Source organism: Dasypus novemcinctus, chromosome X (assembly GCF_030445035.2).
Source record: "Dasypus novemcinctus isolate mDasNov1 chromosome X, mDasNov1.1.hap2, whole genome shotgun sequence".
In the NCBI taxonomy this organism is placed as follows: Eukaryota; Metazoa; Chordata; class Mammalia; order Cingulata; family Dasypodidae; genus Dasypus; species Dasypus novemcinctus.
In genome coordinates, this window is record NC_080704.1 from 10,401,027 (window position 1) to 10,462,142 (window position 61,116).

General features: G+C 35.7%; 1 protein-coding gene across 31 annotated transcripts; it reads right to left on the reverse strand.

Moving 5' to 3' along the window:
- Positions 1–2,431: 2,431 nt before the first annotated feature.
- LOC131277270 (zinc finger X-chromosomal protein-like) lies at positions 2,432–43,701 on the reverse strand. 31 transcript variants are annotated; one of them, XM_071213052.1, is made up of 12 exons: positions 43,100–43,175; positions 41,275–41,346; positions 32,634–32,702; positions 26,942–27,030; positions 24,685–24,750; positions 24,504–24,596; positions 20,063–20,623; positions 8,433–8,582; positions 8,088–8,231; positions 7,550–7,708; positions 6,905–7,045; positions 2,432–6,165 (listed from the first exon to the last, which is right to left on the reverse strand). In XM_071213052.1, the coding sequence occupies exons 7-12, from the start codon at positions 20,604–20,606 to the stop codon at positions 4,982–4,984; spliced, it is 2,322 nt and encodes a 773-aa protein (XP_071069153.1). In that variant the 5' UTR covers positions 20,607–20,623; positions 24,504–24,596; positions 24,685–24,750; positions 26,942–27,030; positions 32,634–32,702; positions 41,275–41,346; positions 43,100–43,175; the 3' UTR covers positions 2,432–4,981. The 31 variants fall into 31 exon arrangements, with proteins under 31 accessions (XP_071069153.1, XP_071069146.1, XP_058148004.1 ...); XM_071213045.1 differs by lacking the exons at positions 24,504–24,596; positions 24,685–24,750 and adding an exon at positions 37,633–37,779 and having other exon boundaries at positions 41,275–41,342; positions 43,100–43,433; XM_058292021.2 differs by lacking the exons at positions 24,504–24,596; positions 24,685–24,750 and adding an exon at positions 37,633–37,779 and having other exon boundaries at positions 43,100–43,414.
- Between the last annotated feature and the right edge of the window lie 17,415 nt (positions 43,702–61,116).

Genomic DNA, 61,116 nt, shown 5'->3' on the forward strand with positions numbered 1-61,116 from the left:
ACAGTAAAATCTTCATATCTTCTGTGCAATCCAGAATTGGAGTAGGATAGGCTTATGGGGACTCTTCTCCATTTCTTTGACCCAAACTGGGAGAGCAGGAAGGATGCTGCAATCATTGTATGTGACTAGCTCCATTTCCTTAGTGGAGACCAATTACCGCTTACTCTAAATTTAAGATAGGCCCCATCTTCCAGTGATCTAGTTTATTAGTCAAAACCTGGACTGGGGTCAAATAGCAGGAAGACATAATGGCCTTAGGGACTCCCAATAAGGCTTTTACTGTTTTTTCACACTTGGGGGGTTCCTTGTGTCTCTTTTCAATGTGGTTAAAATTCTCTAAAAAAAAAAAAAAAATTCTCAAAACAATTTTGAAATTCCTGTATTTCAAAAAATATGAGTTAAAAGGAAACAGGTTCTCTATTTAAAGCCAAACATAAGCAGGGAGAGGGGAAACTTGCTTGCCTTTTGGAAAATAAATGTAGATCTATTTAACTTTAGAGGTGTTTAGAAATACCTGGTAATTCATGAAACAAGTTTATCAAGAATTCTGAAGCACATTTCCTGGTTTTTCTATATCAAGATGTCACTCCAATGCCAATTTTGGGGAGTTCACCATTAAAGCAGTATAAGTGGCTAGAAAAAAACCATGTAGGAAAAAAATTCCTAATTTTTGATCTCAAACATCAATAGTTTACTATTTTCACCTCAGAGGTCATGAAAATTAAATTTTAAGACCTAAGAAAGGACATATGTTATACCCATTACAAACAGTAATACTGTCATTAGTGCTGTAAGTACTGAACTATTCAAGGAGTCATACTATTTCCAGCTTACACTTATTGAGAGTGATTTTAAGCAAGTTTATTTTTATGGTTGTGTATGTATGTACATAATGAAACGGACACATATATGCGTTGTTTAGAGTCAACATTCTACCAGGTAAAACATACAAAACAGACATGTTTTAACAAATAGCAAAGATATAACAAGACATTAAAATTTTTAAATTATTTTATGAGAACAAACATGTATAAAAAGACAAAATCCATAAAGTTCTGCTTTATTTCCATTTTATCTAAATACCTGAATTACTCTAAAATGAATTAAGAATCCAAATAAAATATGGACTTCACACTTTTCACCCCTTCACTTTTACTTGCTCAGTCTTCCTCTGAATTCTATTTATCTTCGAGGAATGTAACTTACAGGACGTCTAGATATGCTGATGAAATACTGTCTATTTACATGTGCAATGAAGAATAGTTATTTAATGGCAGATCACTCTATACATATGTTAAACCAGAGGTCTAAATTGTCTGGGTCCTCTTTCAGCTCCACTTTTATTTGCTGGTGTTTTTTTTTGTGACTTTTATTACAACATAAAATGCTGCACTATTTTGTAATTCCCTAGAGTGCTTTAAGCCACGGATTCTCAAACTTGAGTAGAGATTCCGGGTTCTATGCAATGCTGGCAGTCCCTGATCTACATTTTGAAATGACTGCTCAAATTATCACACTTTTAAAACACTGACTGACCACAAAGCTTTTCTTACAAATCCTTGAAACATAGAAAATAAAGGAAATTGTTAATATTGGCATTCCCAGAGAGCAACTGTACGAGGGCCAAGAGAGGTATTCATTACAACCAAGTTACTTGGCATTATATGGTTTTGTGTGTTACTGCCTAGGTCAGTGATATTCAGCAACCTCTCTTGATCACTTAATTCATTTAGATTTAGTTATGCTTTATCTATTAGACACTTTATTCCTACATAGTAGAAGAAATGCAGAATTTTCACCTTTAAATCAAAGATGATGTTTTGGAACTACAGACGATACTTGCACAACACTTTATAAACTTTAGTCATTGAATTATACACTAAACCATTTAATTTTATGTGAATACCTCAATAAAAATAAAAAACCAAAGATGTCCTAAGAAGTGGACATAAAGGAATAAGGTACAAAGCAGAAACTTGAGGACTGGCTCTCTTCTGCTGTGAAGCGGTGGTGACAGTACCCATGGGTGAAATGTGCTGTGGACTTATAGTGAATAGAACTTTAAGTGCAATAAAATAAAACACAAAAAAACATTAAACAAACACCGCAGACAGGGAAATTTATCTTATGGCTACCTAAGATGCTAATAAAACACTTCAAAAAGATAAAATTCGGAAAATGAATTTCAAAGCATGTTCATCTAAGCACCCACTACTTCCTAATTTTTCTGAAATATTACTTGCACATTTACACGATTAATATTAGCATCTAAGTCACAAAAATCAAAGTATATTGCATTCCACTGCAGTATGAATTAGGAAATAGGGAAATGAAAACAAACCCACTGTATTCTTTTTATTAGAAAAGACAGATCTGCAGATCTTTAAAAAGGCATTGGCTTACCACTGCTATTAAAGAGATTAAACATTCATAACAGGAAAATATTTCGATCTTTATTTCTGCATGTTATTTCAAGTACACATGTACAATAAACAGTATCACACTTGCCTGTATTTCTTTTTTAGTAGTTTTTTATGATGTGTACGAGAAGGGACATAGGATACTTAGATATTTCAATAAAATAACAATGTCCTTGTAAAAATCTGTACCTCTTTGTAACATTTATCTGACACAGCTACCTTTAGCTTTGATATTGTTTTGAGAACTGAAACCAGCGTGTAATAACAGGAAAAAGAGTAACTATAATTTTATTTTCAATTTTACAGAAAAATGTTTTATATATTCTATTCATTTAACCAAACCCTCAACTACCTTTAAAAGCTTCAATATTGTACTTAAAAAACACAACTGTGTATGACTCCAGATTATGCACAAGAGAAATATGTGAAGTATGTGAAGTGTTGTATTCTTTCAGTTTATTTAAAAAATAAATAGCTAATTGCTTATATTTTCTATATTAATTTCACGGAATGTTTTAAATTCTTAAATTTCAACTTTAGGTATTTCTTTTTATATTATTTCAGGGGGAAATCCAAGTTTAAGGGATATTTAAAAGATTATCACACCAAAAAAGCAAATAAAAAAACAAACAACCACCACAACAACCTTCAGGAATAGTATTTCAGGACAATGGATGCAAAAGAAAGGGTGGGGTAGAAGGGATGTATATATGGAGTTCAAGAGGACTCAGACCAGGAAATGACAAAATCCATCCCTCAGGCTTTGGCTGACATAGGTTTGAATTCTTACCTGCCTAAAGCACTTGCTTTAAAACTAGACTAAATTAACCTAGCATTTCAGAGGCTATGAAACAACAACTATTTAAAATTCTAATCCCATAACTATAATTCTTGAAGGTTAATGAGTATTGGCAGCATAGAGAAAGGAGAATGAGAATGGTGATACACAGAAAGATAACCTGATAGAAATGAGTATAACAAAGTAGCAACTTTCTCATCTCCCATGATATGTCAGATACATATGTGTCAATAACTAATTTATGGAATCTAAAATTTTTCGGTTCTCTAAAATTCATATTAATACAAACAAGTTTTAATTATTAAATTCATTTTATATTATATTCATGTTTTTTATTTACTGTTTAAAATATGCAACTTTAAATGGAAAAAATCAAACTTGAAAAGACTTGAGTGAAAATCCAAATAAGGCTTCAGACTTTCATTATATACTTAAAACATAACTTTAGCTTTTAATAAAGCCAATCTATGCATTAAATCTTTTAAGTTTGCTAACTGTAGCTAAGAAACAATAAAGGAGGCTGAACTTGCCAAGTTTCAAGTTATAATTAGCAATAGAACCACTGCTTCCTTTTAGTACTTCTTACTAAGACACAGACTAATCTCACAGGCTTCTTAAAAACTAAGGAAGTTTATGCCTGCTGCCCATTAACTTTTAGAAAAATATAAAGTTATGAAGCTGAACTTGTTTGAAAACATACTATTTAGAAATATCTTCTAACTTTCAATTACCAAAGATATTTAAAAGAAAATATCTTTATTCTTCAAAGAATAGTAGTGTCCTTATTTTCCTTTTTATTCTTCACCTGAGTAATCTCATTTAATAACAAATTTATAAAATGCTCTTTCATACATCCCTTTATCTTTCAGGATATTGAAATTTAACACTTTGCCTTTTAAGTTTAAACTTGGGACTGTGTATATAAATATGCAAAATAAACAACATATATATATATAATTTAGGGCACATTACAAGTTGCAAAAGATCCAATGAGTCACAATTTACCTCCAAAGATTCCAAAATTCCAAAATTCAGTATGTAACAATGTCAGTATAGAACAGTTATCCAATTAGAAAAGCACAGACAATAAAAGAAAAAAGAAAAAAACTTTTCAGTAAGATTTTCTACACATATGCTATACTGACAAAAGATGTAAACATTACAATGACAGCCAAAAGAAGCATATAATGGTTGTTAGACAAAATGGAAATTAAATACAAATCCAGTCACTGTTTGTAATCCAGACAAACTAGAGTATCAAATGGAAATTTCATTATCCTGTGGTCTGAAAATATTAAGATGATTTCTGTTATAATTATATCTGACATTAAAATCTCCGACATATATTTAATAGATGTCTCCGTTTTTGTACGAAAAATTTGTGGGGGAAAAATCAGTGAAAATTAGTACTTTCAGAGTTACCAATCTTAAGTTATTTTAACTTTTTGTTAAGTGGTCTTAGAAGAGGATCATAAAGGTAAATATTTAAATAAATAAACTTTTAAGATTGAAAGATTTAGTATAGAGTCAGGAGGTCATATTAAAGGCAACTAGTTTGTTGCTACTTTTCCATATTTACTAAACTGAATAGAATTCAGACACACTATTGAATAAAATGTAAAGAAAAGTCAGTTAGAAGAAATAATCCAATGTGTACATAGCATAAAATAATGTACAGTATTGTATGTGACTAAGATTGATTGGCTTTAAAATGAATTTTGTTTCAAGGTCAGTATCTTTACAAAAGTCTGTAGAAATATTTTTAGGGTAGGCCAACTTCTTTATGATGTCGCATTATATGCTGGTTCTTTTCTGAAGGTCTTCGGAACCCTTTCTTGCAATACTCACAACGATGAGGATAGTCTTTTGTATGAATGGAAATAACATGCCGTTTAAAGCCTGAGGCATCTGTAGTGCTATACTCACAGTATTCACATTGATACACTTTCCGGCCACTGTGTGTCTTCATGTGCTTTTTAAGCTCATTCTGTTGCCTAAAGCCTTTTCTACATCGCTTACACCTGAATGGAAGATCTTTTGTGTGAACTGAGAGAATATGGCGACTCAGAACAAATGGATCTGCAATCTTAAAGTCACAATGTCTACACTGGTGCATTTTTTTACCCTTGTGGGCAGCCACATGCTTCTTGAGTTCCGAAGGCCTGTGAAAGCCTTTATCACACATGTCACACTTGTGGGGGTAGTCCTTTGTGTGAACTGAAATTATGTGTCGTTTCAAATCGCTTGAGTTAGAACTCTTGTGGTCACAGTGTAAGCACTGATGTGTTTTGTTTTCTTGGTGAGTAAGAGCATGTTGTTGCACCTCTTTGGTATCTGAGAAAGTCAGAAGACAAATGTCACACCTGAATGACATCTCTTTACTATGCTTAGTTTTTACATGGGTTTTCAAGTTAGAGGAGTCTGCAGACCTATATTCGCAGTACTGGCATTGGTACGGCTTCTCCCCAGTATGGATTCGCATGTGCTTTTTGAGCTCTGATGGATGACGAAAACCTTTACCGCACTCCACACAAATATGAGGAAAGTTCTTGCTGTGGACAGCCAAAAGGTGGCGATTCAATAGTCCTTGTTCAGCGGTCTCATATTCACAGAATTTACACTTGTACATTTTATTGGCTCCCTTCTCCTTATGCACCATTTTGTGAGTAAACAAAGCCCCAGAATGAGAGAAATTCTTCCCACATTCGTCGCATTCAATGGACTTCTCTGCCTTGCTGGTCAGCTTGTGGCTCTCTAGGTGGTTGTGTAAACTTATCTTCTTGTTGGTAGTGTAATCGCAGTCAGTACAATGGTATTTCTTCTTGGTTAGGTGTTCAGGATGGTTTTTCATGTGTCTCTTTAAAAAACCTCTCGACTTAAACTTCTTCCCACAAATCATGCAAGGATACACCGTCAGGGGGTGTCCATCAGGGCCAATAATTATTGCTAAGAAAAGGAAAGATGGGAGAAAGAGGTTTCAAAGTTATATATATTACAAGAATCTGAATTTTGTGTTCTTAACATTACTAGCAAGTACTATTAAGTTAGGCTGTTTGCTGCCTTAACATTTCCTTAATTTTTTCCAACAATTTTTTCCAGCAATCTAGTTACAAAGGGCAACAGGTGGAAAATTCACGTAATATTAATGTACCAATCTCACTTGCTTCAGTTTAAAATAAAACAAAAAGAGATGCTACCCTAATTGAAAAGAATCTGCATAAAGCCATTCAGAAAACTAAAGTTTTAGTATTTCTGCTTTGGTTATGGGAAACAAAATCTAACCTATCTTAACAGTAAAATTTAAAACCTAAAAAATAATTCTATGAGCAAAACAGCACATAAGAATATACAGGAAAAGAGTATGCCTTATGAAGAAATAAATTACTTGCCTTTGTAAATTATGACTTTATGCTGATTTAAAGTTAATTAATAGAGATTTCATTATCCACTAAAATAACCTTTTAAATTATTTTCCTTAAATGTGATCTATTACTTGTTTCTTTTGTCTAAGGACATCATTCATGAATATCACTGAATTCTCAAAATTTAGTTTTAAATTCAATACACAAAACTACATGTGCTGTAGAAATCTACGATGCCTCACTACCCCTCCTGTGGATACGTACTGAAATTTAATCTGTGAGTGTGGAGAAAACACTGAGCTATGGAACTCATGTGCCCTCACCTGTTTGGTATTGCCTGGAATCAGGTCTTCTCCTTTTCTTTGGTTTTTGTTTAGCCAGCCTGCCAAGCCCGGCAGACTCATCTATGTGCAAGAGGGCACTTGCAGTACCATTCCGGTTTTCAATTCCATCAGAATTATTACCTAACAATGTGCATTAAAAACAAAATTATACAGTATTATAAATTATAAAGAATTAGGTATTCTTTATTAACTGCAACAATGATAAATAAGCCATGATACTCATGAATGACAGAAATTCCCTATTCTAGGTAATGGGTTTTATGAGCATGTTTACAGTGAGACTGTAAGAGAGGCATACCTTCTAACTCTAAAAAACACGTCAGCATTTTGTCCTATAGACTCTTGCTGTCTCCCAAAATTGTAAAATCATGTCAGATACAATCAAAATAAGTTTCACTTTCAAAGCCTGTGTACTTTTTTACAGTGATTCCTTTAAGATAATATAGACAAAGAAGGAAATATCTGTTAAAATTAAACATAAAAAGTAGGTTTTATAATCTTCCTCTACTCTTCCTTAAAATGAAAGCACTGGTACTTGAGAAATCTAAGACCACGGAGACAGCACTGAAATCATGGATTCATGTTCAAACAGCATTCAATCCTAAGAGTTGCTATGGGACTTACCATAAGCTGCTGCCCATGCTATTGGCATGAAGGTTTTAATTTCATTGTCATCCATTTGCTGCTCATGTACAGCTGCTGCTGCTGCTGCTGCAGCAACAGCAGCATCCTCCTCTCCTACAATCACTTCCATATAAACTTCATCAGCGATATCAGCAACATCTACACAGAAAAATTAATGAAAATATTTGTGATCAGGTTTACAGAGTTCACCTAAGAAAGACACTTTGATTTAAATTTAATTAAAAACACTTGGTAGGAGTGGTGGATGTGGCTCAAGTGGTTGAGCACCAGCTTCCCACACGGGAGGTACCAGGTTCGGTCCCTGGTGCCTCCTAAAAACGAAAACAAAAAATAGACAGCAAACAAATGATAAAATCAACTCAGGGGAGTCAATGTGGATCAGTGGTTGAGTGCTGGCTTCCCAAATACAAGGTCCTGATACCTCAAAAACAACAAAAAAACAAAAAAGCAAAACACTAGGGGGGGAAAAAGTTTCTGTAACATAAAACTTTCTCCCATAAAAAAGCCACCTACTTACTTAAATCTTCATCTTCTTGCTGAGAGTCATTTACAGCCATATAGACCATCTTTTCCCTTGCAACACGAACACTGCTATTCTGGTCAAGTAAGTCAACTCCATGGTCATTTTCAGGCTCACTCTCTACAATGTCTACTGTTCCACCTATTACGGAAGATGACAGCTTCAAAGATTTTTCTGCAAACATTTCTACATGTTTTCCTTATTACTTTTACAATACTTTATATTACTACATTCGGATTATTTATATTTTTTAATAACTTCAGAAAAAAACCTTAAAATGTTCTCAATCTGGAAAACCTGTTATCAGGATGTATAATACGCAGAATGAAAGTTTCTTCTTACCTATGTCATCCTCTCCTGGATCAGCTTTAAAAATGTAAACTTTGATGACTTCAGGGCAAGTGCCATCCACTTTACAGGGATCAATTTCTGACTCTGTGTCCATGGTAATTCCAGAGGAATCAACGTTTTCTATTTTGCCAGCATCACTCACTAAAAAGGCAGGAAAAAAAGCACAAATAACAGTAGCATGTTTATTTCTGTTTTCAAAAACATAAAATATTTGGTTTCGAAGGTCCTGTTTACCAATTTATTTATTTTTTAAAAGATTTATTTTTTATTTATTTCTCTCCTCTTCCCCCCAGTTGTCCACTCTCTGTGTCCATACACCACGCGCTCCATCCTTATCAGCAGCACGGGAATCTGTGTTTCTTTTTGTTGCATCAACTCTCCGTATGTGCAGCGCCATTCTTGGGCAGGTCACACTTTCTTCGCACTGGGCAGCTCTCCTTATGGGGCGCATGCCTTGCACATGGGGCTCCCCTACACGGGTCAAGGAGGCCCAGTGTTGTTTACCAATTTAACCTCTAATTTGATCAGCATAACATTGGATGATTTTCATCTAAACAAGTAGAGGTAAGATTTAATAAATTTTTTTAAATTTCAAAAACAGGATGAGATATTAAGGTAAAAAATATTCCATATTAAAAAAAGTCTGATACCTTAAGAAACTAACAAAAACAATGAAAGTACAAGGTAAGCAAAATAATCAAGATATTGTGGGTATCTTTACATATTAGAAGTGAAGGCCTGGGAAAGAATGTTTACTAGTAAAATCAGAAGACATTAGTCTTTTTTTTTTTTTTTTTTTTAAAAGATTTATTTTATTTATTTAATTTCCCCCCCTCCCCTGGTTGTCTTTTCTTGGTGTCTATTTGCTGCGTCTTGTTTCTTTGTCCGCTTCTGTTGTCGTCAGCGGCACGGGAAGTGTGGGCGGCGCCATTCCTGGGCAGGCTGCTCTTTCTTTTCACGCTGGGCGGCTTTCCTCACGGGCGCACTCCTTGCGCGTGGGGCTCCCCCACGCGGGGGACACCCTTGCGTGGCGCGGCACTCCTTGCGCGCATCAGCACTGCGCATGGCCAGCTCCACACGGGTCAAGGAGGCCCGGGGTTTGAACCGCGGACCTCCCATATGGTAGACGGACGCCCTAACCACTGGGCCAAAGTCCGTTTCCCAAGAAGACATTAGTCTTAATGTTATTGTTTTATCAGCACTACTAATTATGATCACTAAAGAATATTATTTGGTCCTAACTTTTCCCATTAGAATTGTAATTTTAAAAATAATCGAATTTGCTTATCAGAAAGATAATCACAATGAGACTCTGCATGTATATTCCAGTATTAACCTGAAGAAATTTAAACCTATACACACATACCACACTCATAGTATATACATACATATCTCACAGAAACAAAAACACACATTAATGAGTTCAGGAAAGATTTAATGAGTCTTGGTCCTTGCTGGCAAATGACACAAAATACTTATTTTCATATACTTTAATAAATAGCCTGCTTTATGTTTTAAGAAAAAAATAAAGGCATTCTTAGCAGTGAATGATCCCCATGATTTCAAACAGTTAGGACCTAGGAAAATGCAAACAAATAAGAATTTTAAGATTTAGAAAAGAAGCAAATGGAAAGCGGACTTGGCCCAGGGGGTAGGGTGTCCATCTACCACATGGGAGGTCCACGGTTCAACCCCGGCCTCCTTGACCCATGTGGAGGTGGCCCATGCGCATTGCTGACACACGCAAGGAGTGCCGTGCCACGCTGGGGTGCCCCCCATGTAGGGGAGCCCCATGTGCAAGGAGTGTGCCCCATAAGGAGAGCCACCCAGTGCGAAAGAAAGTGCAGCCTGCAGGAATGGCACCGCACACACACAGAGCTGACACAGCAAAATGATGCAACAAAAAGAAACAGAGATTCCCGTGCCGCTGACAACAGAAGTGGACAAAAAGAACACACAGCAAATGGACACAGAGAACAAACAACTGGGGCACCGGGGGGGGGGGGGGGGGAGAAGGGGAAAGAAATAAAAAAACAAATCTTTAAAAATAAACGAATTTACAAAATAAAATAAAAAAGCAGCAAAGGAAGAAGTATGCTACCAGCTTAGGACCTGGAAAAGTAACAAAGTAAAAAATGATGTCTTAAAAGAACAGACTCGGGGTTGGGACAAATTCCAAAAATATAATATCCATTTAATGTAACCTTACATTATAATTGTTTATGATCATTATTATGTTAAGCAGGAAAAAAAAAAAGTGGCAAAGACTAATGAAAGCCAAGCAATATAGCTAAATTTTACAATCAATTTATTTATCATAAAACTTGGATTTATTGAGTTTATTTTAAAAACAATTAAAGAATGTTCTCTCTGCTGCCATGCACTGTTGGTCTACCTGAAAACCAAGCAGAGGTAAGACTGAAGCCCAGAAAAGACTGATTTATTTTGTTCTTAATAACCCATGAAGCCTTTTCATTAACTCTTTTCCTTTTTCTTTCCCTTCCTGCTATCCCCACTTCAGAATATATCTTCTTTTAGTTGCAAAGAATTTTATGCAAACTAATAAACACTGAATAATAACCATAAATAAAACTGAGCTAAGCATTAACAGATATAAATATGAAAAACGATGGACTTATGAAATTTACAGTTGAATCAGAAAGATAATAGATTATTTTTAAATGGGTTTACTACAAATTATAAATGTATTAAAGAGCTACTAATTATTAAGTGAATAAGATAGGCACTATTTAATACTTATAATAATATTGATGACATGTCACAAAAGAACTGAAGTTGTTTTTAAAGAGTTGGATAACTTCTTTAGAAGTCACGTATCGAATCACAACTGGGCAAGGCCAGGATTTAAATCTTGGGCCATGAGACTCAAAACTAACATTCATCAACCTTTGGGATTTGAAGAACTATCAGGTTTAAATTTTTAAGAGTCAACAGTAACTTTTTAAGAAGAAAAATAAAGTAGTAACTACCTAAAAAATGCTTTCTGTTAGTAGAGAGAAGGTGAAGGTGTTCATGACTCAACAGCACATTCAGTTTCACTCTGATCACCACACAGTTCTAAATTCTTAATCCTAAATTCTAACAGTGACTAATAAAGACAAGATCTCAAATTCTGACACCTTTGAAATAAAATTGCTGGAGATTCCCAACATGCTTTCAATAGTTTCAAAATTGCATTAAGATTCTTATACAGTACATATTAAGATGAATTTTTAATATCAAAAGCCAACTTTAAAAAGCAGAACTCTAGCAACAATTTATCTGAATTGGTTTCTCAGTTACTAGGAATATCAAGACCACCCACATCCATATTAATTACTTACAGAGAACTGCTTGCAAACAACAGCATTCCAAAACCTGTCTGACAAATATGGAAGGTATAAAATTTATTTTATTTTTTTTAAGAGGTACCAGAGACTGAACATGTACATGACTTTGTACATGTGAAGCAGGCACCCAACCACTGATTTTCCTAATTATTTTATTTTAAATTCATTTTAAAGGAAGGGAAAGAAGAAAAAGTATACAAAGGAATCCCAGGGGAGAACTGAAGAGATTGGTGTAAAGGCAAAAAAAAAGCAAGAGTTAAAAATTTCAAAAATTCTCATTAGGTGCATAGCAAGGCAGAGTTAAGACGAAAGAACAAAAATTTACATTGGCTGTAGTGACACAGAGGTGACTGATGAAGAATGGTTTAATGAAGCATGGTATGGGATCAGATTGAAGAAAACTGAGAATTCAATAGATGGTGTGACTCTTTTCAGAAAGCCTAATTTTAAAGGGAAAAACAAAAGGATTACCTAGAATAGACTGAGGTTAAAGCTAAAGAACACAGTGATACTGGAATTCATATCTTCATTTTCAGTTCTCACTTTTCTAAACTAGAAAAAATTCATTATAATTTTGCCAGATAAAAAATAATAAAAAATTAGTATTTAATTTGCTTTGAAATTACTTGTGTATTTTCTTCCTAGTAAGAACATGGTTTGCTTTTCCACAATCTCAAATTGCTAATCCTTCATATTCTGGTTTTAAAGTTTATTTATCTTCTCTTAGGACCACAACTCTAGCCTCTTACTTCCTCTCTCTATAGATTTCCCACCAAACACCCCTACACATTACAGTCAGGCTCCCTAAAGCAAAGATAAAGTCTTTTACATTAGCAGCACACAATGGTGTTACCAAATAAAACACAAACTACACAACCAAAATACCTTCAAACTGACTTCTCAGTTACCCTGAAACCTGTATCTCCCCCATACTACCTCATGTGCTCCAAATCTAAGCAATACCATTTTATTTACTATTCCTTTATGTTTCAACTTTGCTCTTAAAAAAATTTTTGTGGGATGAAATAGTTCATTATTAAGCAAAACATAAAAAAGATATGGAACTAAAATGAACCCAACGTAACTTTACCTAAAACATACTACACATTCGTTGCTTTCCATAACTCATTACTTTTGGTTGAAAAATGGATATTTTTAGAAGTACAATGGGCAAACTCTGAAAATGAGACTCGAGATTCTCCTATGCAGGGTCTACTGTTATGGTTTTTGTTCAGTGATTTTTCTGACCTAATTCTGTAAAGTCTGCAATTCTTTATTGCATGTGGCCATAGAATGACTGAAAGGAGATTTCCTTAAATGCTGAAACCAGTAAGTTCTCTCATCTTTGCCATGGATTCTTTGTGTAGGTTGGACCATATCTTCAACATTCAGGCAGGCAATATAGAACTGTTCATTAGCTTTTAATTTCTGCTGGGGAAGAAACTTGAAGGTTAACCAAAGACGACAGCTTAGGGCTTTCTCAGGTCTTTCTTTAACATGCGCACTGCACTGGGCACATACTTAGCAGTTTGCATGCACATGGCCTTCAAGATTCCCACAAATATGTTGGACCTGGTCAAGACATTACAGAGCTTTTCTTTTTATAGTTTTTGGTTATTCTATTGTTTGCTCCAACCATTATCCACTGCCACAGACAGCAGTGATGCTCAATCACTGCTTATAATAATTTTTGACAAATACCAGTAGGGAAAAGACTGTATGGGCATGTTCTAACTCAAATAAAGACAGACTTGCAAGTGAAGTCTAGAACCATCACAGGTCAAATAATGACACTGCACTGGAAATGTCCTTTGAAAGACAGTTCCAATATTGTTCTGCCCTCCAGTGACTGCTGTTTCACAATGTTTGTAAAGTACTGGATTTACAAGGAGGACAAATGTGAACAGAGCACTGAAATGACACAAAGTTTACTATACTTACCAAAATACAGCCTTTTTTCTTTAATTAAAATTCCTGTTTGTTGCTAACTGTAATCTCCAGAGTTCTAGTGTGATGAAGGAAAAACTCTGAATTTTATTAGAACAATTTTAAAATGATGCTCAACAACAAAGTTCAATAAATTAGACTTTTCCCATTTTTCTAATATTTCTTACTTTGATTTTAAAAGCAAAACTCTAATAGGAAGTGTAATATATATTCTTCCAAATAATTATCCTAGAAAACAAGGGAATGATCAAATAATAAATGACATATACGTTTTTAAAAAATAAAATTAAATACACTAATATTTATCATTTTATTATTCATTAATAGAAAAAAAAAATCCAAAAGAACCAGAAAACAAGCCATCTAATTGTACTGATCCTCACAGTTTATGCATTAAACATGGAAAGCTAGGCTTTATTTATTTATTCATTCTCTGAACCAATTACTACTCAATGTCCACTATGATAAGTTAGGAACTAACACCAGCTAGACTGCTCAAAACATTATATGAGAGACAACCAACAAGATGGGAGCTGAGTAACGAGGTCCAAGGGTCAGCTCATCTTACAGGGCAGTTGAACACCAGAGCTATCTAAAACACCTTTTTGGGGAAGACCAGAAGAGTATCCTGCAACATCCTTGAGAGAATGGAAGGAGGAAACTGCCCGTCTACAGAGATGATTTCTAAGTAGAGCACTTCACGCTGGCAGCACAAGCTGCCCCAGGAGCTATCCACTTCCAAAAAAACAGGGAAGGAAGGGAAAGTTGGCCACCAGCCTCAGTTACGATGCGTGAATTCAGCTGGCCGAAGTATAACACTAAGAACAGCTGAAGTTTGAGCCTGTCAAAGTCAGAAAGAGGCCAGTATTTGCCATTTTGACTCTGACCCTGGTATGAGGGGAGGCCACATGACTGAAAATCAAGGTGACTGTAGAGACCAATTTCTTCCACCCAGATGGCCTGTAGCCCTAGCCTAGGCTTTGGCCCCACTGTAGCAGGGAGGAAGCTGGTAAGACTTGCACCAGCCTCACTGGGTAAATGCAGGTACATTCAGCAGGAACAGACTGAATAATCAGAATTCTACCACGGCAACTATGGTCATTTTGGACCCGCACAGCATAGACTGGTAACCATATCTGCAGCACCATCCCTGCCCCAGGAAGGGGAGGAAGGGGTGTGAAACTTCATCAGTCTCTCTAGGAAACTACAGTCTAGGCCTGCATAACTTCGATTATTCCACACAGCTGGGGCTCTAACCCTACCCTTGAAGGCAAAGGAGAAGTTGGGAGAAGCTTCACTGGTCTCTCAGGCAATGAGGGCAGCTTGACCCTCCAGAGCTTGTAGCACCAACTATATCCCTGGCTCCTACTACACAACCAGCCAGGGAGAAGGGAAGGAAGCCCTAAACTAAAGAGAGAAACTGCACCCAGGAAAAATACTCTAGTAAGCCAGATGCCCAGACACCAACAAAAAATGACAATCCGCTTGAAGACCTGGAAGATACAACCCAGTTAAAGGAAAAAGATAAGCCTCTAGATGACATAAAGGAGTTGAAACAACTAATCAGAGATGTTCAAACAAATCTCCTTAATAAATTCAACAAGATGGCTAAAGAGATTAAGGATATTAGAAAGACTCTGGGGGAGAAGAGGTGACTCAAACAATTAGGTACCTCCCTCCCACAACAGAAGTCCCAGGTTCAGTTCCCCATGCCTCCTAAAAAAAAAGAAAAAGACCATCACACAACAAACAGACACAGCAAATGCAAACAATGAGGGAGTGGGGGGAAATAAAGAAAATAAATCTTAAAAAAAAAAAATTGGGGAGGAGCAGATGTGACTCAAGAGATTGGGCTCCTACCCTACCACATGGGAGGCCCACAGTTCATTTCCTGGTGCCTCCTAAAGAAGACAGCAAGCAGACATAACAAGATGACACAAGAAGAGACAAAAGAAGAAAACATATAACAAAGCAGTGAATGGAAGTGGCTTAAACAATTAAGCCCCTCCCTCCCACATTGGAGGCCCTGGATTCAGTTCCTGCCTCCTAAAGTAATAAAAAGAATATGAACAAACATAGCAAGTGCAAACAATGAGGGGGTGGACAGAGTTAATAAATAAATAAAAACCTTAAAAAAAAAATTAAGACAACACTGGATGAACCCAAAGAAGAATTTGAAAGCATACATAAGAAAAAAACAGATCTTATAGGTATAAAAGGTGAAATAAATGAAACTAAAAATATCTCAAATCATATAACAGAGTTTTGAGGAGGCAGAAGAAAGCACTGTTGAGCTTGAAGAAATGGCCTCTAAAAGCGAACATACGAAAGAACAGATGTAGAAAAGAAAGGAAAAACTTCAAGATCTCAGGGAACTAAATGATAGCACGAGATATGCAAACATCCTGTCATTGGTGTCCCAGAACACCAAGAGAAAGGAAAAGCGACAGAAGGAATATTTTAAGAGATAATGGTAGAAAATTTGCCAACCCTATTAAATTAAAGAACATAGATATTTGTGTCTAAGAAGCACAACATATTCCCATCCAAATAAATCTGAAGAGGCCAACTCCAAGACACATACTAATTAGAATTTCAAATGCCAAAGACAGAGAATTCTGACAGCAGCAAGAGAGAAGCAATGCATAACATGTAAGGGATACATGATAAGACTGTCAAGTTTTCATCAGAAACCAGAGAGAGGCATATTTATACTGAAGAGAAAAACTTCCAGCCAAGAACCTTATAATCAGCAAGATTATCTTTCAAAAACTGAAGGCAAGTTTAGAATATTCACAGATAAACAGAAACTGAGAGAGTAGTAACCAAGAGACCAGCTTTGCAGGAAATACTACAGGGTGTGCTACAGTCTGAAAAGACAAGACAGGAGAGACAAGCTTGGAAGAGAGTCTAGAAAGGAAGATTCTATCAGTAAAATGAACAAGTCTCAAGAGTGCTGAAAACGAAATATGATAGATAGAACCGAAAGGTCTAAAATGGGTAAAATAAGAACAGCCCTTACATTTCTTGGCTTAAACTCCCCAATCAAAGACACAGACTGGTAGAATGGATGAGAAAATATGAGCCATCTATATGCTTTAGACCCAAGGACTCCAAAAGATTGAAAGTGAAAGGATTAGAAAAAGATACTCCACACATGCAGTAACAAAAAAAAAAGCTGGAGTACCTATACTTCCATCAGATGAAACAGAAAAGACACTAGTGATGCACAATATGAGAAGTCAGGGGAAAAAATCCATTTACAATAACAACTAAAAGAAATATTTAGGAAGAAATTTAATAATGTAAGGCACTTTATTCAGAAACTACAATGCATTGTTAAAAGCAATCTACAAGACCTACAGAATTGGAGGTAAATCATAAATTACCTAGCTACAGTGGTAAGAACAGCACAGTACTAGTGTAAGGACAGACACATAGACCAATGGAACCAAATAAATGGTTCAGAAAAAGACCCCTCACATTGATGGTCAAGTAATTTTTGACGAGTTTGTCAAACCCATCCAGCTGAGAGAACTGGATATTCATAGTCAAAAGAAAGAAAAGAACCCTTATCTCACACCTTATACAAAAGTTAAATTCAAAATGGATCAAAGACCTAAATATAAAAACCATGAACATTCTAGAAGGATACATAGGTAAATATCTTCAAGCCCTGGCAGGAGATGGTGAATTCTTAAAGGTGAGATAAAGGAGGACTGAGATGGACTACTGATGCTTAATATATGTAGAAGTTTTAATTAACTTTACGGTAAAAGTGTGAAAATGTATAGAGTTGATGGTAAATAAAATACTATAGTGAGTAATAGCTGTTTATAATTAGGAATGTGGCTGGAAAGGGTAGTTTAGGGATGTGAATGTCAAATGAAAGAAAGCTAGATATAATCTAGGGACTGAGTAACACAGTAAATAGAGGTAAATGAGAATTGATGGTACAGATTCAAGAATGTCATTTGTGAGTTAGAGCAGATGTACATCACTACTGCAGGATAGTGGGAATGTGGAAACATATGGGAATAATATAACTGCAGTGACTTATGGACTGTGGTTAAAGCAATACTGTAATTTTCATGCACCTATGCCAAAGATATACTGTGTTCATTATGGGGGAATAGGAAAAAATATGCCGAATGTATGCTACAGACCATGGTTAGAAGTAATAGTCTGATGATATTACTCATAATCTGTAACAAATGTTCTACTATGGTATGGTGTGTTGACAGAGGGATGTTGTATGGGAATTCTGCACACATCATGACTGTTTTGTAAATTCACAACTTATGTAATAAAAACACTTGTTAAAAAATAACAACATGGAGGTTGGGTGAAAAACACACCAAATCTAGGATATGAACTGTAGTTAATAGTAAGGTTTTGATGACATACTTTCATACTTTCTAACAAATGTCTCACAACAATGCAAGGTTTTGGTAGTGGGATGATGGATGGGATTCCTGTATGATGTCATGCATGTTTGCTGTGAATGTTAACTTTTACACTTATTTATTGTTTATATATGTTCATGTATGAATGATATAAAATAAAAATAATAATAAAGTAGGTTGGGGGAAAATACATCAAAGGCAAAATACTTTGGTTAGTAAAAGTATCTTGAGGATGCTCTTTAATGAGTTTAAAATATTTCATAACATGGGAAATGGACTTGGCCCAGTGGTTAGGGCGTCCGACTACCGCATGGGAGGTCCGCGGTTCAAACCCCGGGCCTCCTTGACCCGTGTGGAGCTGGCCCATGGGCGGTGCTGATGCGCGCAGGGAGTGCTGCTCCAGGGGGAGCCCCACGCACAGGAAGTGCGCCCGTAGGGAGAGCCTCCCAGCGCGAAAGAAAAGTGCAGCGTGACTAGGAATGGCGCTGCCCACACTTCCTGTGCCGCTGATGACAACAGAAGCGGACAAGGAAATAAGATGCAGCGAATGGACACAGAGAGCAGACAACCGGGGGAGGGAGAGGAATTAAATAGGTAACTCTTTAAAAAAAAAATCATAACAATGCAAGATACTGGTGGTAGGGTGAGGTATGAGAGCCCTGCATGATGCTATCTATGTTTTGTTTTGTAAATTCACAACTATTACTGTACATTTGTTTATGTATGAGTGATACACTTCAATAAATTTAAAAGAACCATTTACTGTAGTTTTTTAAGAGAACAGTACTTAATGTATGTTTATATTCTTTCATCTATTGATGTTGAATAAATGTATCACTGCAATTCAAAGATACTACCATTTCAGCTTTCTCAGTCATGCAGAAAATCAGGCCATAATTTCTCCATATGGTTAAAAACCGTGTGTCAATGCTAAACAGAAAAGTTTTAGCATTACAATATAGCATTAGAGTTAAGTTTTCTTTCCTGAGTGGCAGAAATAAGGAAAATGCCATGAAAACTGAAATCTGCAAATAAATTGACCTTTTAAGGATATTCAGGATTGTATTATCAAATACTTATAAGCATCTCCTGCACCTTTTCTTTCAAACTAGATTACAAACCTAGGACAACAATCATATATTATTTTTCTTAAGGACCTAAATATATTAAGTTACAGACCTTAAAGAGAATAAAATCAGTAAGTATTAGGATAACAAAGCTATTTAAACCAGCAGGTAGACAATGAGACCGGTCTATAAAGTTGAACCTCAATAATACTGATGATAATAATACTGAGAACATCCCTAAACTGGAAGTCAAATATTAAAAACACCCATTCAGGGATTTAAGTAACGTAGAACTTATATTCTGTAGTAAGTGGTAAACATAATTTAAAAAAGGAAAAAAAAAAAAGAGCATTCCACAAGGGACAGTAAAAAGAGCATAAACCACAGTATTAAATTTTTTATCAAATTCTACCTAAATTAGCTGTATCTGATCTTTCACATGGCTGTTTTATTTCACAGCATTCAAATGATTGCATTCCAAATATGATCAGTACTTTATAAAGAAAAGGGACAATGGTGGAGATGAAAGAAAAAACATACAGAAATGACTGAATGACAAAGACCAAAGATGCTTTTATGCTTTCTTAAAATTCTATTCCTTTCAACCTCTATCTTTCTACACTGAAGAAATCCCATTTTTCTGTTTCATCCTTACATAGAAACAACTCTTCATACTATTTTAATTTTGGCTTATCTGTCAAGAGTCAACCTGAAACAACACAGGTAGGTTTATAAGAGTTCCCCTTAATTTCACCACATTTTAAGTCAAGGAAATTTTAGCCCTGATGCATTTTTTTTTTTAAAGTCAGCATTCAAAACTATTTTTCAGAAACAATTTATCCCCAACTTACAGGATATCATAAGGTAGTCCTCACAGCTGCCTTTGTCATCATCTTGCTGGTCAACAGGGATCCCAGTGGCATCTATAACTGCTTCAGAGGCACAGTCTGCTACCAATACTTCTTCTGAAACTATTTCAGTTGTTAGAGGATCAGTGACCATTTCTACATTATCATGAATCACATGTTCAACATGTCCAACATCAGGAACATGTAGAGAGTCACTTGTCAAGACATGTTCTGGCACAGACAATGAGGTTGAAGTAATGTCAGAAGTTAAAACGTCGTCTGGGACTGTGCACTGTGCTAATGAAACTTCTTCAGTGACACTTGGATCCAGCACCTGCTCAGGAATGATGACATTTTCAGATACATCTGCTTCTTCTAAGATATCTGAGCACTGAACATCCTCTATAACAACATCCTCAATAACATCTTGGATTACAACAGAGTCTGGGTCATCAGGAACAAAATTATGCACAGTTATGTCTGAATCCACAACATCTGAAACAAAAACAGTTTCTTGAACTTCCACAACAATTTGATCACCATCCATGTGTGTAGCATCAGCGCCTTAAAAAATAAAAATAAAAATGACAAATTTCAGGTAAGCATGGATGACTATTTCAAACTCATAAAGTTTATTCAATTTCTACAAGGAAAACAGACTAGTTTTTTTCCAACATGAAAAGAGATTAAAGAAACAAAAGAACCTATTTTCGATTCATATTAGAACTAGATACTTTTAACCCAAGAACTTTTAAAATTCATCCCTACTCAATTAACAAGAAAAAACAAGGAAAACAAAAAACTTGAGACAATCAGAAGAAAAATATTCATAGAAAAAAACAACTGCCGAACATCAGCATCAAACATTTCCCAAGCTACTGAAATCAATAACAAGTAACAGATAAACAATTTCAAAAACTGAACATACTATTTTCCTTCATGTTTCATTTTTTCCTTCTTTCCCAATATCCCTCTCCTCAATTGATCATTTTTCTTCTTTCCCTTATGCCCACATATTTATTTTCTCCCTTCATTTTTTTTCTTTCACCTTCTAATTTTATCCCTTTGTTTTGATGCAGTATCCCACCATTACCTTCCATTTATGAAATGAGACATTATCCTTTGAAATTAGGACTTAAAGGATCAAGATATAAATAATAAAAAAGGGTGGGATCGTTGGATGGATTGTATGCTTCATTAGAATGTTTCAAAAAAACAGATAAAAAAAGTGGCTTACACTTTATATTTAAGGAACATATTTAAAGAACAAAGAAAATTGGTAAGGAACTCTGCTGTTAAAATGAATAAAAGCAGCTAGCTCTCCTAGATCAGAGAAGCCTGAAGTTATTTTGGGATGCCTGCCACAATTCCACCATGATGCCTAGCTCTTCCCTAATTCCCCTGCTGCCTGCCAAGCATTCAAACCCTGAAGGACTTTCTCTGAATGTAAAAAAGTTTAATCTTGTCCACTCTGCAGTTAAGGAATGAAGGTAGAGCACTGAATCAATCAAAGCCAGTGAGATTAAATGACTTAACCAAGATCACACAATTTGCACACGTTATGGTGCTCAGTAAACATTATGAATAAATGCCATAAAACAGGAACATAATTTATATATCTTAACCAAAAATACAAAGATAAAATTTTAAAAATCCAGACTCTTGCCTCCAAGTTCAGAAAAAAGCAGCTCAAATTTTTAAAGTCATGTTAAAAAATCTTCAGTCAAGTGGATCAGCAGAATATCCCTGTCTACATAAAATAACATGACTTTAAAATGCTGTTTGAACTAAAGTAAGGGGGAAATGGAAAGGAGAAATGAGTTTATATGGCTACGAGTTTCTAAAAAAGAGTCTGGAGGCTGGCAGAAGGATTGCCCTCATGCACAACTGAGCAGAGTCAGAGAGACAGATAAAGCAGATACAACCCCCAGATATCGGTTCCTTCGAGGGCTAAAGAGACCCATGGGAGTTATGGTCATGGCCGATGGGGTTAACTACCAGGTCAGATGGCCCCTTTTTGGAACTGGTGTTTATGTGTGATGAATCTGGACTCAGATGGGATCTTCCTTCATAAGACTTTCATGCTAATGTGCTGGAGGTGCAGTTAACGTTGGGGTTTAAGATATATTTAGGGGATTTGAATCTCTGGACTGACAATGTGATAGCCAGGTCCTGAGCCTCAACAGACTCCAGCACCTACAATATGATTTATTGGACTTACCACACTCAGCTAAGATGGAGGTGAAGAAGGACAACCACCACACCATGGAGCCTAGAGTGATTGCAACTGAGAGTGGGAGGATTGCATCCAGCATCCATGTGTAATCTGAGCCTCCTCTTGACATAGAGGTGCAATGGACACAACCAATCCAATGTCCACATAGAAGAGGTGGCATTGGATTGGGAAAAGTGGACATGGTGGCTGATGGGTGTGGGGAAAGGCAGGAAGAGATGAGAGGTGGAGGCTTTGGGACATGGAGCTGCCCTGGATGGTGCTTCAGAGGCGATCACCGGACATTGTAAATCCTCGCAGGGCCCACTGGATGGAATGGAGGAGAGTGTGGGCCATGATGTGGACCATTGACTATGAGGTGCAGAGGTGCCCAAAGATGTACTCACCAAATCCAATGGATGTGTCATGATGATGGGAACGAGTGTTGCTGGGGGGGGGGGAGAGGGGGGGGGGAGAGGTGGGGGGGGGTTGAATGGGACCTCACATGTATATTTTTAATGTAATATTATTACAAAGTCAATAAAATAAAAAAAAAAAAAAAATCTTCAGTCAAGTTATGCCTCTGGTTATAATTTGGATCATGTACCTAAGTTGATTACAATGTATCACTCAGAGGACCTCAAAAAACACATGGCCTTCTCAATAAACAAAAATGAACAACAAGGACCAAAGAATATTAAACATTGTAGAAAGTCATTAAAATCAGTGAATACATATTTTAATTACAAACGGAAATAAGGAAAATATATTTAACTTTCATTTTTATATGAAAACACTTTTACATTTTGTATTTCTAATACTTCTACAAAATGTTTACACTTACTTGTGTTCCAAATTTGCAAAATTCACTGCAATGACATCAAGTATGTTCAGTGTAATCTCAGTTTCAGATATGAGTATGAAAGAACTTGGTGGTAAGACTAGTTAAAAGGTCTAAATTAGAGAGCAAGATTTGGACACTTAATAGTTTTGTGACCTTGGCAAGTCATTTAACCTCTGAGTTGCAGTTTCCTCATCAGTAAAATGAGGACATTATCATCTGCCAGGGATACCTCACAGGACTGCTGTGATGATCAAATGGTAATAATTGGGAAGTGTTCTGTAAAACTGTAATGAGAGCATTCATTATTATTACGACATGAATACAGAGGTACTGGCAGATTAAGTGACTTGCTCAAAGAGAAACAAATACCATAAGTGTAAACAAGCAGGACTAAATTGCAACTGCCCTTTAATCTATCAGTCAGTCATTTCCCAATGCTTGCTGTAGCAATATTAAGTTTATAAATACCGTAAATCTTCCCCAAGACTTAGCGCCTTTTTCAAGCACATTAATTATACTTAACCCTGCTCCAATGAAAGAAGTGTAACTTATACATTTAACTATTATGCAACAAATTTCCAAATGAGTTAAAAGATTATCCGAAGTTAAGAAATACACACACACATTCAGGATTAAGGAATTTCATTTTCCAAAAAACTTATTATTTCTCTGTTACTTACTAAGCTCTGTAACAGATAGCAACCTGATCATTTAAAACTCAAAGATCATTAATATTTTAATTTATAATAATGGTTATGTAATATATTAACCATACTAATTCTGAAATCTATTTCAACCAATTTATAGTAGTATGTACTTGGGAGCCATGGACAATATGAAATAGTGATAATTTTTTTTCTATTAAAAATTCATAAATACAACTTCCCTTGTACAGTTTGGGGGTGAAGTAAGATTCAATATGTCTAAAGCAAAAAGCTCCTTTCGTGAACTTGTGAGAGAGAGAGAGTTATAAAAGCACGTTAAAGTTAGATTGTAGAGGTCATGGATTTATAATTTACCTGGTAAGTAACGGCGAAGAGAGATGATAAAGTCCACACATTACTTCAAGACAAATACACTGATTGTTGTGGTAGATTAAGAGAGAAAGGAAAACTAGTTTTCTAGTTATAGATGAAGAAGAGAGAGAGCCTGGGCAAAGTGGTACAACTAGCATGAAGAGGAGCAATGTGGTAGGCAGAATACCCCTGCTAAAGATGTCCATAGTCCAATCCCTGGAATCTATGCGTATGCTGCATTACAACATTTGCAACATGGACTTTGCATTATGTAATATGTAATTAAGGTTTAAACTTTTTCTATTCCTGGAGCCAAAGAATTGCTGCAGAAGGATAAGTCAAAGAGACGAATGACAGGGATTCACTTCATACCTCATAGAAGATGCGAAGAAATGTGGATATCCTCAAAGAACCAAGATTAGTATCCAGACTGACAGCAAGGAAATGGAAAATGCAGTTCCTCAACTGCAAGGAACAGAATTTGGCTAATAAATTGAATGTGCTTGGAAACAGATTCATCCCCAAAGTTCTCTGGGAAAAAAAAATCACAAACCTGCCTCACACACTTTGGTTTCAGCCATATGAATCCCAGCCATGCCATGCTAGACTTCTGACCTGTCTAGAAGAGACAAATAATTTTGTTGTTTCAGGCTGCTAAGGTTTGTTGTATTGTTTAACACAGCAGCAGATATATTAATATAGATTTTGGTAGTAGAGAGTGGAGAGCTGCTATAGCAAGAACCTAAAAATATGAAGTAGTTTTGTAATTAGAGATGGGTAAAAAAAGTTGGAAGAATTTTAAGGAGCAGATGGAAAACTCTAGTTTCCCTTGAAAATACTGTTAGTAGACATGGATATTAATAACTCTGCTAGTGAGGACTCAAAAAAGGAGGAGCGTAAGAGAGAAATCCTACATTGACTTAAAGAATACCTAAGCTACCATAATCAGGGTGTTGCATAAATCAAAATAAGAGAATTATTTGAGAAAGATAATGTGGCTCAAACCTCTTGTCTAAGGCAGCAAATCCTTATGACATACACAAGGGAACCCACAAAATTCTTGAGAAATTATAGCAGCAGAAACACTACTAACTTGGATAGAAAGTTCATTATGAAAGAATGATTTCCAAATTTCTAAAGGCAATAAGCAGGTTGATAAAACTGCTGTTGATAAAAAGCTAGTTAATACAATGTTAACATCCTTTAAAAAAACAAGGATGATTCAGATGATGGAGTAGCAGAGAATTATTCCCAAGCCTTGAAATTTAGTGGAATTTGTCCAGATAGATTTCAAAACTTGTTTGGGCTGGTGAATCCATTTCTCTGTTTGAACCAGAATGTCTAAAATTATACCACTGCCATTTTGAAAGCAAGTAATTTGTTTCTTTGGTTTTACAGGTTCAAAGATGAAGAAGAATTCTGTACTACAGGAATTATCCTTAATGAACAATACCCAAAGCAACATCTTCATTTGATGTAGATGACATCTGAGGCTTTTCTGCTGATTAATCTTTGGATTCTGAGCCTGGGGAGTGGATCAAAGTATTATTCATTCAGGAGGGACACAAATGTGATGGGGCAAAAATGCGAACTGCAGTTAGCAGAATGGTTCCTGCAAAATTCCATTTCCTAATCCCTGGATCTTTTAAATATTTTTCATAATATTTAAATATTTTTCATAATATACACGCAAAACTATGTAGATATAATTAAGCTAAAGATCTTAAATAGGGAAACGGACTTTGGCCCAGTGGTTAGGGCATTCGTCTACCACATGGGAGGTCCGCAGTTCAAGCCCCGGGCCTCCTTGACCCATGTGGAGCTGGCCCATGCGCAGTACTGATGCGTGCAAGGAGTGTTGTGCTATACAGGGGTGTCCCCCGCGTAGGCGAGCCCCACGCACAAGGAGTGCACCCATAAGGAGAGCCGCCAAGCGCGAAGGAGGGAGCAGGCTGCCGAGGAATGGCGCCACCCACACTTCCCGTGCCGCTGACGACAACAGAAGCAGAAAAAGAAACAAGACGCAGCAAAAAGACACAGAAAACAGACAACCGGGGGAGGGGAGGGGAATTAAATAAATAAAAAATAAATCTTAAAAAAAAAAAAAAGATCTTAAATAGATTATCCTGGATTGGCTGGATGAGATTGAAATGCTCTCAAAAGGAGTGAAGTTACTCTACTGGAGTCAGAGATATGTGGCAGAACGGGAAATCACAGAGATACATAGAATGAAAGAGACTCAACCTGATGCTGGTGGAGAATGAGGGAATGCAGATAGCACCTGGAAGCAAAAAATGGCCTTGGTCATCCTTCCCTACAACTTCAAGTAGGAATTTGGCTTAAAATCTGAAAAAGCCTGGAAGTAGGTTCTTTTTTAGAGACTCTAGAGAGGAACATAGCTCTGCCCAAACCTTGATTTTGGCCTTATGAAATTCTAAGCATTGAACTCAAATGAACTATGCTGTACCTGAACTACTGATCTTACAGAACTGAGATATAATGCGTTGTTTTAAGTCACTACTTTTTGAAAGTGAATTACAGCAGTAATAGAAAACTATTAGAAGCAGATTAAATAAGAAACATTTTCAAAGGGCGATCCAAGAGGACTCAGCCATAAAACTGGAAAAAATGAGAAATGAAGGTAACAGTAAGATTTTGATACGATGGTATTACTGATAAGAATGTAAGAGCTGGCTATGGAATTGTGACAGATAACTAAATATAAGTCAGTATCTGATCAGTTCATCCTCCTGATAAGCAACTCCAAATTTGGGAGACAGGAAGAGGAATAACCCAAGAAATAATAATACCTATTCCTTCAAATAATGAGTTTGGCTCTTGTGGCTGCAATTCAAGTTCATCTTCATCCATGGCCTTTAATTCTCATTAGTCACAGCTCCTAAACCAGGGAATAAAGTACACCAAACATTAATTTTTTACATTCATGATATTTACATTTCTGAAATATTCAAGCTTTTTCTTTACTAAAAGCCTATCGAAGTAAAGTAAAAGGGAAATAACTGATTTCCAGTGAGGGATGGGTACCTATTTAACAAGAATGGATAAATAAATCAAGCAGGTTGATGGTGAGTAAACAAGTGTTTCAGATTTTGCTGTTTATTTTTTAAATTAAGGTATTACTTATATAGATGCACAACTCTTAAGTGTTTCAACTAATCAATATTTACGTTAAGTATAGACTTGTATTACCAGTATGTAGAATAAGTAACAGAACATTTCCTGCACCCAAAAGATTCCCTCTTGCTTCCTTTTCACCTGCAGTCTGGTGATTTAAGATTCAACTTTAATATTCTTTAGTTTATTAGGGAGTTCCAACAAGATATTTTTTTATATCACTAGACTTAAAACATTTCTAATTTTAATACTAATAAATTAAAAATGGTAAAATTCCACAGTTATCATAGTTATGGCAAACCCTCAAGATTTTGGCTTAGTGAACAATGGCCCCTCAACTGCATTACTGGTTAGAGAAAATTCTCTCAGTGTATTTCCACTCTCCCAGCCACAGCTCAACTGGCACTAACTATAAAATAGTAAACGCAAATTCATCTTTGAGCACAATATAATCAAATTCCCAATCCCTAAAATAATCTGGAAATATGAACAAAGAATAATAGCTCCCTACCCCTCTTCTGTTAGCTTTATGAATGGAATAAATGAAGTAGGTCATTTTCCAACTTTAGTTTTGTAGGAGGAAAAAAATGATTTACCAAGGAAAAAAAATTAAATTTCAAAGAACACCAAGTAATCAGAATATGCACAAGCAGGGAAAAAGGTGCAGGGAGGAAGGAGAGGTTTATCTGAGGCCAAGGACTTTCCTAAATCTCTCTTCTTTTCCCCAGTCTCACTTTCTAACAACACTGTTAGATGTAGCTTCTTTTATCTTTATCATTTTGAGGTAATGATTTGAATAACACATGCTTCTGGCTAAAATTTCAAATAATGTAGAAACGAATGGATTTTCTAAAGCAAAAGTAGTATGATTCCAATCCTCTTTTCAATGATGTTTAATGGCTCCCTGCTGTCTCAAAAAAGTTTAAGTTCTTTGGGTGGTGATCCTTTAAGATCAGGCCACAAAAACTACCATTTACCATTATTTCCATACTTTCATTCATTCATTTTCACTCGCACCCCTACTGCATAAACACACATACCAGCTAAAACAAACACCCAAAGTTTCCATAAGGCCTTGGAAAAAAACATACCCCATAAGGTTTGTTTCATGCCTTCACTCAGACTGCTTTTATGGAAAAAATCCATAATGTCTTCATTAACATATGGGTATGTTAATAAAAACTTGAAAATGTACCTGCTCTAATTAAGTTGTTATTGCTTCCTTCCTCCAATACTATATCTCTGGCTATATAACCATTTCCCCATTTTAACAATATAAATAAGAGGATAAATGCAAATTAATCCTCTAAGCACAATGAAATAAAACTACATGACATTGAGTCAATTAAGGAGGTAAAAAATGTGATTCACTAAGATATTTAAGTATCCTTCAACACCCTTCATAAACTCAATCCCATTAGCTGTAATAAAGTTTATCCTGCAGAATAACTTTCCTTTCTTCAAGTATTCATCCCTCGTTGGCTTTTTTCCTTTAGTTTGACAGACAATTCCCGTAATATTTAAATTCTCTCCTTCCTCAGTTCTGTGACATCCTTGTTCTACTTTCACCTTGCTAACCAAAGGCTACTCTATCTCTCCCTCAAGTTGCCCAAGGTTGTGTACTCAGCCTTCCTCTCTCCTACTTCATCATTTCCCATGTTTTACCTATCACTTCACTGAGACAATTCCCAAATTCACCTACTCACTGGAGTCCTTCAAGTTCTATCACAGTATCTGCTGTCTATTATCATGTGGAAGAGGTTCAGCTATTTTCTGACTGACAAGATCACTACAGCTGTTTCCTTCCTTCATGCTCACATTCACTCAGGTTATAAAAACAGGTTAGCTCCTTCTACATAATTATCTCTCACTTTCTTTTTATTCCAACTGTCATACTTCACTCACATTTCCATTATTTCCTGTTCCCTGGCTTTACTCCTTTCTACCACTCTTATAAACAAATTTACCAGGAACTCTATACAGGTAAGAGCTGGTGTGAAGTATTGAGACATTCCTGTAGTCTGCAGGCAGATATATTTTAAAGCACTGCTTTGATCATGGAACTCTCCTGCTCAGCAAACTTGTCCAGTTATCCAATAATCAGTGTTGTACATTATTAACACATTACCCTAATAAGAGTTACTTGCTGTTATTCCTTGTAGTTTAAGGGGATAGCATGCTATTCTTCAAACAAGTCTTCTATGGCTCCTTAACATTCTTCTCTGGCATTTGGGATCTTGGGAGTTTTTTGGAAGCTGAGTTCTCTGAACAAGTGAAGCTATGCCTAACATCCTCTCAGGAATAAGTAAATATTTTCAAATGCAGGAAAGTGATTAAATGGCATGAAATTAACTGCTGAATTCACACTAAAGCTCTACTCAAAGACAACTGTTCATACAAATATCTCAAATATTAAGGATTAACCAAAATTTTACATCATATGCATTTCCTTATATATAGTGTGGCCTAAAGAAAGACTGCCCACCTATTCTATTCAGTAAAGTAAGCACTCTTAGTCCAACAACACACCTCACTGGATGTCTTCCCCTCTATTTCATTACTAGAGCAATTGAAATAGACCCAACCACTACAAACTCCATGTTCTGCACTTTCAAATCATTATTTTAGTTGTATTTCTAGATTGCAACTGCTAATTTCCTGCAACAATTAGAATTAATCCATATTCTTAAAATGCAATATACTCAGAAAAGTTCCTAAGCTTGTGTAAGAAGTAAAGATGAAAGAACATGCTCTCTGATATTTAACTGAAATTGCCTGTATCTTTGCACTGGAACCAAGACCAGATATCACGGAATCTGAAGACAAAAGAAAAATATAGAGAATAAAAAATTCATAAAAAATTAGATAAACAACCTCTAATATAAGTTAAGTTTGATTAATCAATTACCCTCAAAATAATTCTAGTTTTGGACCCAAACTATCACCTCAAATTCTGTTTAAGAATCCCTTTTTAGGTGCAAAGATCATAACCTTGAAAACTGTAATTTCAACACTGAAGAATCATGAACTTCCTGGGAAGAATTCAGCTTGAAAAATTAACAAGGGGGGAAAAAAACCACTGTGGAAAAATCTAGGAAATTTGCACAAATATTCTTCCATTAAAAAAAAAAAAAAAGGAACTCATAACAATTCAACAGCATAGTAATTACAGTTTATCCTAGATTAATAAGGAATATGATTTATTTGTATATCTCTTGATGCCTAGACTTCAACATACTGCAGGTATATTACTTTGATCCCCCCCCAAGTATATGCTTTTAAATATGCAAAGAAAAATCATTTTTGTGATTCTGCTATCCCCAATACATTCAACCTCCCAAGTCATGCTCAGAAAACTAAAACCTGTATTATAAATGTTAGAAAAGATCACTCAAGTTGGGGAAGAGCAAAAAAAGTAACCTATTACACAGAAAAGAGAGAACATAGAAGCCATGGAAATTATAATTTGTAAAAATTTAACTTATGTTTAAAACTTTTTAATAATCTTTCCTTTTAAGCAGCCCTTCTTTTCCAATTATTTTGTCATTATTCAAGGGTGACACTCATTTCTCCAGATAGCTAATCTCTGAAACTAAATGGTTCTATTCAGTTTTTTTCCACTTTAGCCATTAAATGCTCAATGTTAGACACTCTCAAAATTCCTAACTTCCTCTTTCTTATCACTGGTCTCACTCTTAATAAGCTCATACCATCTCTCATTCAGACCCTAAGATACCTTTCAATCAAACAATTTAAACCTCTCTAGAGCTCAAGGAAATTTTCTACCTTTGTTTCTGAATTCCCTTCATTTTCTCAATTCACTTTTGTTAACATTTCTATTATATGATGTAATAACATCTAACCCCTACATTAACTGATTTTCCATCTTTGTCTTTCTAATGCTTCCTGAGATAACTCCTGAGCTCATTTTCCTAAGCTCATTAATTTGATCTTCAGTCATGTACATGCTAATATTCGCTCCACCTACTGAATTATATCTATGTAAAAAATTACACAATACCTCCAAATGAAAATGTTCACTGAAGTTTTATTTATAATAGCCAAAACTGGAAACAACTCAAATACAGTAACAAAAAGGAATGAACTACTGGTACATACAACAAATGGTATAACTCTAAAAGGCATGCCAGTGACAAAGTCCCACCTTTCCCATTAAGTCAGGGATGCAGGCAACTATAAAATTTAAACCCTGGACTTAAGTAGAACTTAGAGCTATCATAAAAGATTTCCTTAAATTCAAAGACCAAGCAAATACTCACAGAAAAATTTAGAATTCTCTTCTCCATGCAATTTAAGTTTACATGACCTATATTGGTAAGAACCTCACATGTTTAATTCTGGATGGCAAAAGCTGACTAAGAAATGGCCCTACAAGGTCCCTCTTTCCACAGTGAATAAAAGGGTCTGGGGGAAAAAAAAAAACTCAAAAAATGAAAAATAGGGGAAAGCTTATTGGGACAAAGAAAATCCTACAGGTCTTTTCCAAAAGTAATGGTGAAGGAGGCTTTAGCACTCCTAAGTAACAAAAGTAAACTCAATGTGCCCCATTTGCCTGCAATACAATTCCGGTTTTAAAAAACACACACACAAACGCCAAAAACAGAAAACCAACTCTTTCATATAAATTAGTCTGTTTTTTAAATATCTGTTCTGTCTTTGTGTTTCTTGAGTTTTCTGACTCATGGCTGAAAATGTTTAAGCTGTTAGTTCTCGGTCTATGTATACATGCTATTTGTAGGATTTTTTCTTACCTGTGGATGATATTACCAAATAAGTAAATAACCCCCGTTAAGGGGGCTCTATTTAAGTTGACTTAAAGATAAATCAACACTTACATAAATAAAACATTCCTAAAATTCCAGGAATTTAAAAAACAAACTATAATACTTTCAATATCAAGGTTTCATAAAAATACCTCTGTCTTCTGAATTGTCAATATTAAGTACAACACAAGCATAACAAGGTTTCATCTATTTGGTTATGATTTCCCTAAATCTATACAGGTTAAATGATCAAATAAGGTGATACCAATAGATCCTTAAGAAACTGTTTCTGGGATTTTCCAAAGGGCCCCTGGAAAAATCACAAAGACTGTGTTCTTTCACCTTGTAAAAAAAAAAAAAGAATGCTAAAAAGTTATGTTTATTTGCTGTGTTATGAGTTACTTGGGAGATGTATCAAATTAAAAGGGATTTTAGGATCATCTGATGGTTGAATTTGTACAGACAAAATGTTATTAATACAAATATTTCAGATTATATAAAATTTCTTGGGATATGTCAATGTTATTAAACAAAGTATCATTATCTGTCATAATTTCAGTAACTCTTAAAAAACATTACATACCATAGATACATCCAAATGTCTACTGTTTCCCTTAAAGTGCTTGCAATCAGCAAAGGGTCAGAGCTTTATCTTCAAAAAAAGGAGAGGGACGTTAAAGAAGGAAGTTGAATGAATATACATCCTATTACCACCTGACAATTGCACAACCCTGGTAAATCCATAAAAGTGGGAGAGGCTCATATAACTCAACAAACAGGTATCTTCAGAAGGACTTTCTATAGTTACTCTCTCCTAAGATATTTAAATATGCCCTTGTTATTCTATGTCTATTTTTTCAGATGGATAAAAGCTTTCCTTGAGGCTCCTGTCCTCATAGAAGCCAGAGTAGCTTTGGTTTCTCCACCTGGAGAATCCCCTGCTATTGTCTCAAATGTTAGAAGCACCAATTTTACCAGGACTATGATCAAATAACTTTCCAAGATTTTACCTATCCACCAAAAGCTTAACTACCCTACCCCTACTACCCTCGGTCATCAAGAAAGAAGAAAACAAATGGAATGAGGTCTTAAAACTTAAATTAGCTATATTATCTAAATCCTTCTCTCTTTCTTGGCCATAATACCCAGCCCACAGGTAAAATACTAGCTAGTCCCCTATAAAGCCATACTGGGAAAATCCACGAGACTTACTGTATCAGACTCCTATTATAATATGAAATTGTTAATTATCATGAAGAACTAATCACATATATCCACTTCCATCATTCACAGATCCAAGAGAGCCATTTCTTATCTCAGACAGCAGCCACTGTACTAAACAGATATATTTGAAGAAATAAAACTGAACAAGTTTAGTAGACTGTATATTGGCTTAGGAAAAAGGCTACTCGGCTGTCCAATGTGTAACCCTTGGCAAAGTAGATTTATTTTCAAATTCTGTTTTGAGTTCCCCTGTCTCAGAGATAATTCAATAGAAGCAGATGTTATTATTTTAGTCATAATATTCACATTCCTCATCTGGTCTCTTGACCCTTAAATACTATACTACATGCAGTCACTAAAACAAATGATGTAACTAAGACTTCAGGACTAATAATACTCAAATGGTCTTGCAAAAATCTTTGGGAAACTAACCGAAGGCACAACAGAGAATGCACAAAACACAAGAAGTTAACTAGTGGTGAATCAACGGCTAGCAAAGTCTTTGGTTAAAACTCCTTTAAATAAGGGAATGGCATAAATAAAGGAATTAAAATAAAATTTTACAAGGGCTGTTGGCTTTTTTCAGACCTAAAGAAAAAGTCAAGTTTCCCAAACCAGCATTGAATTACGTGAGGAACATCCTCTTTGGCAAGTCTCTATTAAGATGCCAACCCCCCAAAAGCAAATTAAGCCTCTAAAGAGTATCTGGCACAATTAAAAATAAAGTCTCACACTTACCCTCTCCTGTAAGACTAACAGGTCACTGTTTCAAACACCAGAGCCTAACCCACTTCTTTCTTTTATAAAACTGCCTCCGAAATTCCCAGGTCCTGAAGCTGCTTTCCCTTTCCTAAGTGACCGGTTCCCTTGTTGCAGCAATGTTGCTGGTTGGTGTCCTGAATAAGCTCAACTCTGATTTATCTTCCAAAAATACGAAAAATCTAAAAGTATCAACTGAAAAAAATATTACCCATGTGAATTCAAACAGTGTTAACTCAAAAATTAAGAAGAAAATTAATTTCTTAAATCTAGTAGCTTTCTTAAATTAACAGCCTAGTAAAATCCCACTAACAAAAGGCAAATATGAGAGAAAAGCAATCTTATCTTCAATACATAAGAAAAATAAGTACTGTCAATTCTTTCTAAATTAAAATTCCAACACATTCACACCTGCATATACCTCCAAGTGAAATGTAGTAATAGGCAATAAAGTATGTAATGTTTTTTAGAACAGTATTATTTGAAATTATCTGAAATAAAAATAACCCAAAATGTTCACCATGTGAATGGGTGAATTAATTATTGTATATTTATATAAATAAATACTATACACAATCAAAAAATGAATCTCAAATATATAATGTTGCTCTCTAAAAACCCCAGGCTCAGGAAATATATAATATGATTCCATTCAAATTAATTTCAAAAACAGGAATCTCAAAGTGGAATATTTTTTAAAAACAATATATATGCTTTTTATTTTTTTTTAAATGTTATGCTTTTTAAGAGGAGATCTAAAAGCATAACCCATAAAAAAACCAAAAAAGATGCAAATATTAAAATATGCAAATATATTATGTGTAGATATATTACTACTAGAGAAAAAGGACTTTAAGGCATGAAGAATCATTAGGGAGTAAGTGACTTCTTAATGTTAGCCAAAAATTGCCAAAAGATGTAATATTCCTGCATCTAAATGTCTCCAATAATACTACTTAAATAAATCCCAAAACTTGAATGAGGTGAAAAACATAACAAACTTTACATGTCCTACTACCTGGGGACTTGAATACTAGAAGACACATCAATGAAAGGCTGCTTCATAACCTGGATACGAAAGACCTTCTCAAGTCTTATGATGATTAGTATCAGTTGTAAAAACTACAAGAAATTGATCTGTGGGTCAACATTCACAACTAAAAGTTTCCACGCTCTTGGGAAACAATTTAGTTTTGTATGTATCTCAAACTAAAATTGACCCAAAGATTTGAGAAGCAGATTGCATCTGATGTGGACAGCTAATCCAAGACCTGCGGAAAAAGCTGATGAACCTAACCAAGGCCATCCCCTGAACCATAACAAATTTTTTTCTTACCGCTCCCCCCACCCAGTTTTGTACCTCTTAATCTCTTCCTGATCTTTTATTTCAGAACCCTGAACCCTATTTAAAATGACTCCCTATCTTTTTACTTTCAATTTACCTAATTTCTAGACTATTATATCTTTTCACTTGAGAGCCATCTTTTATCTCAGACAGCAGCCACTGTCCTAAACTGATATATTTATAGAAATAAAACTGAAATTATGTAGACTATAGTCACTTAGGAATATATAAGTGTGTAACCCTTGACAAAGTAGATTTATTTTCAAATTCTGTTTTGAGTTCCCGTGCATCAGAGATATTTCAACAGGAGCATATGTTATTATTTTAGTCCTAATATTAAAAATTTGAATGAGGTGAAAAAAGCATGAATACTATAGAGCTAATAAGGAAAACAGCTATGGAAATGGTATCTTTAAAATTAATCAATAATAAAATTCCAATTCATATAAAAATTACAGCATTTAGGTTTCATTTACTTGGAGGATGAGAAGAAAGTTTATAGTTTCAAATGCATATACTGTAAGAAGACTTAAGTGATAAAGGATCTAAGCCTGCAATTAAAAAATATTTAAATGGTAGAATAAATTGAAGCAAAATGAGAGATACATAAATCATATGAACAGACAAAATCAATTAAAAAAACTCTGAAAAGTATCAAATAGGGCTATCATTAGCATATTAGGAGAAGAGGAAATATTAGGAGTATTAAATATCTTTTAAAGAAAAACCTGTGAATATTTTATATCTTATTTGTGAGGCTCATATTTATTTGTAGAAAAATTTTAATTCGTGTAAGTAACAAAAACAGAATCAAGAAGAAAGGCCAAATTCGAATCTATCATGGATTAAACTACTAATGTCAACAGTCAAAAATCTACTCACAAAAAGAAATCAGGTACAATTTCCAAGATGAATTCTACCACATGTTCCAGAAAAAGATAACATCTTTTTAAATATAATCTGGTTTAGGAAAGAAGGAAACTAATTTTATGAAGTTAACATCTTAAAATTCCAAGGAGATAAAGAGTGAGAGAGAGAACAAATCGTGAAAGGAAAACTGTAAGACTATTCAAAAGCTACAACAAAAATATTTTAAAAATTTAAGTTCTTATGACAAGAACTTCTGAACTGTGAATAAAAGGTAACATAAGATCTGCTCAAGAAAACTTATCATATGTAAAGATGAAACACTGTAGTATCTCCAAAGGGAACTTAGCCAGGAATGCCCAATGGAAAAGAATTATGGCATTATTCACAGAGACTGCAACTATATAGGAAAAAAACAAAAAATTACTAACTACATTACTGCTAACTTCACTGTATCTAAAAATGGGCCCAAATTGCAAGATGCTCTATTAATTTATACACCACCAAATAAACTGATAAGATACCTTCTTAAGGAATTTTTATGTTTTACATATATTGAATTATAGACTTTAGACATTTTCAAAAAATTCTATATCATCATTTTTTAAGATAGCAGTTCACTATCTGCTTGTCACTTTCATTTCTCCCTGGTTCACTGAACCATGATAATGTAAATAAAACAGCTTCCAATCAAAGCTGGAAAACTTGCCAGACATAAACATATGACCAATTATCTATGACTGAATCACGAATCAATTACACCAGTCTCTTAATTCTTTGAAATCTCTTTCAAAAATTCTAAGGGACACAACAATTTATTTTGTCTCATTTTCATCATTTGACATGTATTAGCAATACATGTAATCCCAATAATACACATAACTCTTTTAAAATGATGACAAAACTCAAAGTTCATGAATATCATAAGCATTACATGATAACTATATCCTAAGTGCTGCCTGCTGGGCAACGGTGATCAAAGGACTCCATCAATAGTAAAATGGCTTCCAATTTTAGAGCTGTTAGAATACAAAGGGGGGAAATGTGTCTCAGAATCTATGAAGTATGACCAAAGAATTCATCATGATGGTATAATTAATACATGAGGCTAACAGAGTTGCTGTTATAAATTGTAAATACAATTATAACTCATCAGAAATTACAATTTTTAAGTGCTATTCATAATTACAACAAAATTTACATAATATCTAACAAAGTAACAATTTTGCAAGATCTCTATGAAAAAGTGTAGCATAGCATAGATATAAACCCTAGAGTCAGAATGGTCAAGTTAATATTTCAGTTCACCATGATCTAAAAGTTATTTACTCTCCCTGGGTTTCTGACTTTTATATGAAAAATAGAGAACACAGTAGTACTTACTTACCTCAAGAGGTTGGTATAAGATTTAAATGGGCTAATATATATATATAAAGTCTCAAGTCTCAAGAATAGGCCAGTACACCAATAGCAGTGTTCACTGATGATGGTGATGATGATGGAGAAAATTATCATGAAAGGACATAAAGAAGGTCTAAAGAAATACAGAGAATGTACTGTTTACCACAAAGTATGTATGGATATTTATCTGTATATCTATTCTACAAATTTTATGCAAATACAGTAAAAATCCAACATATTTTTTTCATAGAAATCGAAAAATGATCATAAAATGAGCTAAAAGAAGAAAAAAATAGATAAAAGAATTGAAAGGGATATACACATTAAGAATTAATAACTCAGTTTTTAAGCTGGGGAAAGGAGAGGTAAATACACCACAAAAACCAAAATAAATAAACTAGAAATAGTTACAGGTTGGAAATTGATATACCTCAGGAGAGGCACTGTAAATCAGTGGTGAAACACTAAATTAGCCAATAAATCCAAATGGAAAAAGATAAATTAGAATCCTATATCATACAAAACAGAAGAGAAATTCCAAATGGATTATGATGTAAATATAAAAGGGCAAATTTTAAGACCTGAAAAAGAGGGGAAAAACTATAAAATAAATATCTTTATCAACCTTGTGGTATTGGAAGAATGTCTTGAAAATACAAAATGAGATATAACATCTGCAAATGAAATTCTATTCCACAAACCATTCCATAAATAAAGCTAACAGATAAGTCATTAACTAAGAAATGACAATTTGCAGTGTAAATAATCAGCTGCTACCTGTAAAATAAAATACTATCTATAAATGCAGTGTAAATAATCATTTGTTACCTGCAAAATAAAATGCTATCTATAAATCAACAAGAAAAATTTTTGAAAAAAGGACTAAGAATTCTCTTTTCCAAGAATGCATATGCAATTCTCAGAAAAGTCAAGAGGGGATAAAAATAGAAAGATCAAACTCACCCAAAACACCTTATTGCTAAACTGAAACAGCCATATCCAAAGACTGGGCTTTCGATTTTTAGCAATGATACTGAGTAAGAGAAGCTCATACCAGTTTAGTATCAGTAACTACTTTATAACCAGTATGGAAAGCACTTGCAATCCTCAGTAAAAATGATAATGCATACACTATACTCTTCAATGTACCAATTTGGCCTTTAAAAAACTATGTTAGAACCACTGTGTTCACAGCGTACTATTTTGCAATTGCAAAACTGCAAACCAAGCTGAAGCCAGAAATTTATATCCACATTTCCATACAATCAGTATTAATTAGAGACCTCCCAAATATTTTCACCTCAGGACTCCCTTAAATCTTAAAATTTGAAAGTCACAAAGATCTTTTGTTTATGTGAGTTCTATCACTATTTGCCATCTTAGAAATTAAAGGTGAATAATTTAAAAGCATTTATTAAATACTAATAAATCATTGTTAACATACAAACATTTATCTTAAAAATATTTTCCAGATTTAAAAAATTAAAATTTTTAAAAGTCTCTTTAGTGTCTAGTTTAATACAAGACGAGTTAATCCCCTGTAACTGCATCCAATTTTTTGCAATACCACGTAACATGTAGTCCCTGGAAAACCCCATTACTTTCATGGAAAAATTTGAGTTAAAAAAGACAAAAAACGTTTTAACTTCCAAGTATTATTCTGAAAATAAAAATACTTTTTTCCTATGAACATACTCCTCTATTACTACCCCCAACTCTGGAAAAGGTATCAGAGTCCCCATAGTTCCTGGGACCATATTCTGAGAATGAGATTCACATACAATATGTGTAAATCAAAAACCACTGTGGAGTATTTTTTTTTTTAAAAAGGACACTTACAGTATCTCTTTTATGAAAAGCTAAAATACATAAAATTTGGGGATAAATATGCATGAAAAGACACTGGTTACCTTCTGGGAGAAAATGAGGTAGGAACATAATGGCACCCTTAAACTTTAGGATTACCAAGACTGTCTCTCTCTAAATAAAAGCTTAAACTGTCTACATTCAACTATAGGCTAGGGAAAAAATCATGAACCTGAGAAAAGCATAGTGTTACTAATAAAAGGAAGCAGTTGTTTTAGGGACTCTGGGTGAAATAAAAATTTGAACAATAGTATTAGGCACTTACATGCCAGATAAATATAGTTTCATTCATGTGGATTAAGGGTGTCAATAAGACATTTGGTGGAGAAGTTCAGTGTGCAACTGGAAACACCAGATGATGGGAAAACACAGTAAGAGAGGAAGGAGAGGCCAGGGTTGAAATTTCAAGAGAAAAGAACAAAGGACTGTGTTTGAGGAAAATCCCATACTTAGGTGATAGACAAGGAAGGTAATATGGCATAAAGAGGTTGAGAAACACAGAACACCGTTTTACGTGACAAATATTCTGTAAAACAGTTTCTCAATTGGAAATACTTGATTTAGAAATAAGTAGCATGAAAAGAAATAAATGTACTTGTAAAAGAGAAGACAGATGAGATTTTTATAAAATAATCAAACCTAAAAATATATTTAAGCGTAAAAATATATATTTAAGCGTAAAATTAGTCAGCAGAGTCAGGGGAAGAGTCAGAAGGGGTGCCAAGTTTCTCTGAATCGAAAGAAAAAAGGAGAAACACTAGGTAGAAATAGAGTAAAAGCATGAAGTGCAAGGGGAAAAGTGTTTAAGAAATTTTCAACTATCTGAAAAAAACATGCAAATTAAAAATGAACATTATATTCACCGAAATGAGCTTTTGGGATCATCAAGGTCCACGCAAGCAAGAAACATTTTACATTTAACCATTCCTAATGGAAACCCATCTAAAACTATATACTTGCCTATCTTAGTTATATAAACAAACTAAGTTAATCTTTAAAAAAAAAAAAAAAATCCCAGAAATGGAACCCAGGACCTCATACAAGGGAAGCAGGCATTCAATCACTTTACCTGTATCTGCTCTCTCAATCTAACTTAATTCTAATCTTGAACATTCGCTGATACTGTACTGGAATCTAACGCTACAGTTGGCAAACAGATTATATATATTCTATCTTCTCTAAAGCTCGTCTGTTATTCCCTGCTGTCAAGATACAAGATAAATCATTCTTCATCAGCTTTTATCCTTAACGCCCCAACCACCAAAGTCCACCATATCAACTTCCTTCTAGTCTACCTCCTGAAAGCCATTTGTTTCTAAAAATTTTTAAATTATGACTCTTTACAATAAACATGAGAATCTCCAATCCTTCCTGGATCCTCTTACAGAGGGTGACTGCTAAAAAAAACCTGAGTATAAGAAAACGGAAAGATTCTTATATCAAAAAATCTAGAAAACAGATGCTCCATGTTTCCCAAGCTTCTGCATCTATGTATTTTATTTAAATATAAACTGAAACAGGGACTTAAAAGCTTCGGTTTAGTGAAGAGTAACAAAACGTTTACTTTGACTAGGAAGGACGTGACTTGCGTAAGAGCATCTGAAAGCTACCTGGCTTTTATCACTCTTCTAATCTACTTCTTTAAAAAACTTCGTAAAAAAAACTATATTGCAACATTTATAGAACAAATCCTCATTTTGGTGAAGTAATGCACATTTCTATTCCTGTAATTTTAAACCATAGTAAACGAAACATTACTTACTATAGATATTCTACTTCTTCTGAGGAAGAGATTATTTGGCGTGACGTCAGGACAGAAAAAAGAAGAGCCTGTCTAGTAGAGATGGGTCATTCAAAAAGGAACATCTGTTAACCTTTCTGGAGGTGAAAACAATAACTTAAAACATTATTTCTCAACTTTGAAACTTTTTTCCTAGTCCAATAGTTGGCGCCGAATATTGCTAAGTTATTAAAAAGCACGTGTCAAAAATGTCATTACTCTTGCTATTTGGGAGCTTCACTCCTTCCTGCTCAATGCGTATAAATTCTTCTATTTATAGGGAAGCAAGCTCTTTGGCAATCTACCAGAATTGCTACCACTTCTCATAAGACGTATTCCAGCCAAACTGTGAACACTTGCTCTTTTCTGAAATAGCCTCTCTCCGTGGAATGCCTTTTCAACAATGCCTCTTCTAACGAAATCCCACAAATCCCTTCAAAAAGCTCCTCAAAATACCGCCTGCTTATGGAAACCTCGCCTTTCTCTGAAACTCAAACAGCATTTTAAGAAACTTTTAATCTTCCTTAACATGTAGTCCAGTGCAAGGACAGCGTTCAGCCCTGAGTTTACCAGTTAAGCTGTACAGTGTGCTATCAAAAGTTCTTTCAGGGATGAATCTCAACTATATCACGTGTCAAATAAAAACAAAGTCTAAATATTACCAAAGGAACATCAACAAATACTGCAGCATTTCATGTCCTTCAAAACACATCTGCCTTTTTACCCAACCCTTTTTTACTTCTCAATGAGAAATAAGTCTCAATAGTTTGCCAAGAAAGCGGTTTACAAAAAAATGACTCCTTCAATATTCAGTCCTCCGTTTTCTTGCTATGCAAATCGCATTTCCTGCTACGGAATTTGAACTTCTTTTCCTAATTGGTCCTCAGTTCAGAAAAACTTTTTCCAATAAATTTTTTTCGAATTTATATATTCGAGGAGGCAATGATTGTTGGAAAACAACCGCATCGACAGCCCCTAGCATCTAAGTATACGTTTTGCACCTTTAAATTGGACGGTCACCAGCCCAGACTGCCGCTGGTGCGCTACAAAAGGGAATCACGCAGAGTGACCCAAGACTGGGAGGAGACAGTATAAGTACTATTCCGCGAAAGCGGCAAGGTTGCTGAAGCAGCTCAATTAAAATGCAGTGAAAAGCAGAGCAGGAAGGTGGCGCTGTCGCCGAGCCCTGGAGTACAAAAGCTCATCAAGGAGACTAGAACAATAGCCCCATGGGGAGCAACCACGCCCCCTCCGCACTCTAGCCAGTCGAGCCTCCCGGACCCTCAACCTGCCCCTCCGGCAGTCACCGCCTTCTTTTTTCACACCCCTTCATAAACTGTAAGGAAATATTCTCTCCCGACGCCTTCAAGATGGCGGCTCCCCCTCTCGCATACCCCCTCTACCGTCCCCAGTGGCAGGCGCCGAATCGCCGCCATCTTGCCCCCGTCCCTCCCCCTCGCCGATATTTACATAGCGAAAGTAAGCCGGGCCGGCCTAGGCCTTCATCTCACACTCGCAGCCATTACTTCACTAGGCCTTATTCCAGCACGGTACCTTAGCCGGCCGCAGGGCTAACCCCGAGCCCACCAGCTGCCTCCTGGGTCTCCCCCACCGCCCGTCCGCTTACGAAGCGCGCCTCCGCCGCCGCTGGAAGCAGACGGGCTTCCCCTCGCGTCCAAATGCGGCCTCGGGGCCTGCACGCCGTCCGGCCTACTACAGGTGGGGCCCTTGCGGGCCGCCGACCAGGCCGAGACCAGGCCGTCGAGCGCTCGCTAGGCCCTACGGCCCAGCGGCGCCCTGGACTCACCGGACAGGCGTACAGGCGGTCGGCAACGGTGGTGGGTGCTGCAGGCAGGCCTTTCTCTGGAGCACTGGGCCGGGCTCTGGCTGTTGGGGCGGGCGGAGGGAGGGAGGAGGGGCCGAGCTCGGAACTGACAAAAAGCGGCCCAGCTCCCCGGCACGGGCCCGCCGTCAGCACGTCACGTCACCGCCCGGGAGAGAGACCCAGGAAAATGCGGAAGGGTGGAGGGCCCCCACCTTCGCCCGGTGGGTCTCCTGGGCAGCCCGGGTCCGCGCCGCTCACGAGAACCTAGCGGCCTCGCTGCGGCGGAGTTTCCTTCACAACGTTCTTTTCCACGTCCGTCGCACACGCGCCCCTGCCGCTTTACCGCGCGGGGCTGCATTCCGCCGACCCCGCGAGAAATAAGCGGACCGCATCGAGTCTGGCCGCTCCCCGGTCTCTAGTTCGGAAGCCTCCCGGGAGAGGGGTCTCCTCTTGGCACCAGCTCGAGTTTGGCAGGCCCTCAGATCCCCCGCCCGTAGGAAATATTTTCTTCATCCCTTGGGAAGAAGAAAAGTTTACCAAACCCCCGCGGTGCTCCGCAGCATTCACTGTAAAAAAATAATTCTTGGCAATTAAGTGAAAATGGTTTACTAGTGTAAATGGGCGTGTAGGGAAGAGGGGGGCAAACAGTTATATTACAGTAATTTCCACTTTAATTTTTACAATTAAGCAGAAAAGTTGACTTTATGACACGGCAAATTCGATAAGGAAAGAAAGGATACAGTTTTAAAGTTGTTCTACACATTGCAATGAACAGGAATTTTTAACGTGTATTTTCTAACTAACTTTCAGGTACTGTGCTATGAAATATAAGTTCTGTAACTTTTAAAAATAATTTTCCACATCTACATAAAGAAAGAAGCAGAATTGGCTATAGGTTTGGGGGAAAAGGAATTACGTTTTTTATTAAACTGCATTTATTACCTCCACAAATGTGTATTTTGCTTTCATTAAGTTTAATGCTATCTTTCCACACTGAATTTGGTACCCAAACTATGTTTAAAAGTTGCTGATATAAGTTACTTAAAGTGGTCTTACGCTACAGTAATCCAGAATTAGATATCATGTATTTCTTCAATACAAGCACAAAATGTTAGAGGACATTTTTAAACAATAAAGAACACACAAAATATAAAGCACACAGCTACAAAATCTCTTTATATAGAGGCCATGTACTTTATATAGTTCTATATCATGAATCCTTTTTAAGAAAAACTCAGAAAACAAGTTTTACCTTTTCTCAAGTACCAATCAAAAAAGGTTTTCCAAAAATTTATCCAATAGATAATTGTAAAAAGAATTTTCTGCAAATATACTGGAGAGTAATTTTGCTCTTTTTAAGAGCCTAATTTTCTTCAAGTGATTAAATTTCATTTCAAACTCACATCTTTATCCTCAGAAAATGTCAGCAAAAATAAACCAATATTTTCAAGTTAAAAAAAAAAAGTGTGGGAAGTTACCTTAATTTCAAATTAAAAAAAATACAAATTTAAACCTAAGAACTCATTAGTTTCTGCATAATTACAGACTAACAGCATGTAACACTTAGAACAGTATAAAATACTTGGAAAAGATATTCTTTTCAGGTTAAAAAGTCAAATAATTTAGCTAATAATTTTTAAGAGCCTTTAGTCAGTATTCATACATTAAAAAAAATAAACTTCTGGTAGGAGAAATGGAAGTGATGACATAGTCATATTTGTTATATTTACATAACCCTTTACTAAGTCCAAAAAGATTCTATAGATAATTACCAAGGTATCAACTATATAAAGTTTTTTAAAGAAAAGAAAGCCTCTTTTATTTCAAATCCATACTCATGGGTAGCAGTAAAGAAACTGTATGATGGCAATAAAGAAATAGTAAATGGGGAAACGGACTTTGGCCCAGTGGTTAGGGCGTCCGTCTACCACATGGGAGGCCCGCGGTTCAAGCCCCGGGCCTCCTTGACCCGTGTGGAGCTGGCCCATGTGCAGTGCTGATGCACGCAAGGAGTGCTGTGCCACACAGGGGTGTCCCCCACGTAGGGGAGCCCCACGCGCAAGGAGTGCACCCATAAGGAGACCCGCCCAGCGTGAAGGAGGGAGCAGCCTGCCGAGGAATGGCACCGCCCACACTTCCCGTGCCTCTGACGACAACAGAAGCGGACAAAGAAACAAGACGCAGCAAAAAGACACAGAAAACAGACAACCGGGGGAGGGGAGGGGAGGGGAGGGGAGGGGAGGGGAGGGGAGGGGAGGGGAGGGGAGGGGAGGGGAGGGGAGGGGAGGGGAGGGGAGGGGAGGGGAGGGGAGGGGAGGGGAGGGGAGGGGAGGGGAGGGGAGGGGAGGGGAGGGGAGGGGAGGGGAGGGGAGGGGAGGGGAGGGGAGGGGAGGGGAGGGGAGGGGAGGGGAGGGGAGGGGAGGGGAGGGGAGGGGAGGGGAGGGGAGGGGAGGGGAGGGGAATTAAATAAATAAAAATAAATCTTAAAAAAAAAAAAAAAATAGTAAATGATAAATATCATTTTACCAGAAGTACACTTAAGATATTCATGTTAAAAGATAGAAAGGAAATGTTGAACAGCAGAGATTAGAATTCATTTGATAATACAAAATATGATTTACAAAAGTAGCCAAAATGAAACTTGAATATATCTAAGATCACTGAACACATATGGTAGTCAAACACTGTGATGATTATGCACCTTACACCTTTTTAATGGACAATATTACACCACAACATATGTTGATACAATTGATTACCCTGTTTCAGTACAAAGGACCAACAGAATTTCCGGCATAGGGAATAGTAGCAAAGATGCTTGTCCTTGGGGGACTCCATATAAGGTATCTATCTGTGTGTGGCAGAATTAGAGCACTCTAAAGGGAAGTGGATGTGGCTTAAACAGTTGGGTGCCCAGCTGCCACTTGAGAGGTCCCGATGCTGCCCCCACAGCAAAGAGCAGATGCCACAAGCCAGCACCATAGCCCACCAAGAGCAGGCCCAGCTACCACTTGGGAAGTCCTGAGGCTGCCCCCACAGCAACAAGCAGATGCCATAAGCCAGCACCATAGCCCACCAAGAGCAGGCCCAGCTACCACTTGGGAAGTCCTGAGGCTGCCCCCACAGCAACAAGCAGATGCCATAAGCCAGCACCATAGCCCACCGAGAGCAGGTGCAGCTCAGACCACTGGGCACTCGCCTCTCATGTGGGAGATCCCAGGTTCAGTTCCCCATGTCTACTGGAGAAGGTGAGCAAACAATGAACAGATAGACAAGAGACCCATCTGAGGGAAGGGAGGGTAAAGAGAGTAAATAGATGTTTAAAAAAAAGGGAAGAACTCTACTTTCACTTTCTCAATTATAGTAAATAACAAATTCACTTTGTGAGATTGATAGAACCTTCAAAAGCAGAAGGTGAAAGCAAAATAACCATCAACACATTTAAAAGAATTTTGCTATGTACTAAAAAATACACGTTCCTTAAGAGTTAGCTATTAATGCACAACAAAGAATTATAATACAAGTTGCAAATACTGAAATTATGATACTGTATTAACAAAGTAACAAAAATGGAATGTGCAAGACACAGTACAGGCTCTTCAATATTTTAACAAAGAAAGATTAAGCAAGAAAAAAAGTGCTGTTTAATTTCATATTAATAATTGATGGACATCCAAATAGGAAACAATAAAATTATTAGTTTCTGTGAAAACCGAGAATTTCTTGCATAAAAGGTGGGATTCCTTTTTTAAATTTCAAAGTTAAACATTCCCTAGAAATTCCCTAAATTTACTGAACTAAGAATGCCTTATAAAAATAAGCCACTCATTTACACAGTGAACAATTTCCATGTTGTGTTGAAATATACTACAGCTATCACTATAGCTATCTCATCAATGCCAAGTAAGAATACTTACTATGAATTTGTAAGCCACATGCAATTCCAAAGAAAATTAGTTTAGAATAATGACTGGCTTTTAGGTCATTTTCAAGCACACTTTTCACCACATCACTGGATAAAAAAGACAGTAATTGAATTCCTGACAATTAGAGTAGATAAATTCTATCACTGGAGATAGTGAACAAACCTAGTATCACAAAAGAAGTGAAAATCATCTCAAGTCCAGAAAACTAATCAGTACCAATCAACATCCCTCGTGTCCAGATACACCATATATTTCCTGAAAGTATTTACATTTTCTTAGAAAAACAGCAATTCCAGATCTAGAAAAAATGTATCAGAAAGCAAGAAAAGAAAATATTAATAATATCAGGATGTCCCCAAAACTCTAATTTGAATAGGCTTCCACTGGCTGAAAATGAGAAAATCTGAGTAACAAACATCATAATTACGATATATTAAAATTCAGTAGTTTATAATGATAAATTTTTAAAAGAATCTTGCATTTAACCTATACAAACTGTTCTTCAACCTAAGATTTCATGATGGTAATTTTTTCTTTATAGTATTCTAATTAATGCTTTAATAAATTAAATTCACTATTATATTAATGAATCTAGGCAAAGATCATCAAAGGTTATTAAAAAAAAGAGACAACCAACACTTATTCCATCATGGCTGACCATAATTCTACCTACATAACTGTCTCCTAAACGTCCTCCAAAATTAAGCCTCAATCTTAACCATATGGTAGATCTCAGGCCATGAGAAATAAAACGATGAAGATACATATGGGAAACTCTCTAGGATAAATATCCTCATTTCTTCATCAGATAAATCTGAAGGGAAACCAAAGATTAGAAAAGGTGTAAAAAATATACTGATCAAAGTACTAGGATGAAAGCCTTAGCAAAATCACTGAGAGAAAATTTTAAGAAAGACTCAAGTCTCAAGACTTGCAAGAAAAAAAATTAAAACCGTAATGAACCATTTCAAAGTGGCCTGAAGACATTAAGTCAATGATACCAGAAATGAAAGTACAACACAAGTCAGAAGTTTAAAAACACAAGATATGACAGAAGTCAATGAAACATTTAGAAATATAAAACCACAGCAGAAAAAAAACGTATAGATCAATGAGAATATTTCCCAATACTAAGAAACTAGATAACACACTTATCAAATACTTACAAAACACAGAAAAGGAATGGTAGTTTCCTATCTCATCCTATGAGGCCACAATTAGTTATATACCGAAGCCAGATAAAGATAGCACAAGAAAAGAAAATGACCGATCAAAATCCCTTATAAAAGATCCTCAAAATATCAGCAATCCAAATCCAATGGATGTAAAATAATTATAGACCATGAAACCCACAAATACTGGGTTTCAGTTGCAGACCACCACAATTAAGTGAATATTGTAAAAAGTGAGTCACGTAAGTTTTTTTAGTTTCACAAGGCATGTAAATGATTTGTATTATATAATCTATTAAGTATGCAATAGCATTAAGTCTAAAAGATGTATATACCTTAATTAAAAATTCTTTCTTGCTACAAAACTGCTAACTATCATCTGAGCCTACAGCAAGAGATAATTCTTTCGCTATTTGAATGTTTTGCTTCAATGTTAAAATGGCTGCTGAATGATCAGAGTTATGGTTGCTGACAGATGTGCTGGCTATAACAATTTCTTAAAAGAACATAAAAAGGCAGTTTGCTTCATCAACTAATTCTTCCTTTCATGAAATAGTTCTCTGTAGCATGTGATGATGTCTGACAGCATTTTACCCACAAAATTTCTTTCAGAACTGGAGTCAATTCTCTCAATACCTGCTATTGATTTATCAGCTAAGTTATATAATATGCTGAATTTTTGGTGTCATTTCAACAATGTTCATTTTATCGTCACCATAAATTCCATCTCAAGAAACCATTTTCTTTCCTCATCCATTCAAATTTTAGAATGAAATTGGAGCAATTTAGTCATCTTCAGATTCCACTTCTAATTCTAGTTCTCTAAATGCACAGACAGATACTTCCTCCACTGGAGATGGGAACCCCTCAAAGTCAAACTTGAAGGCCGGAATCCTCTTTTCCCAAATTCGTGTTAATGTTGTTTTGACCTCTTCCCGTAAACCATGAATGAACAGCATCTACAGTGGTAAATACTTTTCAGAAGGTTTTCAATTTTATTTACTCAGTTCCACCTGAGGAAGCACTAATTATGGCACCTAATGCCTTATAAAATGTATTTCTTAAATAATAAGATTTGAAAGTCAAAATTACTTCTTGAACCTTGGGTTGCATAAGCAGGTATCAAACAGTAATCTCTCTGTATATTTCCATCATCTTGGGTGACAGATGCATTGTCAGTGATCAATAATATTTTCAAAGAAATATTTTCTGAGTAGTAGGTCTCAATAGTAGACTTAAATCATTCAGCAAATCATGTTGAAACCAGATGTGCTGCTATCCAGGCTCTGCTGTTCCACTCAGAGAACACAGGCAGAGTAGACTTACCTAAATTTAAAAGGGGTTAAGAGTTTTCAAAATGGTAAACAAGCAATGGCTTCACCTTAGAATCACAAGCTGAATTTACCAAAATAAATGGAATGTTATTCTATGTCCATGGATTGGAAGGCTTAAAATTATTTCTTTACTGAGAACAGGCTATTTTCAAGAGTGCCTGCAAAATTCAAAAAGACCCCTATCAAAATTCTGAAAGCCTTTTTTTCAGAAATGGGTAAGCTGATCCTCAAATTCAAATGGAACTGCAAGAGGCTCCCCATTGGCAAAACAGTGTTGAAAAAGAACAAAGTAGGACTCATTTCCTTATTTTAAAACTTACTACAAAGCTAAAGTAATCAAAAACTGTAGTACTGGCATACAGATGCTATATAGACACTAAAATAGATTTGAGAGTTAGGGATTAAATCCACACATCTATGGCCAGTTGATTTTGACAATATGACAAAGTTCACTCAAAAGAGAGAGAGAATACTATCTTCAACAACAAATAGTTCTGAGATAACACAGAATTACCATGACCAATAATTCCATTCCCAAGTATAAACCCAACAGAAGTGAAAGCAGGCTCACAGACAGATGGTTGTACACCAATGTACACTGAAACTTATTCACAATAAATAAAAGACAAAAGAAACCCAAACGTCTACCGAAAGATGAATAGATAAGCAAAACATGTATACCCAAACAATGGAATATTACTGAGCCATAACAAGTATTGCACACTAAGATTGCTACGACATGCACGAAACTTGAAGATAACATGTTGAGAAATAAGGTAGACATAAAAACAAAATAAAAACCAAAACTGTTTCTTTTATTTTCTATAAAATACTTAAAATAAGCAAGTTCATAGAGACAGAAAGCAGAATAGTTATTACCAGGGTTGCAGGGAGAGGGCAATGGGAAATTATTGCTAAATAATGAGGTTTTTTTTGGAATGATGTAAACAGCCTGAAAACAGATGGTGGTGAAAGTTATAGAACACTGTCAATGTACTTAATGTCAAAGAACCATCCTCTAAAATGGTCAAACACATTTTTGTTTTGCCTATTTTACTACAATTTAAAATATTTTTTTAATTAAAAAAACAAAACAAAACAAAATTTCTGGAAACATAAAGGCCTATATGGTTTCAATGGAATATTTTACCTAATGTTTAAAGAAGAATTAACGCAAATTCTACACAATCTCTTACAGAAAAGAGACTGGAACATTTTATGAGATGAGTGTGCTTACTCTGATACCAAAATCAGACATAGTACAAAAAAATAGACAATCGCAGGTCACATATGTCAGGGAGTAATCATATGTAGAATATATAAAAAATTCCAAAAACTTTAGAGGAAAAACCTTAAAAATTCAATTAGAAATAAGAAAGTTATGAAGAAGTATTTCCCTAAAAAAAGGATATATGGATAACAATCACATGAAAATTACACTGACAATCACAAGTCATTTATTAAAATGCAAATTAATGGCTTACTGAGATTTTACACATATTAAAATAATATCAATGAAAAACAGTAAGCAAAGCAAATTATGTCTGAGATGTGGAGAAACTGCATTTCCTTAACACTGTTGGTAGAAATACAAAATGATACAGCCACTTAGGAAAATAGTTTGGCAGTTTTGAAAAAAACCTAAACTCACAGCCCACAGCAAATTTACCACTATTACCTTCTGTAAGCAATCTTAGAGAAATTAAGTTATATATACATCCATACAAAATCATGCATCCAGTTTTTCACAGTAGGTATTAAATAGACTAAAACTGTAAATTGCCAAAATGTCCCTCAACAGGCAAACGAATCCAAGATACAACCACATCCTGAAAAACCATTCATCAATTTAAAAAAACAAAACAAAACTGATAATAATCATCAGGTTCACTGGATTTCAGGAGGCATTATGCTGACTGAAAAGTCAATATAAAAAAATACAACATATAAAACTGTTGCAGGGAAACGGACTTTGGCCCAGTGGTTAGGGCGTCCGTCTACCATATGGGAGGTCCGCGGTTCAAACCCCGGGCCTCCTTGACCCGTGTGGAGCTGGCCCATGCGCAGTGCTGATGCGCGCAAGGAGTGCCGTGCCACGCAAGGGTGTCCCCCGCGTGGGGGAGCCCCACGCGCAAGGAGTGCGCCCCGTAAGGAGAGCCGCCCAGCGTGAAAAGAAAGTGCAGCCTGCCCAGGAATGGCGCCACCCACACTTCCCGTGCCGCTGACGACAACAGAAGCGGACAAAGAAACAAGACGCAACAAATAGACACCAAGAACAGACAACCAGGGGAGGGGGGGAAATTAAATAAATAAATAAATCTTAAAAAAAAAAAAAACAAAAAAAAAACTGTTGCAAAGACAAAATATAGAGATGGAAAATAGTTCAGTGGTTGCCAGGAAATAGGGATACAGATAAAGGCAGTGTAACCAAGACTGCGTAGCTTAATGGTGACTTTATTTTGACTAGCATGGTTGTTACAAAAATATATATGCAATAAAATGCATGTAAGTACATACATACTGTAGAAATGACAATTTTCTGGTTTTGATATTGTATTGTTGTAAGATGAAACTATTATGGGACATAGGTAAAGGGGACATAGGACTTCTTTGTATTATTACTTCAACTTAACATCTAAAATTGTTTCAAAATAAAAAATATTTAAAGAGAAATTAAGGTGTAAAATGACCTGAAAAAAAAAAAAAAAGATGGATACTGAAGATATTCAGTGTCTGTACAATAACTATTATTTATGTATAATATCAAAGCAATGGAACTGAATAATGAAAGTTGTTATTCCAAAAGAGCTTTTCTAAAATTTAAAAATAAAAGATCTTAAACTTCATATTGAAAAAGTACTTGGCATGTACTGAAGAATACTTTTGCAGAACCAAGACAATCCTGGTAATTCCAGGATTTTATGCTAATAGATACTTAAAGATAAAAGATGTTCAACACTTTTTCTACTAAATTCATTAAAGCTAGTAGACTTAGTTACAGAAATTCAAAGAACCCACTTTTATCTAAGAAAGAACATACTATTATTCTCCGCTTGTTCTACATTAAATATCTTTCATCTTTTTAAAATATGAAACCTATTAACATACAGAGAAAGAACTTATAAAAATGAAAACCAGTTAACCAAATGTTTAAAAGTTAATACTACAAAGAAGGAACATAGTTACCTGAGATATTCTGAAACATAAGTACATGAACACTCACACCAAAACTTATTATTTCAGCCCACAATGAGTACATTAAATCTAGACTGAGGAAATAACACACAAACCCCAAACTAGACAGCTAAGTACTTCAAAGGGTTAAAGCCCTACACATCTGGCTGTTTTGGGTTAAATATTTTGCCTCAAAATGAAATGTCCAAGTCTTAACTCCTGATCCAAGAAATCTGACTTTATTGGGAAATAAGGTCTTGGAAGATATGATTTAATAAAGATGAGAACAAACTGGAGTAAACCCTAATCCAAGGTTAGGGATTATAAAAATAAATAATCCATATCTAATTCCAGTTTGAAACACTACTACACATCTGCTACAAGAGAAGCATGGAGCAGATTCTTCCTAAGAGATTTTAGAAAGTCTATAGGCCCCAGATAAAGGAATACTTGAGAACCACCCCCCCCCCCCCCGCCCCCCGGAAGCTGGAAGAGAAAAAGTATTCTTTAGTGAACCTAGAGGGAACACAACCCTGTCTATCCCTTGATTTCAGACCTCCAGCCTCTAGAACTGTGAGAGAACCAATGTCTTGCTTTAAGCCACCCATTCAGTGATATTTTGTACAGCAGCCCTATAAAATTAAAACAAACCTTTTCCTATAAAAATTATGCGGCATAAGTACAAACAAATGACAATCTGAGAGGCAGCAATATAAGCAAAAGACTCAAATGGGAACAAATACTGTAACTACCAGATAGGAATTTTTAAACAACTATGATCAATACTTTAAAGGCACTAAAGGAAAAGGTGAACAACATGAAAGAGCAAAGAGATTATTTAAGTAGAGGTATGGAAACCATAAAAGAATGGTAGAAATTAGAAAGAAAAGCAAAAAATCAGTACAATGAAAGGTAAGTGAACACAAATTGCATACTGAAACCTAAACAGAAAAATTGCAAGGGGTAAAAAAAATAAAAACCAGACCATTCAAGAACTATGCAATAACATCAAACTTCATAGTAACAACTGAGATCCCAGAAAGAGAAAAAGGTTTTACAGAATGAATGGACGAGTTTTCCAAAAAGGAAATCATAGAAACAAGAAGCAAAGAGAACCAAGCAAAATAAATGAAAGGGAAAACAACAACAGAAAACAAAACAAAACACAAACACTCCAACAACAAAAATACCTGGACACCTAAGAATATCATATTCAAATTATTGAAAATCAAGACAATGAGAAAATCTTGAGAAAAGCCAAAGGGGAAAATGAAGTTAAGAATTACAGGTGATTTCTCAGTTTTTCATGCAAGCATGAAGATAGTAAAGTGAAATATTTGCAGCGCTGAAAGGAAAAAAACCACCAAACCTAAAACTCTCAGTAGTTTATTAAACAATCCTTCAAAATTAAAGGTTAAATAAAGACTTCCTCAGACAAACATAAAATATTACCCTACAAGAAAATACTGAATGCAGCACTTATGTTATAGGTTAGAAACTTGGAACTGAAAAAAAGAAATAAGTAATGTCAGACTACAAATAAATCATTTATCATCTTTTCCCTTATTCGTAATTGCTTTGAAAGACAGAAGACTGTTTAAAACAACAGTAGGAGTTACTGTGTTTGTAGCATATGTAATAGTGAAATATATGATGGGTGTGGGCAGTAGGAGTTTGAATATATCCTTTAAGTCCTGAAAGGTATAATGTTTCAACCTGGAATCAGATTATTTAAAAAGGCATAATGTAAACATGAGACAGCACTAAAAATGTGGTGTTTGTTTCCATAAAAAAAAAAAAAGGTGTAAATACAATGGAATTTAAGAAATATTCAATTAAAGAGAATTAGAGGGAAAAGGACCATATATGACATAAAAACAGCTTAAAATATAGATTTTAACCCAACTATATCAATAATTGTGTGGCAGTTTGGCATTGTTTATTAATTCCAAAAATATTTATTGGATTATGTTTGTAAACTGGTCTGTTGGAGGTTTCATTTTTGTTTTAATTATTAGGGTTTTCTTTTGGGCTATGTTAACAGGGTGTTGAATGCCTCCGCAGGTGGGAGGGGTTTCACAGAAAAAAGACATGACAATGGACAGAGCTGGGAGTTTTGGATGCTGGAACCCTGGGAAGTAAACAACAGGAGAAGAATACCGAGAAGTAGGGATGGCTCCTTAGACACAGCAAAACCCCAGAAAGAGAGATGAGCCATTCACCTTAGTATGTAGCTGGCCTTACGGAGAGAGCAAGGCAGCTGAGCCCAGAGAGAAACGAGCCCTAGGAAGAGAGGAAACACCTAGGGAATCTCAGTCTACAGCTGACCTTGTGGAGAAAACCGGATCTGAGCCCAGAAATAAATGAATCCCAGGAGAGAGACAAACACCTATCCCTGCCTACAGCTGATACTGGAAGAAGCTGGGACCACCAACCCTAAAGGAGGAGGAAGGATGGATTCTCACAGACATTACCCACCATCTTGCTCCAACAGATAGAAAATGGCTTTGGGTGAGAAAGTACCTCTTATGTACCCTGAGTTGGACTCTTTAGGGACCTTGTGACTGTAAGTTTCTACCACAAATCAATGCCCTTTATAAAAGCCAACAGAGTTCTAATACTTTGCATCAGCACCCTTTGGCTAATACAAATTGTTTAAAAAAATGGATCACTTCCAGTAATAGACAAGACAGAACAGTCCTATTTCAACCCATTCTGTCCTGCTAAATACAGCTACACTCTCATCATTATATGTAAAACAAAAATTTTTTTAATGTAAAGAAAACAGTAAATAAAAAACAATGAGTTATTTATTTTCTAAGAGTTAAATCCAAAGAATCAACTTGTTTCCTCAAACGTGACCTAAGCAAATCTCAGCATTTACCTTTCCCCCAGCATGGGACATGACTCCCAGGTATGAGCCTCTCTGGCACTGAGGGATTATTATCAAGTGCCAACTAGCAATGAAACTGGAAAAAAAACCTTAACCAAAGAGGGAAATATTAAATTCAAATGAGTTTTTATGGCTAAGAGACTTTAAGTTGAGAGATCATTTCAGAGGTTATGCTTATGCACATCTCACAGGATCTTACTGACTGCCACAGTAAGCAGAGACTCAAACAGTGGGGCTCCTGAAGGCTCTAGAGATATCCAGAAACTATAAGCAGAGCAGACAATCTCAGGAATTTGGCACCCTATCAGTAGGCTTTACTTTGGAACAGACGATCCCCAATGTATCAGAGTTAGACTGATTTACATTTTCCCTATGCATGGCTCTTCTGCCTCTTTTATTTGAAACTACAGTTAGTACTAAATTTGATAGGTATATGTTCAAGAGACAAGTGTCAGAGGAGGAAGAGTATACAGACTGGGTCCAGTGATGAAGTCAGTGTCCCCATTCCCTTGCCAGCCAAAGCGGTGCTGATGCAAAATACCAGAAAGTAGTTGATTTTTATAAAGGGTATTTATTTGGGGTAGGAGCTTACAGATACCAGGCCATAAAGCATAAGTTACTTCCCTCACCAAAGTTTATTTTCACGTGTTGGAGCAAGATGGCTGCCAAACGCTGCGAGGGTTCAGGCTTCCTGGGTTGCTGCCTTCCAGGGTCTTGCTTTCTCTGGGTTCAAAGTTCCTTCCTCCCCAGGGCTTGCTTCTTCCTGGGCTCAGGGTTCTCTCTTCCTGGGGCTGGCTTCTCTTTTCTCTGTGAGCTTACTTCCTGGAGCTCCAGCTTAAGGCTTTAGCATCACATTCCAACACCAAAACTCCCATGTCAAAAACTCTCAAATCAAAAGCTCCAACTCTGTCCTTTGCCATGCGCCTTTTATCTGTGAGTCCCCACCCCTTGGTGGGGACTTAATGATGTGGCCCATCAAAGCCCTAATCATAACTCAATCATGCCCAGTAACAGACGAGATGGCAAACATAATCCAGTATTTATTTTTGGAATTCATAACTATATCAAACTGCTATACCAGTCAAATTTCACTAAGGGCCTACTAAAACTAAATTTTAAATAAAATTCAGATTTTAACAGCAAAATTCCCAAATGTCCAGGTTTTAAGTGGAAAATACTCACCATACAAAGAGTAAGAAAAATCTCGACAAGACAAGACAGCACACCCAGATGACAGAAATAATGAAAGCAAGGATTTTAGGCAGCCCTCAGAAATACACTTCAAAAAGTAACACAATGGAACAAAAGAAAAAGTAGAATCTGAGAAATAAGAGAGAGATAAAAAATGTAATGGAAATTTTAGAATTGCACATAATTGTCAGAATACACTACCAATGGAAGGGCATATGGAAGAATGGACATAAAATGAAATAAGTAACCCCCCTAAAAAAAACAGAAAAACCCACTAAATTAGAAGAAAGCCCATAAAAAATATACAGTCTGAAAAAAGACTATAAACCATGAAAGTAAACATGAACAAAGACAATGAATTTGTGAGACTTTAACAAAGATATCTAACATTCTTTCTGGAATCACAGAAGCAAAGTGAAAAAGAGAATGAGGTTGAAAAAGTCTAAGTATTTGAATAAATAATAATTTCTCAGTATTGTTGAAAGCCATAAACTTAAAAACTACAAGAAATCTATAACAAGATATATCTTAACCAAATATCTGAAAATTGAAGACAAAGAGAAATTCTCATAGGCAGTTAAAGATAAGCAAACCATTAACAGCACAGCAATAATTTAAAGACAATTAATTCCCACCAGAAGCTATGGAGAGAAGAATGGAGTGAAAACATTTTTAACTGCTAAAAAAAGAAGTGTCAACTCATATATCTATACTTAGCAAAAATATCATTTAGAATGAAGATGAAACCAAAATACTTTCAGATGAAGGAAAATGGATAATTGGTTGCCTATAGAGATAACCCTAAAAAAAGGCTTAAAGGAACTATTCTTCAAATAAGGGAAATGACTCTGAAAAACAAAAAAATGAAAATTAGAACAGAAGAACTTCAGAAATATAGAGGAAAAACAGGAATAAATTAAGAGTTGCTAGATCAAAGCAAAATGAAATATCATATATTCAATGGGGATTTTGAAAAACATTTAAAGACAATACTATTGTAACAGTAAAGAAAAATCAATGAAAGTGTCCATACTTGACTCAAATTGGTAAAATATCCACAACTGAAGACTTGATGGTAGAGTGCTGAAAAATTTCCATGAGATACACACACACACGCACATGTCAGAATGGAATTATAAAACGGGTTCAATTAAGCCAAAGGAGGACAGAGAAAGTGCAATATAGGGAAAAGATAAATGAAAAAATGACTTAAGCTCAACTATAGTAATCAATTACTACATCAAATGGGCTATTTCTATTAGGCAAAAGACAGAATTGAAGAATGGATCAAAAAACACGATCCAAATCTTCTATAAAAAATTCACTTGCTATTTAACTAAATGGGTAGTTTGAAAGTAAGAAATACATCCTAAGTGAACAAAAATCAAGAGGAAGCAGTAGTGGCTGTTCTACCACATGAAACAGATTTCAGAGCTTAGAAAATCACCAGCAACAAAGAAGGGCATTATAAAAATGACATAAGGGTCAATGCTCAATTGTGTATGAGCCAAAAAGAAATCCTGGGGAAAAAAAGGAGAGCTATAAAGAGAAATAAAGTTTTAACGTAAACAGTCTGAACATGCTTTTAAAAAACATATAGGGAAAGGGACTTAATGACACACCCATTCCACTCCTTGATATATACACAGGAGAAATGAAAAGATGTCTATAAAAAATGTTAATAGCAGCATTATTTATAAAAAACAAAGGTGGAAACAACTCAAATGTTCCATCATCTGAAAAAGGGATAAACAAAATGGAATGTATCCAAACAATGGAATAATAATCAGCAGAAAAAATGAAGTACCAATGAATCTTATAAACATTTTGCTAAGAGGAAAGCAGGGAACACAAGAGACCACATATTGCATGAATCCTTTGAAATGAAGTGACCACATTAAGCAAATCTGAACTAACAAAGTGGCCTAGAGTTGGACAGAAGGGATTACTGCTAATGAGCGTTTGTTTTAAGGGATGAAGAGTGATGAAATGTTGTAAATTGTGTTGCTCACAGCGAAATTCTGTACACACTAAAAACCATTCAACTGTCTACCCTAAATAAAGTGGGAAAATGGTATATTATTTATTTCTCAAGAAAACTGTTATTAAAAAACAGGGACAAAAATAAATAAAGGAAAAAACAAACAAGGAACTTCCCATCAACCAGGATGACAGAGTGAGACACAACTGGGTTATGTTTCCAACAAAACTATGAACTATTTAAAAACTGCCAGCTCTAGAAGAACAGTTAAACTAGTTAAAAACTCACAGCTCTAGAAAAACAATTAAAGGTCTGGAGTAACTTGGCTAGCACCAAATCAACAAAAAGTCAACTTAGAAGGCAGGAAAACCTTGTGGCATCTCTACTGGCTATTGTCTGATCACCTCCCCGCTCAGTGTGGAGCCAGACTGTGCTTTCATTGTAGGTCTCAGGTCCATTCCAAACAGTGAAGAGTAACCCCTATGAAAAAAACCAGAGGGTTATTATGTATTGTGCCAATCTATCTGAAGGACTGAATGAGGAAAACTGTCTCTGACTCACCATCCCAAATTTACCCTGCATTAAGAAACAGCTCGGAGGCAGCTAATTATATCAGTGTAAGAAAAAATCAAAGCAGTGTTATAGGATTACCAGTTTAAAGACGTACCAGAGATCGCCCAGGACAGAGAAGGACTATTATTAGAGGGAAGAGAGGGGTCCTTTTGATTCCTAAAAATAAAGGACTACCTTAGGCAAGAATGTATGCCATAATAAAAAGGTAAGCTCAGTAACAACCAGAGTACCGTAGTATTTTGTCTCAGGCTTTTCTTCAGGTTAAATGATAGGACGACTAAATTCTAAGGACAGCAGCAGTCTACCCAGAGCAAATGTGCCAAACTGTAAAAAGTATGTTTTGCATTGTTTTCGTTAGCTTTGACATTTAAGCAATCTCTGTCATACCACCCCCAGATACAACCTTAAGGAACAGACAGCTCAGGGACTAAATTCCAGACCTAATACCTTAAAACACGAAAATATAGAGTGTGCAACAAACCACTACAAGGCAACAAAAAGGAAATGATGACCCATCCAACGAAACAAGTAAAACATCGGACACTTAAATCAAAGACAAAGAGCTGGATATACCTGAAAGATTTAAAAATTCATCTCAAATATATTAAAAGACTAAAGGAAAACAAAAAACTAAAGGACATCAGAAAAAATTATAAAAAGAAACAAATTGTATAGAACACTTCACCTATATAGACGTAAAAATCCTCTTCATAAACAAACACTAAATGGGATTTGCCTCAGAAATGCAAAGGGGATTCACCATAAAATTAATTAATGTAATAATGTGGGGGTGGGAGGAAATATACAATCATCTTAACTGCTGCAGAAAAGGCACTTCACAAAATCCAAGACCCACTCTAGGAAAAAAAAAACAAAACAAAAAAAAACACTCAGAAATTCAAGAATAAAAGGAAATGTCTGCAACATGATAAAGGATATTTTCTAAAAAACTACTGTTAACATCATACTCTATGGGAAAAGATGAAAACTTTCCTCCAAAGACCAGGAACAAGACAGAAATGGCCACATTCATCACTGCAATTTGACACTATCCTGCAGGTTCTAGCTAGAGCCATTAGGCAAAAAAAGGAAATAAAAGGGACTGAAATGGAAAATGATGAAATAAAACTTCCCCGATTTGACAAGCTCCTTTACACAAAAATTCCTGAAAAATCCATAGAAATAAATTAAGGAAAGGAGCAGGATAAAAGATAAGAACATGGAAAAATCAGTGCTGTCTCTATATAATAGTCATGAATAATCTGAAAAAAAAATCAACGGAATTATGTTTACAGTACATGTACATAATATTGCTTAAAGAAATGAAAAAAAAACTTACAAAAAGGAAAGATGTTCCATGTTACTGGACTAGAAGATTAAGTATTATGATGTGAGTTCAGCTCAAAACTATCTATAAATTTAACACAATCCCTATTTAAATTCAAAAAACACTCTTTGTCAAAGTGAAAGTCAATCATTCAATCAATTTACACAGAAAAGCAAGGGGTGCCAAACAGCCAAAAACATCTTCAGAAAAAAAAGGTAGAGTTCTGAATTTGAAAGCTTATTACAAAGTCACAGAAATCAAAACAAAGCTTGACACTAGAACAAGCATACAGACTAATGAAAAAGAACTGAAACCTGTCACAGAAATAAAAACCTTCATACCTGCGGACAACTGATTTTTGACAAGAGTGCCAAGTTCAATCAATGAGGAAAGAACAGTCAATTCAAAAACGGGTCCTGGGAAACCTG

Excerpts from the sequence above, each read along its gene's own strand:
- LOC131277270 (XM_058292022.2), bottom strand. The coding sequence starts at position 27,002 with ATGGATGAAGATGAACTTGAATTGCAGCCACAAGAGCCAAACTCATTA. Across the intron at positions 8,232-8,432 it reads TCCAGGAGAGGATGACATAG|GTGGAACAGTAGACATTGTA; the intron begins GTAAGAAGAAAC and ends CTTCCGTAATAG. Across the intron at positions 7,709-8,087 it reads GCAAGAAGATGAAGATTTAA|ATGTTGCTGATATCGCTGAT; the intron begins GTAAGTAGGTGG and ends TTTTCTGTGTAG.